Genomic DNA, 72,089 nt, shown 5'->3' with positions numbered 1-72,089 from the left:
GATCTAACATCAGATTCTTCACCTCTGTTTCTTAGGATGTTTGTCAGATCTGACCTAAGAGATAATCATTTTATATGAGGATATTTGCAGCTCAGGGAATAGGGATGGCTGGACTACGCACCACTAGTCATGAATAAAACTGGACAAAGTATCCATGGGGTACCCTGTTAAAGTGGTTGATGACCAAAACAATTGGGGAGTCCCATTTGACTCTTCTAAAATAAGTTTGAATCTAGCTTCTTCTCTGTCTCAATTGTACCCACTTTTCCTAATTCAGAAGACAGCTATTGTGGCCACAGATAACCAGAACCCATGTTTCATTTTACTTTGGGGTCTTTGTATTGCTCATTAAAGTCTCCTACAGTGAGAATGGGCACTATGACCAAAGGGGATGCTTGCTTTGATCTACTTTGTTAATTTGCAGAGCTAGTAAAAGGTATAACTAGAGACAACTTTGAAACAAATGGCTTAGGTAGGATTTTTTGGCTTTTGGGTTTTTTTGTTTTGGTTTTTTTGTTTTCTTTGAGACGGAGACTCACCCTGTCACCCAGGCTGGAGTGAAACAGCATTATCTCTACTCACTGCAACCTCCATCTCCCAGGTTCAAAAGATTCTCCTGCCTCAGCCTCCCAAGTAGCTGAGATTACAGGTGTCCACCATCACACCCAGCTAACTTTTGTATTTTTAATAGAGACAGGTTTCACCATGTTGGCCAGGCTGGTCTCAAACTCCTGACCTCGTGATCTGCCCGCCTTGGCTTCCCAAAGTGCTGGGATTACAGGCATGAGCCACCACATCCGACTGAGTTTTTCTTAAAAAGGGTAAATTCCTGTCACGAGCAATCAAAAATTCTGTAGTAAACACCATTGACCACTCCACCAGCATCCATGTCCCCTCCTTCCTGACCAAATCACACTCCTCTCTGCAGCACCTCCGAGCCCTCATTGCCCACCGTGTTCTGTCCTGTCCCAGCACGGTGTGGTTGCTGACAATTCCATACAGGGCCAGCCTGCTGTACCTCCACCTGAGACACCTGCCAAGGAGGGCCCTACTGGGCATCTTTTCACTCCTATCCTCCCTCCCTGCCCCACAACACAACTGAAGTGCAGGAGCTTCCATACTCATGATTCCTTTGGACCAATGAGAGATGGGAGCCATTGAATAAATGCTTCCACGTTCTACTCCACCTTCAACATAACTCTGAACTCAGACTCTCCAAGACTCAGGCAAATCCCTTTTCCCCTCCACCCCAAGAATTCAGTTTTTTGAATCTTTGAAACCCAACCCTCCCCCGCTCCCCTTCCCTTTTTTTTTTTTTTTTGAAATGGAGTTTCGCTCCTGTTGCCCAGGCTGGAGTGCAATGGCACAACTTTGGCTTAATGTAGCTTCTGCCTCCGAGATTCAAGCAATTCTCCTGCCTCAGCCTCCCAAGTAGCTGGGATTACAGGTGCCAGCCACCATGCCCAGCTAATTTTTTGTATTCTTAGTAGAAACGGGGTTTCCCCATGTTGGCCAGGCTGGTTTTGAACTTCTGACCTCAGGTGATCTGCCCGCCTCAACCTCCCAGAGTGCTGGGATTACAGGCATGAGCCACCACACCCAGTCAAAAACCCATTTTTTTCTAACTCTTGTTTCTTAGTGAGTTTTCTGAGTTAGGTTATTGTGGTTTTTCTAGGGAGGAGAAAAATGAAGGAAGAAAAAGTGAGGAATGCTTACAAAAGCATGATGCCTGTGGTTCATTCAGAAAGGTGTGACACTGATAATGAGTGACACAACCAAAAGCTATATCCATTCATTCATTTAAAGACCAGGTTTCACTCTGTCACCCAGGCTGGAGTGCAGTGGTGTGATCATATCTCACTGCAGCCTCAAATCCCCCGGCTCAAGCAGTCCTCTCACCTAGGCACCCAAGCAGCTGGGACTACAGGCAGGAACCACCACACCAGACTAATTATCTGATTTTTTTTTTTTTTTTTTTTTTTTAGAGACTGGGTCTCACTATGCTGCACAGGCAATCCTCCCACCTCAGTTTCCAAAAGTGCTGAGATTACAGGCATGAGGTACCACACTGGGCCCAAGCCATCTTTTAACTATATTTGTTTAACATGTTGAGGTAGACATAGAGACACTCCCAACAATATTTCTTTAAAATTTTCTTTAAATTCTCTTACATTCTTAACATACCCCCTAGTCTTCTTTCAATTTCTCTACCCAGCCTGTACTTTTAAAATTCAAAACTTTGTCTCTTCAGTCTTTATAACATTCTCATGTTAACTTTTTTCTTCAAGTCCGTTTCCGCCACTTCCTGCCCCAACAGCACTGACTCTATGCCCCTCCTCCAGATCTCAACCGTAAACAACAGTAACACTTCTGGAAGTTTTCTAGGAGTGAAAATGCCTTAGGCGGTGTCAAATGACTCACCATTCGTATCACAGCAGTGGCTCCTGAAGTGTGGAAGTGTGGTCGCAGGGCAGCATCCATAAACACTAGAACTCAGCAGTGGAAATTCCAGGGCCCTGCCTGACACCTCCTGAATCAGAACCTCTAGGAGAGGAGCCCAGCACTCCGGTTTCACAAGCCCTTCAGGTGATCCTGATGCAAGTATTATAGTAACTATTGCCACGAGGTTCTCATTCAGCACTCACTGTCTATCAGAATCACCGGAGGAGCATTTAGCCTTACAGATTCTTGAGCCCTAACTGAGGGACTCCATTTCAATTGGACTTTGGTGGGGCCCAAGTTTCCTAGGTGATTTTGCTATGTTGCCAGGGTGCTGAAACAGTGCACTATCCTTAAATAAGAACTAAATAAAACCAACATTTTTCCTATTGAGAAGGTTAGGGAGAGGGGTAGAAGAAGACGGTGCAGGTTTCCTGGTTTTCCTGATGTGTTTGGAATATTTAGGTATCTTTATAACCTTAATTCTAAAGTTGTCATTACCATGAGTATAAAGCAAGACTGCATGTCCAATTTCTTAAAATTTGGTTCATTAAAATATATAAATGGTCTTTAGAATTTTGGAGCCACATTCGTGGTAGAACTGCTTAAAATAAGCAGAACTATTCCAAGCGTCGTGGACTCAGAGATTGGCGACCGGGTACCTGTGGTTCGTTGATGGCTGGCTGGGTGCCTTCTCCCTTCACAAATTTAGCAGCCCTTCAGGTTGGTGCCCTGGGCAACTGGCCTTCTCACACCCTCCCCTCTGCCCCCAGTCCTTTGGAACACAACTACAATTCTGCTTATGTCTTCAGACAAAGGCGTCATTTTATTCAGCTTTTATTAATAGAAGCAAGTGTTAGAGACTCTGTCGACTGAATCCTGTGGGGAGAAAAGTTAGAGACCGGGTGCGGATTTAAGCATCACCACCACCTCATCAGGCCATGTTTCCATGTTCTTTCCGTAAGAACCAAAATAGACAATGGAAAATGCACCAATTACAATTTTCCAAACGGAAATGAGATATCGCTTTGGGGGTTCACTGGTGAAGTTTATGTTTAAATAACATGCACAATCACACAAACCTCTCTTTTATGGCTTCATCTGCCTCCATTTACCACCAGCTGATTTGACTTAGGGATTTTCTTTCCCTTTAACTCATCATATGGCATGTGGTTGTAAGTGGTACAACCTTCCTCTTTTAAGAAAATTAAGGGCTGACCAATATATTCAAGTTTCAATATTTCCATCTTGTTTGCATGAATTACCTTGATTTGCTCATAACAATAAAATTAGCCAAAAATCCAGTGTTATCTGGTTACCCCAGGAACAATCACCAAACTCCAATTCAGTGAAAATTACCAAAAGCTTGTGGTATTTATAAGAAACCTGAGTGCCAGCTTGTCTCTATGCCCAGCAATAATAAAATGTGAATATCCATTCTGTGCTTGCAGAGTGGTAAGCGTAAAGGAGAGACGTAAGACAGGCACTGTGGTTCTCCTCCAAGTAGGAGTACATCTGTTCTTTCGCTTATGATATTCTAAACTGTGCTGGGACTGGATATTTACTGTAAAAAACTACCTACCAAGAATTCCACAATATCTTAAATCTTGTCTGAAGTTATCCGCAAAATTCGGACAAAACAAAAGTTGAAGGAAATGCAAGAGACAATTTGAGGACTGGTCCAAGTCAGACACATACTGTTGTATTTCCTAACGTGTAAGTGTCATTAAGTTGTCAGTGTTATTAGATGTGGAGTGGTGGAGTGCGGCAGGAGGTGGAACCTGGGCTTTTCCCTCACAAACTACGAATGTGCAGAGTCTGAAAGCAGCTGGGGAGATAAATTTGCAGGAGGACATCCCAACCCCTTCTGAGCTTTCCAGTGATTGACACCTTTCAGAGGACCCAAGAGGACTGGACTGAAGGACCAGCAGCAGGAAAGGGCAAAGCTCCTGACATTAAAACACACACCATGGTGGTAGAAAAGCCAGGAGAGGAATGTGGCCTCTGCACCTCAGAGGCTCACTAAACACAAGAGGGCATCCGGGTCATAGTGGTGGGCAGACCCCAATCCCTGACCTGGCCCAAAGATGCAACCCTTGTGAGAAGGCTTCTTGGCCAGGAGGGACCAGGGTGGAGATTTTGAGCCCTCACACATACAAGAACCACCATAGTTAGGGCAGGGGCATTCATTAGGCTTGAAAAGAAGCATGCAGGATGTTTAGCAAGTAGAGCACCTTCTGAGGCACAACCAAAGGACCTGCAAACTCTAAGCGAGCACTTCAGCTTCCCCCGTATCTGCTGGGACACTCTAACTCTGATACGGGCACGCAGGGGCCCACTGAGGCAATTCTAGCTTGTTCAGGTGCCCCTTGGGCCCTACTCATGTGGTGAATCCAGAGCCACCTGGACTGACTCTTTGGACTGGAGCAAACAATCAGGCGATGGAAGCACATTCTTTGATAGACAAACTGAGAGCTTGAGCTATTTAATTGACTGCAAAAAGGAGTCTATTAAGCAATGTATTTTGTATGGTTTTCTCATATGGACCAAATGTCCACAGGAAAAAGGCTCCCCTTTTGAGCCAGTATCACTAATGAAATTACAACTAGGAGGAGCCACGAGGTAGTAAAATTTGAGGTTTAAAATATAATGGGCTTTTAAAGATTCTCTCTTGATGATAGATGATATCAACACTCCCAATGTGAAACAGGAACTTCAGCCTAAGCCCTTCACCATTTTCTGATTAGGCTGTGGATTAGTCAGATATATTAAGCCAAAGTTAAAACTAGATTTCTTATGCTTCAAAATTACATTAAAAAAAAAAACCCATAACATGAAGGTTCACAAGGAAATGATGGTGTCAATTTTAGTGGAATTTAAGTGCAAAAAGCAGAATCCAGAGGAGACCATGCTTGAGTCCATCTTAAAAGTTACATGTAAACCAGCCAGTTTAAGAAAGGGCCGCATTGCTAGATTCTGACAGGCAGCTAAAGAGAATGCCCTGTAATTTTATCATAGACAATCAGAAATATTGTGTGCCTACAGAAAAATCTTAGAAATATTGATTATCTATTCTATTATAAAAATAAAAGCTACGGATTGTAGTTGGTAACTTAAAAGATAAAAATATAGGCATAGTAAAACTCAAACAGGAACCTCTGAGGAAACTGTTACCAGTGGCCAGGCGGTGCATTCCATGCTCTCACTTGACTGTAGTGGTCCTGTTAGGCAGGTAATGTCATTACTCCCCCTTAAAGATGAGAAAGCTGAGACCTGACATGTTTGATGCTGGATTTATGACTAGCACCTGAAGTCGCTCTCCCCACCCCCATAAAGTGATTATATGTCCTCATCTTTATAACCTCTTCCAAAGATAACAAGCATATTTAGGTCCCCAAGAATGTTTATGGGACATTCACATATGTGGTATAGGAGTTAATTTATTGGCGGATGCTGGGCTCTCAGATCCCTCTATTTTTTGCTGTTTGTTTGTCGTTTGTTCGGTTGGGTTTTTGTTGTTGTTGTTCTTACAATTTTTGATTCTTTTTCATTTTTGAGGCAGGGTCTCACTCTGTCACCCAGGCTCGAGTGCACAGCTCACTGCAGCCTTGTCCTCCTGGGCTCAATCAATCCTCCCACCTCAGCCTCCCCAGCTAGCTGTGACTACAGGTGTGTGCCACCACACCTGACTAATTTTTTTGTGGAGATGGGATTTCACCATATTACCCAGGCCAATGATGAAGTTCTGGGCTCAAGCAATCTGCCCACCTTGGCCTCTCAAAGTGCTGGGAGTAGAGGTGAGCACCTGACACTTTTTATTCTCTTTTATTCTCTTAATACATTTTCTCCTTCTCAAATCCTTCCCAAATCATATGCAGACAACCAACAGTTGGTTGCAAAAAAGATATTTTGATCCTTTAGCATTTTTAACCTCAGATTTTTTAATGCAATTGTGGCTATTGTATATACAACTTTGAGTCCTCCTTTATTCATTTATATTGTATTGTAGGCTTTTTTTTACATCTTTAAACACTCTTTATAGAAATATTTATTAGTTGATACTACTCTATCAAGTGGCTAAATCACAGGTCTCTTTACCAATTCTCTGTCATGTGACATGACGCTAAATTTGAAGTATAAAAGTGAACCTTCCTTTAGTCCTTGAGGTCTAGAAACTAATCAGCAAATATCACTCTCAGAGTTAGTACCTAAAAGCCTATTGCAATCAGTAAATTACATAGCATGTCACACTTGATCAATTTTTTTTACCATATTAACAGTGATCATACGTTTCTCAAGTTTCACAAGGAAATCAAATAATTGACCACAGCTGGAGGTATTTTATTTTACATGGAACACCACATCTGGAAGAATTCCAGCCTAACCTTGAACAGGGCTTTAATTGACTGCAAGCATTTAAGGGTGATGTCTTGTGCTGATTGATTTTCTCTTCTTTGCTAACCTTTCATTTTGTGTCTGAATATTTTCAGGAGTACTCACAGGAGTTACATAGCTTTCATGGAGGCCCAGGGAAAACCCAGGAGCCCAGCAAGCTTTGTTCCAGGAATGAAAAAATAATAACCTCCTAAACATGTAGGATCTAACATAGACATTTCTACTCAGCAATGTTTTGAAACTCACTTGATCCCCTCAATTTCACAGCTGTTTCAAATTGATAAGCAGCGACAGTAACTTTAGAGAACATGTTCTGAATACCAGTCATTCTTGCCACAGGATTTTTATAAGCAAGGATGAAATAAAAATGAGAAGAACAAAAGAGAAATAAAAACTTTTCCTGCCACTTAGGTTTACAACCTCTTACTGACAATCACATTTTACCCAAACCGATTGATTAAACACCAAAGTACTCTATGGTTATGTGAGCATGTGATATGCACTTTCATCAGAATCTTGTTTATCCATTCTGCAGCCATGTCACTGCTTAGTTGCAATAGTTTTGATATTTGAAAGAGATGTAAAATCATTCACAAAATTTGAATCAATATGTGTGATTCAGACTTTAATTTTCCTAAAATGTTTAATTTTCACTTAATACTGTTAGAAAAAAGGAGAAAAAATGACCAGAGAAGCATTTTCTAGGATTGTCCTTGACTTACTAAAAATAGAAACACAGAAGCAAAGAATCCAATCTTATTACAGCTGCATTTTACTTGATAGAACAAAGAATGCTGCTGTCTACACGAAAAGCACTTTAAGGTCAACACTTGAAATAACAAAAAATAATCCTTAAAAAATTAAATAACTACAATCGTCATACTCCAATCTTAAAAATATAATTAAGGATCAATTGGAATCAGCTGGAAAAAAATGTTTTCACTTCTAATAAATAGCTGTGTGTATGTATATGTACACTTCCTATAAGCTCTGGCCTTCTACAGTATGTTAACCTTAAAACTTTGATCAACATTTTGAAGTTTGTATATATTTTAACTATGTACAACAACATAAAAATGACTATGTTATTTATTTTCAATTTTAAGATGTAGACTTTAAATGTCTTTCATGGGGAACAATTTTTTTAATTAAATTATTCTTTTTTTTAGCAGCCTTCAGGCTTTCACTTTCAGTATTTTCAAAATCTTACTTTAAAGAAAACACTGACCAGCAACTTTATGCCTCCAGTTTCTAGGGACGGTTTTCCATGGCCTTTCCTGGGTTAACACAGACATTAACTGGTATACACATTGTGCCGCCAGCGATCAGCTTTAGGGGTATCAGATGTCCCACAGGAATATTACCCCACAAATTATTTCCATGACACCTAGACCCACGATGTCATTTGGAGCTTAGAACAGTTTATAAATAATTTTTAAGTGGCAAAGTACATGTCAAAATTGTAAGCTATTAGCAACAAGAGAACTCTACACGATTTTAAAAACAAGTAACTTAAGTTTATATTACCACGACACATCTAATTGCCAACAAATGCAGTCTTTATTTTATTTTTTTTAACTCAGCCTAAATGCTTCCAGTCCTTTCCTTCCACGGTGTCAAATGGAGCTGTTGTGTAGGCAAAGTGTCCTTTGTGCCATCACGTGTGGGAATGTAGTAACCTTTTCACCATGACAATTAGACATAACAAAGAGGTATGTATTCATTCAGTATAAATTCTTAGCATTAATAGTTGGCCCAGGACTGGTAAAGTTATTGTACTGGTTCATATCTGGTTCATTTTGCTTCTGCCTTGGTAAAATAAGCATTAGCTAGGGTTCTCATGCTTAAGGCTAGACACCAGTTAATAGGGCAAAAGGTAACAGGGCAATTTAACTTTTAGTTAAGTGTTTTTCCATTAATTGGGCCACACATTCTTACAAGCACCAGTGCACACAGTTTGGGCCTGAGAAGATTTGCAAGCATTTTGTGTGTCTTTTGTTAGTTCCAATATACAGCTTATCCTTGATTTAGCAGACTACAGTTATACAAGACTTTTCTTAATTGCTTTTCATACATAGTTGGGAGAAACAGCAGGCAGCCTTTAAGCTAAGGTTTTGTGGCCCAAAATGGTAGCTTAAAGTGCCTCCTTTCCTTTGTTTATTGTTGACAATTCAATTAGCATGCCAAAGCAGCTGTGTGCTGTAGCAAGCAGAGTCAAACAGACGGCACAGAAACTAATTTTATTAACAGAGGGGCAAAATTAGCTGTGCTGCATTTATCTTATGCATTTGCTAAAGAACACAACAGACAGGAGAAAGCTAGCCAGTTCTTCCCAATTTAAATTAATCTTGTGGAAAGTCACACATGTAAGCCATTTTTGTTCCATTAGTAGCTGATGAAAAGCTATTCATTTTCTCACTCTTCAAGCCTTAATAAAAGCTACACTTGGTAACAATGAGATAAAGACCTCATATTCATGAGAGGTTTTCTTTTAGTGGAAAGTGACTTTTTTTGGGGGGGAGGGGATGGAGTCTTGCTCTGTCACGAAGGCTGGGTATAGTGGCTCAATCTCAGCTCACTGTAACCTCCACCTCCCAGGTCAAGTAATTCTCCTACCTTAGCTATACCAGTAGCTAGGACTACAGGCTCACACTAGCATGCCTGGCTAATTTTTGTATTTTTTGGTAGAGACAGGGTTTCATCATGCTGGCCAGGCTGGTCTCGAATTCCTGGCCTCAAGCCATCCACCCGCCTTGACCCCACAAAAGGCTGGGATTACAGGCGTGTACCACTGTGCCTGACTTAAAAGTGTATTTCTTAACCAAAGAAAGCCAAACAGAATAAGGCTCATATAAGGATATTTTATGGATAATGCAATCAACAATGATATTTTGGGTAACGACAAGCATACTGAATGATTTAGTTATTCCTGATAGTTCAAAGGTAACTGGTGAGAGACAGCCCATGGTGCACTGACATGTAGGTAACCTGAAGGGACTCAAGGGCCAGACGGGAGAAGTTCCTTCGGGAGGGATCTGGCTCTGTAGGTGATTTCGGGGCAGCTCTCAAGCAGGTGCTCCATGTTCTGCCGGTACAGCGGTGCTCTGGATCCACGTGTGTGTGTGTGTGTGTGTGTGGTGGGGTTGCGTGTTAGAGCTCAGAGGTGACTGCTGCTTCTCTAAGAGTTCAGCCAGGAGATTGGCCACAGCAGCATGTGTGATGACTGGACGCTATGTGTCCCAGCCAGAAGTAAGGATGTCCTGAGTCCCTGTTCAACACTATTGACTTCTCAGGCGTTAACATTTAATTTTTTGTGAGACAGGGTCTTACTCTGTCACCCAGGCTGGAGTGCAGTGATGTAATCATGGCTCACTGTAGTCCTGACCTCCAGGGTTCAAGCCATCCTCCCATCTCAGCTTCCTGAGTCGCTGGGACTACAGTTATGCACCATCATGCCTGTTTTTCTTGTTTTTTAATTTTTGTAGAAATGGCATCTCACTATGTTTGCCTAGGCTGGTCTCAAACCCCTGGCCTCAAGTGATCCTCCCACCTCTGTCTCCCAAAATGCTAAGATTACAGGCATGAGACTCCAAACCAGGCCTAACACTTCCTTTTTAATAACTTAGGTTCGACTTTGGACATCATCTTTGGCTGATGGCTATAGAAAGTCTGAGTTAGAGGTAGAGATGATAAAGGATGTAACCTCAGAAGGAAATAGCTTGAGGTAGCTATCTACCTGACCTGTTCAATTTTCATACCTAAAATACTACAAATAGGCAGAATTTGAAAGCTGGTTTATTTTTCTATTGCAGCACTATTCAAGGTTTCCTGCATCATTTTATTTTCATCCTTTCATGGTAACCACCTAACAGGTTCACCTTGCCTGCTGCCTAGACAGAGCCAGTTAATTAAAGGAGGGGAGCTGCAATAGAGAAAGAGTTTAATTCATGCAGGGCTGGCTGTATGGGAGATGGAGTTTTATTATTACCCAAATCAATCTCCCCCAAAAATTGGGGATCAAGGTTTTAAAAAATAATTTGGTGGGTAGGGGATTGGAAAGTGAGGAGTGCTGAGTGGTCATAGTCAGAGATGAAATCATAGGGAGTTGAAGCTGTGTTCCTGTGCTGAGTCAGTTCCTGGGTAGGGACCATAAGACCAGATGAGCCAGTTTATCCATCTAAATGGTGCCAGCTGATCTGTCCAGTACGGGGTCTCCACAATATCTCAAGCACTTATCTTAATACTTACAATGGCGATATTTATCCTCAAAGCAATCTGGGGAAGTTTAGTACCTTGCAGCCTCTAGCTGCATGACTCCTAAACTCTGATTTCTAATCTTGTGGCTAATTTGTTAGTCCTGCATAGGCAATTTAGTCTCCAAGCAGAAAGGGGGATTGTTTTGGGAAAGGGCTGTTATTATCTTTGTTTGAAAGTTAAACTATAAACTAAGTTCCTCCTAAAGATAATTCGGCCTAGACCCAGGAATGAACAAGGACAGCTTGGAGGTTAGAAGCAAACTGAATTGATTAGCTCAGAGCTCATTCACTGTCATAATTTTCTCAGTTCTAATTTTTGCAAAGGCAGTTTCATCACTATCCTTGCCCCTTTTCCAATCTTTCTCTAAAATGTTTTTACCTTACCGTTAACTGGTACTTCTTTAGGGTTTAATATTCTAGTGCTAAGCAACCCAGAAATTGTTATTTTCACCCCTAAATTTATTAAGTTGACTTGCCTGTTGGGCTTATATTTTTATTATTTTCTGCAAAACCTTTTATTTTGTTGTTTTTCTGGATTAGACTTCTGGTCAAATGCTACCAGGCTTGAAAATAAAAATTTTAGGAATTTTGTGTATGAGGGGGTAGACAACATAAGTCCCATACAAAGATGAGATTCCCCAAACTTTTAGATTACCAGCTCTCATTTTAAAAAATAGAGACTAATTGGAAGAAACAAGTTCTGAAATAAAATGGAAACTCATTTATACAAAATCCGCTCATGGAAAACTTCATATAGAGTTGAATGCTGAGATGACTGGCCTTCTTCACATTGCAAAGTGACAGATGGCATCTCCTAAGACGCTTTGCAGCCTCATGATCTCCTTCTTAATTTCAAATTATTTAAATACCATGTATTCTCTAAAAGCCTAGTGAAAACTTTGTTTTAGAATAATGCAACTTTTCCTGTGTTTTTATCTATTCACTACGTATACTGATCTGTATATTCCCTAAGGAAAAGGTAAGAATTTTTTTGAATACCACCAAAACAAATGACTTCTCTCTTATGGTATGTAATCTCTACTTTATAGCTTTTCAAAAATGCTCTCTAGTGCTTACACCATACACACATACAGATTTGTCAGGATCCCATACCCCCAGATCATGCTTAATTATAGCTGACACTTAGAAATTCGTTATGCTTGAAAGAAATTAAAACACCAGATTAGCCAAGACGTCTCTTACTTGTATATTTGCAAAAATATATTTTTAACTGTGGGAAAACATCTCCTAACTGAAACCTCCTAAAGTCAAGGTCTTAATCCACAGACAAACACAATGTTGGCCATATTTCATATATGCTTTCAAAGTCTGGCGTCTTAATCAATTAGAATGATTCAGTGACGGTCGTTTAATTATTTCTCTCAGGCCACTGACAAATGTAAACAAACTCAGATAACAAAGTTTAAGTCTGATTTATTAAGATGATAAACGAACTCAGATAACAAAGGTAAAGTCTGATTTATTAAGATGGTATACATATTTCACATACCTAGCTCATTCCTGCACACTTGAGTGGGATTAAACAATGCAAAATCATGGCTAAATTCGTAATCTTCCTTTTATGTCACCTTCACACAGAGGTCAACACTGACATATTTATATATATATAAAGCCATATCCATTATATTATTGAATACCCTTCTACATACGCCTAATAGAACTTTTTATGACGATTGCAAGCCCCTGGAGACACTTCTACCCAGCCCTCAACATATTTTTTACTAAGAATCCTGTAGTTCCACCTGAAAGTAAGTTTTCAATTTAGCATTTCTTTTTTTTTTTTTTTTGAGACGGAGTTTCGCTCTTGTTATCCAGGCTGGAGTGCAATGGCGCGATCTCGGCTCACTGCAACCTCCGCCTCCTGGGTTCAGGCAATTCTCCTGCCTCAGCCTCCTGAGTAGCTGGGATTACAGGCACACGCCACCATGCCCAGCTAATTTTTTGTATTTTTAGTAGAGAGGGGGTTTCACCATGTTGACCAGGTTGGTCTCGATCTCTTGGCCTCGTGATCCACCCGCCTCGGCCTCCCAAAGTGCTGGGATTACAGGCTTGAGCCACCACTCCCGGCCTCAATTTAGCATTTCTACTTAATCCAATTTAAAGGCTGTGTCCTGTCTCAATTAACTTATGGAATGAAACCAGTAGTAAGAACAAAAGTAGGAACTTTATATAGTTTAGAAATATGTTATATTTACCAAATACATGTTGGTGACCCTCAAGTTTTTACATATTGCTCTCCCCTAAGTTACAGACTCATGTATCTGACTGTCTACTCAACACTTTCCTGCTGAGTAACTAGTAAGTATCTCAAACTTCCCAAAACCAAATTAGAATTCCTTATCCACTCCCCAGCCAACTTTTCCCTTTTTCTAGGCTGTCCTCACCCTAGATGGTAGTGGCACTACCATCAACCCAGTGGCTCAAGCCTGAAAGTTGCTCAAGTCATCTTTGAATCTTTTCCCAGCTCCCTACATTCAACTCAGCAGCTAGTCCAATGATTTCAAAGTCTAATAGGTATCTTAAATCTGTCCGCTTTGCTCTGTAACACACTGCCACCAGCCTGGTCCAAAACACCATCTTCTCTCATCTGAAATGCTGCAAGAGCCTCTTTTCTCTCTCTCTCTTTTTTTTTTTTTTTGAGACGGAATTTCGCTCTTATTACCCAGGCTGGAGTGCAATGACATGATCTCGGCTCACCGCAACCTCCACCTCCTGGGTTCAGGCAATTCTCCTGCCTCAGCCTCCTGAGTAGCTGGGATTACAGGCACGCGCCACCATGCCCAGCTAATTTTTTGTATTTTTTAGTAGAGACGGGGTTTCACCATGTTGACCAGGATGGTGTCGATCTCTTGACCTCATGATCCACTCGCCTCGGCCTCCCAAAGTGCTGGGATTACAGGCTTGAGCCATCGCGCCCGGCCAAGAGCCTCCTTTCTCTAATCATGCCTTAACCTCTGATCAATTCTTCCTGTGGAGTCTGAGTAATCTTTTAATAGCATAAATCTGAGTATGTCATTCTCCTGCTTAGAACACTCCAATGGTTTTACATATCACTTTGCTACAAACCAACTCCCTGATATGGCTACATGCCCTCTATGTTTGTCCATGCTAATTTCTCCAACTTGACCTTCTACCTCTTTCTCCATTCCCCATCTACTCCATCCTCAACTCCTCTGATTGGCAAGGCAATTACCAGCTTCAGAATTTTTGAATGGTCCTTCAACCCACCTGAACTGCTGTCCCCACATCAAGGATGGCAGGCTCTTTCTTATCCTGTGAAAATCAACTGAAATCTCTCCTCCTCCAAAAAGTCTTCCCTAGCTACTAAGTGTGAATCCAGATTTTGCAAACCCTGAAGCTTATACAATTTGGTAGAAAGTTTTTTATAGAAAGATAATGTATTAAAGCCTTAAATGTGCAAATTTTGTGAAAACACATGACCATGAAAATACGGCGTTAGAAGAGGCCAGTACAAGTGAAGGACCCTTAAGCTTTGCTTCAGGAACTTCACAATGATTCTAATTCTACAACCACCCTTATTAAGCAGGTTTTCTCCTCCTCCCACCTCCATCGCTGATAGTCTCTATTATTGCATCTTGTTCAAAGTCATGGCAAAAACCACAATTGCTTTTGCATCAAGCCAATATATTTATCTTTCTTAGCACTTCTTTGTCCCTTGTGTGCCATCTGCCTCTTGCATTTGTCCTGTATGCTGTTCGCCTCTGCCTCTGTGTACATTGCAGCAGGGTATGTACTGCAAGTCCACCCACTGCCATACCTGGCATTTGACACAGTAGTACTCAGTTAAGACTTGTCATTGAATGAATGAATAACATGTCCTTTGAAATTAATTGTGCTAGATGAATGCAAAGAACCATTTAACATTTTAAAGTTTCCATGTCATTAAAGCAGCCGTTTCTCCTTCCCTTTCTGTGGTAAGAAGGGAGCAGCGTGACACAATTTCTGGTGCAGAGGAAACTATTGTTACGCCCGATCTATTCCGCGCCTCGGGAATTTTTAAAGCCACAACTTAATTTCAGAGACAAATAAGCAGCTGTTCATGAGGGTTCAGCCTAGTTACCTGGTCAAAATCACCATGCTCAGTGTTTAGAGGAAGAACTCTGCTTCAACATCGCTTCCGGCTGTGGTGACTCTAGACTTGGGTCAGGGTGCCGGCATCCACTCCGGAGCCCTAGATGCTTCCTGGGCTCTCAGGCCCACCCTCCCCAGATGCATTGGTTCACCTTTTTAGTCAGCCTGTTCTCATCACTGCAAGATGTTTCCCCGCTTTCTGGGCTGTGGATTTGAAAAGGGGGTCAGGCAAGGGACGTGTAGTTTGTCTGACCCCTCCCAAGGAGGGCTAACACTGGCACACGGACAGGTAGAGGTGTTATTTGAAGCTAATTCCTTTCTCCCTGAATCTGAAGGAGAAAACTGGAATGATACTAAGAATTGCTAGGATGATATCCAATTTAAATTAGAAGTACTTTCAAACTTGGCTTTTTAAGTTAAAGGGCTGAACAAATACTTGGGGAAAATTATAACATCCATAGTTGTAGCTAAATATTTTACATAAGTTGACATTGTGTGCTAAAATCTGTACTGTAAATTGCCAATAGCAGAAATCATTAAATTCTAGAATTATCAACAAATGGAGATTATTAAGTGTCTTCCAGTGCACTTTTAAAAAATAAGATGGTTGGGAGGCCAAGGTGGGCAGACTACTTGAGGCCGGGAATTCAAGATAAGTCTGGCCAACGTAGTAAAAACCCATCTCTACTAAAAATTCAAAAATTATCCAGGCATGGTGGTGCACACCTGGAATCTCAGCTACTCAAGAGGCTGAGGCTGAAGAATCGCTTGAACCTGGGAGGCAGGGCAGAATGAATAAGCCACTATCTTAGGTGGTTTGTATTTATTTTTACCTGGACTAGGTAAGACTTAGTTGTTATCAGGTCGAGAATGCTACAAAAATCCCATTTGCCTTCCACTGAAAATCCCTTAAAATCTAAAAAACAAACAAACAAAAACAAAAGCTACACAAATTTAGAAATGAACTCAAGTTTCTTTTGTGTTTATACGAAAACCTGCATTTCATTTGTTGAGTGGCTCTGTACCGTTCATTTATTTGGGACAGGTTAAACAGTCAGAATGTATATTTTATGGTTACATGAACCCGAGCTAGGTTAATTATGGTAGCAACTGACTCTCAATCCTTTCTTTGCAGATTGACCTTAATATGATGATATTCAACTCTAAGCTACAGTATATTAAACAAAAACTTCTGATTGGAAGCAGTTTCAGAACCAATTTGCATTCAAATAAAAAGGCACTTCAGTGAGAGGCACATTATATGTTTAAATTATGGGGCATGTGGGATTCATCAAGCAAAGAAAGCAATTGTAAATCAAGCTTATGGTGAATAGGTTAAACACACAAGAGGGTTTTAGTGCTACAGCCACACTTCCTAAGATCTTTTAGTTTTAGCAACTAAAATGAAAATGTTTGAGAAAACAGCGAGGACTAAGTAAGATTTTCAAAATTAACAACTACCAACCATATTTATTATTTTTCACTGTCTGGCATGCTAGCCTTAAAAATGTGATAATTAACACTAACACAACATTTCAATACATCATACTAAAATGAATGGGAGGGTGGGCAAGAGAGAAATGAGACCAGCAGTTTGAGGAACTTTTTCTAAAAAGAGTGGCCCTTTGTTCTTCTTTCTTTTGCAGACTCTACCATCTCGTATTACATGTAGATTTTTCCCTGCTGGATTATCTTATTTACCTTCTTACTTTCAATTCCTAGCAGTGAGTCTTGCAGCAAAATAGATGTTCGTTGAATGGGTGTGCGAGAACCAAGTGGGTACTCTCTGTCTGGACATGAACACTCATTTATGCAGGAGTTTATTCCTAAAGAAGGAGCCATTGCAGAAACAAAATAATATTACTGGGAGCCCATTGGGTCCTCTGAATACTTGTTTCAGTTGGGAGGCTCGGGGAAGGCTAAAATCTCTCTCACGTGTCTCTTTTTCCCTTTTCAGCCCCCATTTCCCTGCTCTAGGGACTCTGTTCTCTCAAGCAGCTCCTAGAGCCCTTTTCAGCCCCAGTTACTTAATAAGCTAATTGTTACTGAGGAATAGGGACTGATATAGTTCATATGCCCCTGCATTTTAAGTGAATTCATGAAGACAACAATGATTGACCCAGAAGACTGAATCTTCAGTAGTAAGATTTTAGGTAACCTTTGTTAGTAGTTAAGTTTCTACTACCACCAAACCACCAATTTCATTAAGTTCAAAGAACGATAAAATAATTCAAACTAGTTAGGAAGCATTTTATTGGGCACACACAAGAGTAGGCAAACCACAGCCCAACAGCCAAATTCAGCCCACTGCCTGCTTTTGTAAATAAAGTTTTATTGGAATACAGCCAGGCCAATTCATGTACTGGTCTATGTCTGTTTTTGAGCCTCAGTGACAGAGCTGGGTAGTTGCAACAGAAATAATATGGCCTGCAAAATCTTAAATATTTACTATAGGACCCTTTACAGAAAAGTTTGTCACCCCCTGGATTAGTTTCTTCCATTTTCAGCTAGCTTTTTGGTTATTATCTGTTTTCCCAATATGGACTAGTCCACGTCCTTTATGAGTTGTCCTTGCTTCCCAGTTTGAGTAAAAGCTGCCTCTGTTTTGAGAACCCTCAGTGTGTAGCCTGGAATGCAGAGCCTGCACTTTTGAAACATAAACACTTTGTCTCAATATAATTTTAGTACTTCTGGAACTCCCTAGGAAATGAAAAACACCAAGAAGATCCTCTGACAAAAATTCAGCTCTTATTGAGAACACATATCTTTTCAAGTGGTCTCTCCTTGCTGACCTAAACTATGAATAATAACCTTTTTGGGGAGCCAAACTTTTATAAATAACATTCAGTGAAAATTGTTTTCTTTACTTTGCTCTTTCATATAAAGTAACCTATTACTTACAATGGATAATAATAAAGTATAAATATGTGATTCCACTTGAAAGTTCAAAGAATAAATGAATCAATCTGGAAGTTAACATCCCCATAGAAACAACCGACATGAAGACATTAAACTTCTTATAGGTTTATTATTCTTTCTATTTAAAAATGGTTGGAGGCTGGTCCTACTGCCTTGGTGTTTACAACGCATTGATCACAACCAGTTACAGATTTTTTCTTCCTTCTTTATTCGCACTGCTTGACTAGCCTTAAAAAATCGTAATAAATAAAACATAGTTGCAGAAGTCTTTTGGTTCTTTGGTTGCCAAAATAAATCATAACATTTGGAATGAAATATACATTTGTATTAGTGATATATTTGTAGATTTTAGTACTTACATGGTTTTTCCAGAATCTTTTGTCCAGTCTCTTGATCAGGCTGCATTTTTTTTTTTTTTTTTTTTTTTTTTGAGACGGAGTTTCGCTCTTGTTACCCAGGCTGGAGTGCAATGGCGCGATCTCGGCTCACCGCAACCTCTGCCTCCTGGGTTCAAGCAATTCTCCTGCCTCAGCCTCCTGAGTAGCTGGGATTACAGGCACGTGCCACCATGCCCAGCTAATTTTTTGTATTTTTAGTAGAGACGGGGTTTCACCATGTTGACCAGGATGGTCTCGATCTCTCGACCTCGCGATCCACCCGCCTCAGCCTCCCAAAGTGCTGGGATGACAGGCTTGAGCCACCACGCCCGGCCGATCAGGCTGCATTTTAAGCACACCTGCCTCACTGGAGGGAAAGGAAAAGAACTTCAATCTTCCATTTCAGGAAGATTCAAGAATTTTTTGAGTCTGGCATCTTAAACATGGTGAAGAGAGAACAGGCAGGAAAGGTGACCTCTTGAAAGCCACTTTTCTTCCGGGCTTGGTGAGCACTCACTAGAGAATTGTGTACTTCATAGAGAGGATCTGGGAGTTAAAGGTGGGATGATTCTGATTCCTAGTAAGCACCCACCATGCTCCAGGCACTGCCCGCAGAGTCCGCCCAGCTCTTCTCTCCTAATCTTGAAACTTGGAAATAAGGCTAACCAGTCAATGAGTTGCAAAGTGAGAATTTGAATCCAACTGTCCTAACTCCAAAGCTCTTCTCAAGGTGTGGTGAGGGGGCCATTTTGAATGAGTGAGTGTCTCCAAATGTTGTCTCTAAGGAAGGAGTATGCGCAGCCGTAGTTCCAGGCATCACGTGGCAAGAAAAACTCAGGACAAGAGTGCCTGAGCTAATTATGTGAAACAAATCAAAATGAGCTTCATGGATATTGATCAGTGGATTTAAAGAATATCAAACAGTTCTATTTGCATCATGCCTGATCTTCTAGCAATTCTGAAAATATTCCTGCAGGTATGTGTTTGATTTAATTAGCCAAGCAATATGAGAGAAAGCAGAATAGGTGAGAATGACCAGAAGGGAAAGAGATGAATGTGGGCAGACAGGACAATTCAGTCTTTGTGGGCATACTTTCTGAGCATCATGCATTTTTTTTTTTTCTGTTTTTGTTTTGTTTTGTTTGCTTTCCTTCTCTTAGGCCACGTTTTATTAGAAAGAGCCGGCTGCTAGATCACTTACAAAACACCATATCCTGAATTTTCAAAGAAAGAGAATTCTTCACAGAGCAATGGACTCATGGCAATTCCAGTAAATAAAGAGAAGGAAAGAAAAGGGCAAATTTAAACACGTTTGTTGTTTTTGTGGCAGAAGACTTCACCTGGAGTATAAGGTCGAGGGCCTTGCGGGAAGACTGGACAAGCAACACCCACCCCTCTTCATGCCTGATAACAGCTTATCAGCCAGGACACATTACTCAGCAGCTGGCTTCTCCATGTGGGCTCCCCCTCACCCACTTCTGCATTCTGCCCCCAGGTCTATATTCAGCACTAAACTATGCACTCTCAGCACTAAACTATGCATTTAAACCTCAGCACTAAATTATGCACTCTCAGCACTAAACTATACATTTAAACCCGCAAAAATTTAAGCCATGCCTTACCCAATGGCAGCTTGCTCCATATGTCCTTAGCCAGCCCACCCTCAATAAGTCCCACCTCCCTGCCTATAGTAGCTCGCCCCATCCGCGCCCTGTCTCCCTACAACTAATAAAATTGCCTATGCTTTGTTTCCCCAATATCCAATCAATCGCCTCTAACCCCTATAAAACCCCCTGCCGTAAAAAGTTAAGTGCAACTTCTCTGGCCCCATCCTGGACCATAGAACCTCCCCTGGGAGCTGAACAAATTGGATTTTCATTTTCATATACTGGCCTCAGTTTCCTCACTTCAACTCGGCAATATACCTTATATGGAGCATCATGCATATTTTAAAGCTTTGATATATTACTTGAGTTTTAGGCCCTAGAGAAAGTTTTCCAATAGGAATTTTGTTCATACCGATCTCTTCTTCTGCCAGATTCTCCAACAGCTCAACTCAAATTCTGCTTTTCAGTGCTAGGACAGGGATAGGATCTCTAAGAAGCCATGATTCCCTCCTAATCACCAAAATAATGTAGAAATAAAGACATTAGAGTGAACTGGATCTGCTTTATTTATTAGATTTACCATCCAGTATAAACAAAAAATCCTTGGTTCTCTGTTTCATTGACTTTGTAACATTTCAGAGCTATCCTGTTTCAGACATCACCCCATCCACCCTTACTGCAGCCCCAGACTATCCTAACTCCAGCCCTGCAATCATAACATCAATCCCACATCATGATGCTAAGTGTGTGGGGAGGGAGGTGGTGGCTGTTTGCAAGAGTGGCCACAGTACCACTGTGTAATGAGTGGGGTCATTCCCCTCCACATCCCTGTGGTTAGTAGGAAATTTTTTTTCTCCAATTTCTTTCATTTCTGTGTCATTTTCCTCAACAGCCCACAAATCCTTTTTTCTTTTGGACACACTTCCCTGAGTACATCTTTTCCTTCTTCATAGGACAACTCCTTGAGTTATCAACAACCACCTAAGTAGAAACATGACATTTCATCCAAAGAAAAACATATTTAGTTGTCTTGTATTAACATGTTGAATCCCTATCATAGTGAAAATACTTAACAAATGAAAAGCAGGGAGAATTAGGTAAAGTAGAATAGTTTTTCTAGATTATTTGGAGGACTCTGGTGGTACAAAAAATAGAAGGCATAATCTAAAAAGGAGTAATGAGAGTTCCCAGTGGAAGTAGTCATTTTGGTTTTATTTGTAATAATTATCAACTTTTAATTTCAACTTTCTTCCAGGTGTTGTTGAATACAAGTAATGTATACTTTTCTCCAAATTCAAACGAAAAGAGAAACTTTAAAAAATATGTTTTTATTTTATTTTATTGTTTGAGACAGAGTCTCGCTCTGTTGCCCAGGTTGGAGTACAGTGGCGCAATCTTGGCTCACTGCAGTTTCCGCCTCCTGGGTTCAAGCAATTCTCTGCCTCAGCCTCCCAGGTAACTGGGATTACAGCTGCCCACCACCACGACCAGCCATTTTTTTTTTTTTGTATTTTTAGTAGAGACAGGGTTTCACCATCTTGGCCAGGCTGGTTTTGAACTCCTGACCTCGTGATCCACCCCACCTTGGCCTCCTAAAGTGCTGTGATTACAGAAGTGAGCCACCATGACCGGCCTGAAAAATGCTTTTTTAACTGGGAGTCACATATTTTTAAACAATTGATGCCCCAAAAATTACTTCATCACCTACCCATGCTGTATGGAAATAATTCTACTGAAGTTCTGATTTTGTAAGGGGGGACATCTGAAGAGGTGAAGTGACAGTATCTTGGGTTAGAGTTGGAACTGTATTATGTAAGCTTTCTGATATAGTTGACAGACCACAGTTTAGGAAATATTAGCACCACAATATGCATGACATTATGCTTTTTCTTTTTTTACAATGCTAGGATGCATTTACCTTTTTATCAGAAATTACAGTGGTGGAAAACATATAATTTGGCAAATAAGATTAAGAGAATCTAAGTCCCAGCTCTGCTACTAACCGAACTCTGAAGTTCTAAATCCTCATTAAAAAAAAAAAAAAAATCTGTTAAATGAAAATAAAACATCTACTTCACCAACTTTAAGGAATAAAGTAACATATGTGTGTTTCATATAGAGTTCTAGCCATTGTTAGATGTTACTACCCCAAACAGATAATCATGAAATATATAACTATACTGTTTTGTTAATATTAATACATCTGGGAACCATATTTTTAAATTTTATGGGCTGGATTTCAGTAACACCATATTAGAAGTCTCTACTTTATTTTTACCATCTTCTTGAATTCTTGTGTATTAAAAAATATGTTAAAACTCATAGTCCTAAATATCAATCTTGAAATACTTTTTAAAGTCATTTTACTTGTTGAAATGTATTAGCAAATAACTTCTTGCAGAAGGCGATAGGTAGTGCCCTTTGCTCACAGTGATTATAACTTTTGTATTTGCCTTCTTAATGTATAACAGATGTGGAAAGACAGTTTGTCTCACCCCATCCCTGAATGCTGGGTGCAACATATGGCACTGAATCAGATTACATTGTATGTGACACAGTAAAATACATACCCATGAAAAGAGAATTCACGTTTGCTGTTGTTTAAATACTTGCTACTTTATTCAGCATGCATTTGCTTTTTATTTGGCTAAGAAAATTAAAATCCTGAAGGTGAATAAAATTTTCTAAAGAAATATGAATTTTATCCATCTCAAGGTTACTGACAAGAATGTACGTATATTAAATTTTTAGTGGCTTTAAAAGTTCGTATCTGCAAGAAAACCCTATAAAGAGGCATGAATGAGATGTCTTTGTACTAAGGCAACTAGAATAGAAATGGTTTAGCAGTCTGATTAGAGATGTGACCATCATGGTAAATCATGCCATCCTCCCAAAAGAGGTCTGCACATAGTTTATTAATGAAAGTATTGTAGTTACCAAGCTGAAAAACCAAATGTGCTTTATTCAGTAACTTTATACCATTAGAAATATTTGAACGACTGACAGAAGCCTCATACAGATGAGCAAAACCAAATATTGCCACTCTAGATGGTAGCAGTAAAACAGTAGGTTGTAAAATGGTACCAAATGGAAGGGGGTTAAAAAAACAACTGCTGAATCTAAGAATCTAGCCGTCTTTTGTTTATATTAAGCATAAAGTGTGTCAAATTCCTACACAGAAAGTGATCACACCCCATCTACCCACCGCCTCCCCCCAAAAAACTGCAGAGGCTGGAAACATCTGTAGTTTTTATTATACATCAAAAGAGTTCCTCACTTAAAATTGCTTACAGTTCTTTGAGAGAGTTGACGTTTGTGGACTTGAGATAAGTTCTTTTAAACCTCTCCTGTAATCAATTCTTCTCCTCCTTTTCAGAGTTAACATGAGAAGGCCTGAGGAAACAGGCTGAGGCACCCATCCCGCTGTCCTCAGACTCAAAGTGAGGTTTCCATACCACCAGGAAGAGCGATTCTGAGGGACAGTCCCTCCATGGTGGCACTTCATTACTCCCCAGTGACACCGAACTCACGTCTTAAGGCTATGACAGCAGCACCTCAAAAGAGATGTCCTTGCCATCTGGGAATACAGCAACAGTGGGTGGATGGCAAGCCCCTGGGAGGTGGTCTTTGGAGCCCAAAAGACTATGCAGTCCTATAGGCAAAGGTGGGAATGTTTTCTTCTGGGGCTGGGGAAATTCTTGGCCTTGGAGAGTCAATCAGAAGGCAGGAATGTTCCCTTACTCTGTCACCTTTAAATTTAGGAAGAGAAATCACCAAGTAAAGGGATTATTTGGGAATGCAAGAATTAGAATTGTAATTCTGGGCACACAAACCAGTGCAGCCGCTAGGTGTGTTCAAAGAACAAAGAGAAAGGCTGAGTCTTTACTGGGGAAGAGAGGAAGGTGATCTAAATTGTTTTGAAAGGAAGTTTACTGGAGCCAGGATCGTCTTGTAGGATCTAGCAAGTTCTGATTAGTGAGTGACAGCAACTACTACTGTAACTTAGAGTTAGGTCTTTGTGTTTTTTCTGAACTGAAAAGAACAGTTCCTTGAACAGGGACCTGGGTGCCCCTCCACTTGGCTTCCTGATTGCATTTTGGTTGGATATGACATGCATGACTTCAGTCTGTAGAATCAACTTTCACACTTTTGTTGTTACAGAGACAGGGTCATGCTCTATCGCCTAAGCTGGAGTGCAGTGGACACAATCATAGCTCACTGCAGCTTCAACCTCATGGGCTCTAGCCATCTTCCTTCCTCAGCCTCCCAAGTTATGGGGATTATACGTGCACCCACCATACCCAGCTCACACTTTTAAGAAAGACCATGTGGATAGATGATTATTTACCATTTTAGGCAACTTTTGTTCAGGAATGAATTTCATCCTTGCATGATTATCTTGTAGAAGGAAACACAGCACCATTTTTGCCTCATAAGTGTTTTATTTTCAGCACACAACAGCTGAGAAATTTGGTTTTACTAATAGCACACATGTAAATGGCAGAGAATGAAACTTTCAAGTAATTGGCACAGGTCTAAGGAACTCTGCCGGAGGAAGGAAGTACAGATGCTCGTCCATTTACCATGGGGTTACAGCTGGATAAACCCATTCTAAATTGAAAATATCGTAAGTTGAAATGAATTGGGTTACATCCAGATAAACCCATTTTAAGTAAAAAAATTGTTAAATTGAACCATTGTAAATTGAATCATTGTGAGCTAGGGACCATCTATAAATGCATCATTTGTTCACCACAGCCCCTGGGATCTCACTGCTGCTTAGGTAATGAGAAACATGTATTTGGTTCAAAAGTCAAAATAACCTCTCTCCTGACAACCATAATTCATTTTATTAGACATTTTTTACTGAGCATTAAACAGCACAAATCCAAATGATAAAGTGCAGGCCGGTTTGCAGGCCTGTATTTTAATCCACCTTGCGTGTGAGTGCACAGATACACATATACACAAATACAGATACACACATACCAGAAAAAAAAAACTTGCACATTTCATTATTCTGTAATCTATGTCATTTTAGAGAGCTGTGTACTTTTAAAAACTAACACCCTGGTGCACATGCACACATAATCTTTCCTTGGTCAATACAGCAATTCGGATTTATTTTAAAAGAAGAGGAAAAGAAAAAGAGTTTCACAAATGGGTTTATTTAAAAGGAAGCAAATTAAACAAAACTATGGTGATAACAGCAGATGTCTAGTTATAATTCATTTCCCTAATGCTGATTAATATATTCATGAACAAATCGAATGTATTGCCAAAAGAAGAATGCTACCATTAACACCCAGTGGCTATTGGTTTCAGTTGTGCTTCTCAATCAGGCAAAATGTTCTTTCTTTAGCTCTAATACTATTTATTTTGCTTCCTGCCAATCTCAAAAATAACTCATCTTGCGTGTTTCCTCATAAACGCTCCCTGGTGCTTGACTGCTTTGCCTATGTGGCATTTGATTTCAAACTGCCATTTTACCTTTATTAACATTTGGAACTTCTAAGCATGAGGAGAATGCCCAAAAGGCACACAAAAATAAGGCTGTTATTAGATCGGCAGAGTATGTTTTACAGCATATCTAGCTTTCTGTGTATACCAGAAACCTCTCTTTGCATCCAACATTGCATTCCCAATTGGGGTACAGAAAGTAAATTATCATCTGGGGACTCCAGCAAAGAAACTCTGGTATCAACATGTTTAATTTATTATTATTGCAAAAGAACAGTTTTTCTTATGATTAGTGAAACAGAAAACTCCCAATATATTTAAGAGTCTGCCCCCAAACCATTACAGGGGTTGGGGGAAGAGAAAAGCAGAAAACAAAAGAGAAGCAGAAGTAATGATCAGTTATCACATGATTTTTGTAGTAAACAATAGAATATGATGTGCAATAGTGCAATTTTCCTTTGCTAGTCCAGCAATGCAGATAAGTCTTAACAGGAAGTCCACCGATGTTACTTTTTCTATTTCGGGATTTAGTTGCGTGCTTGCCGGGGGTTCGAGTTCCTGCCAGACTTCTGACTCTGAGTGGAATCACTATTGCTGGAATCACTTTTACTGAGTTCAAGATGACGAAGCTTCATATCCCAGCGCTGAGAAATTTAAAATAGAAAATAGTCACAAGCACGTATCACTAGGGTCATCATTTCCATGATTCTAACAAATGGGTCAGACCACAAGGTCAGATCTCCAAAGCATTTTACTACTTTTCCAAAAGTACAAATCCATTTCCCAGGGTAACAAGAAAACTGATGCAATATGAACATTTTTCTCTGATTTTAACAAGCACAAAGTTGCCCATCTATATTATATTTAGTAATGCTATCAAACCTTGAACTTAAAATTTCCATGTCTGTAAATGATGATGAAAGTATCTCCCTATACATCTGGATATTTCCTGAGGTAACACACAGGAAGCTAGTGCTTCAAGATATTCAACAAATGGAAGATTTACACACAGAATTTGAAGGAAAGGCTATTTTTCAACATCCTCTCTTAAGACATATAAGAACATAGCCTTTAAAAATCTATGTGATTTGAGCAAGGAAAAAAAAACAAAAAATTTTTTGAGGGATGGCGGGGGTCTCAAAAATATTTTTCTAAGTAATATCCACCAAGTACAACAAAAAAAACAGATAAGGTCCTGCCTTCATTCTAAGTTTTACAAAGCAGGCGTTGGCAATGTTTTTATTAGCCACAATCAAGTTTAGTAATAGTTCATATTGATAATGTCAATATTTACACGTAATTTAAGTTAAATGGAAGTTATATTACATGAGGAAAGGTAGGGAATATGAACTGCAGCTGTACTTCCCAAACTTCAAACATGGACATCACGTGGGGAATTTGTTAAAATTGCCAATTTTCATTCAGTAGGTCTGAGACAGGGCCCAAGATTTTCATTACTAACAAGCTCCCACACGATTCCTGTGTTGCTGGTCCAGGGACCACATTTTAAATAGCAAGGATCATCAGATCCTTGGGTCAGGTGGCCCAAGTTCAAATTCTAACTCCCCCACTTACCGTGCGAAGTTTCTTGAATTTACTAGACTTCATTTTCATCATTTATATGTTGGAACTGATAATAGAATCTACTTATAAGAATTAGATTCATCTGAAGATTGATAACAATATATACAAAGTGCTTAGCATATAGTAAATTAGTTATTGTTTTTCTATTACTGAAAGTCATTCTCCATTTTAGTATACTTTACTTCACAATCTTGTTTTCCTATTTTATAAACAGTCTGATTCTCAACTTCCCAAGAAAGTCCAAACAACTTGAATAGTTTGCTATAGGAGACTTAGGTAAAAAACCGTTTCCATGAAAAAAAAAAAAAACATAATAATAACGTTTCTTATACAATTCTTGATTAATCCACTGAGCAAAACTCAGCTAAGAGAAAATCTGATTTAAAACCAACATCCTTCATAAAACTTTTTTTTTACACGTCTTCAAATTGACTGGAAAACTAAAACAGGGATCTCAATAATTCTGGCCAAAGGAGATTTTCTACTCAAACTCTTTAGCCCTCAATATCTGCAAATGAATTTAAAATTGTTCAAATTATAGGGTTTTTTTTTTCCTTTAGAGTATTTAAATCCAGACTGAGAATATAAATGACCTAACAATAACTCTGCAAGTCTCCTGCAAAAGGAATGGGAAATTCTGAGAAAGCAATGGAAAACAGGACAAACAAGCCACATGTCCTGTCAACAACACAATGATATTATTTTGGTACCAAAAGAGGAGCAGTAAGCCTTGTTATATGCTTTGCAGCAGGGATATTGAAAGCTCTTCCAACTGGTACAGGAATTTAGGACAAATTCCTGTTCTGCATTAGCAAGCAGAAAACCAAATTAAAAAGACAGTAAGAGATTCCAACATACTGAACAAGAGCCACTTTTTTCTTTACTAAACAATAAACTAATTGAAGAGAGCTGCAGAGAGAATGCCCACATGTCTAAACTTGAAATGCATCTCACTTTTGACTTACCTACTGAAAGGGGGCAGAACTTACTGGAGGGTAGTTTCTCCTTACAAAATAATGCCCTCTACATTTTTGTAGGTCATTTAAACCCAAATGTGTCTGCTGTGTCAAGTGCCAGATGTATAAGATAAACTGCCCAAGGGTGTTTAACTTACCATGTCAATGTTTCCCAAGCCTTCAAACTTGCAGATGGAAGAGGATGTATTACGTTTGGTACAGTTCCCACTCCCCCCACCCACCCATACATCCTTTGAGATTTTTTTTGTCCCCCTATACATTTCCCAACTCCATTCTTTTCTTTGAAACAGATTTGCCTAGTGCAGTAAGAAGAAACAAAACCTTCTATAATACAGTCATGTACTACGTGATTTTTAAAAATGTATCAGTTCCACAATCTGAGAGCTATCGACTTAAAAATAAGGCTAAATTACTGCTCTAAGGACCTAATTTGTTCAGTTCTCTTACATATAGATGAACGTAGCTACGCTTTGTACGTAGGAATTGGTGTTTATTCATTGGACATCACTGTTTATTTTCTTACCCATAATTTATTCTCCCCTTCTCACAAACTGCAATTTGTTCAGGGAAGCAATATCCCTAGACTTTTTTAAAATAGACTACATTTCCTAGGCTGTTTTGCAGCTAAGTAAAAGTTGCTTGATGAGACTCTTGGAAATCCCTTTTACCCCCTCTTTTTCTGCCTGAAATGTAGACGTGATAGTAGAGGCAGAGCAGCCATATTGTAACCTCCAGGTGAGCATAAGTACGGAAGCAATGCCTTTAAAAATGGCACAGCAGCTGGTCGCGGTAGCTCACACCTGTAATCCCAGCACATTGGGAGGCTAAGGCAGGCAGATCACCTGAGGTCAGGAGTTTGAGCCCAGCCTGACCAACATGGAGAAACCCCATCTCTACTAAAAATACAAACTAAGCCAGGTGTAGTGGCACATGCCAGTAATCCCAGCTACTTAGGAGGCTGAGGCAGGAGAATCACTTGAACCCGGGGGGCGAAAGTTGCACTCCAGCCTGGACAACAAGAGTGAAACTCCTTCTCAAAAAGAAAAGAAAAAAAAAAGGTAGAGAAATAAGCTAGAAGCAGCCTGACAATGTGGAACCACCCTGCCGGGACTGGACTACAGCTAGACTCCTTGGGAAGTGAAATTAGGGCAACTGTAGTTAGATCTTTGATACACATACAGGGAATTCATTCCTTAAATGAAATAGACATCAAAGATAAATTCAGCTCTTGGAATATATAAATATATGCATACTAAATTTTAGTATTTCTCATATAGTTGAAGGAAGCTCTTTCATTTTAATGACAGATGGCTGGTTTTCTACTTTTGTTTTGTGTGTATTACTTCAAACATAAAATACAGGCTTACCTTAACTTTTTTACCAAGACGATCCTTCCATTTCTCAGCTATAGAGCCTTCCACCAAGAGTAATCTGCATTTTTAAAAGAAGCAACCATTTTTGAAAAATTAAAACCTGTTACTGAAAAGTACAAGTAATCAGTGCCAAGAAAGACTTATATGTTTATTTTTGAATAGGACAGCCAAGATTTAGAACCGTAATTATTAACCATTTGTGAGTCACAGGCCCAAATGAAGTTACGGTCCCTCTCCCTGGAAAAATGCAAACCATAAACTACACACATACACCCATTCCATATATGAAATCAAGGATCCCAGCTAAAACTTACCTGTAATCCCCAAGAAGGTGGACAGATCCCAAGGTAAGAATGTGAGGGTAAGATCTCTAGATAGAAGTGCAATGAGAGTAGGGTAAGCAAAGCAGTTATTCTGTATCCTTAATGAGTGAATTACCTGGAACGTTCCTCATCTTCATAGCCCATGATGACGTATTCCTCATTAACATTAAGCGGAGGACAGAGGCAGCCAGAGCTGGTGTGGAGGTTGACAGTATCCCGTGGAATGTTCACCAGAGAAGACTTTAGAATCTCCTTCACCTCCACTACTGCAGTCACATCATGGCACTTTGCCTTTATCTCTTTAACTTTAGCCCGAATGACTGCGATAAAAGACAAGAAAAGCTGATAATAATATGACTCATAATTTTTTTTTTTTTTTGAGACGGAGTTTCGCTCTTGTTACCCAGGCTGGAGTGCAATGGCGCGATCTCGGCTCACCGCAACCTCCGCCTCCTGGGTTCAGGCAATTCTCCTGCCTCAGCCTCCTGAGTAGCTGGGATTACAGGCACGTGCCACCATGCCCAGCTGATTTTTTGTATTTTTAGTAGAGACGGGTTTCACCATGTCGACCAGGATGGTCTCGAACTCTTTACCTCGTGATCCACCCGCCTCGGCCTCCCAAAGTGCTGGGATTACAGGCTTGAGCCACCGCGCCCGGCCTCTTCAGTTAATTCTTATCCACTTGATATTCAATGAATGGAACAGAAAAGTCAGCCAGATATTTTTGCTGTAGACTGCAGTGTGTGACATACAACAACACATGACCTCCTAATGCTCTGCCCTGCTCTCTTTACAATTTGTGGCTATGCATATATTTGTGTGTATATATGCATGTGTGTGCATGTGCTTTTGAGAAATCCATTTAGAGAATCAAAGATTGAGTCAATAATCGGATATGACTTTGTTCTAAAATTCCATTTTGGATGTGTATATATGCATGTGCAGTTCCAATTGCTGCCAACAGGAATTTAAACTATGTTAATTTCACAATATGAAAAGACCTAGTACTTACATATGCTTTCTTTTTTTTTTTTTTTTTTTTTTGAGACGGAGTTTCACTCTTGTTACCCAGGCTGGAGTGCAATGGCACGATCTCGGCTCACCGCAACCTCTGCCTCCTGGGTTCAGGCAATTCTCCTGCCTCAGCCTCCTGAGTAGCTGGGATTACAGGCACGCACCACCATGCCCAGCTAATTTTTTATATTTTTAGTAGAGACGGGGTTTCACCATGTTGACCAGGATGGTCTCGATCTCTCGACCTCGTGATCCACCCACCTCAGCCTCCCAAAGTGCTGGGATTACAAGCTTGTGCTTTCTTTCCTTGTTGGTATTCCTTTAACAGGTCTATTTTTATTTTTCTTGTTTTTTAAATCATTTTTTGAATCAGGTCTATTAATAGGTTTTCTCAAGTGGTGGGCCTCTTTAGTGTTATAAATTTGTCCTGCTCAATAGTGTTTCCGAACTGGCTCTGCAGTCTTTTCACCTGCCTCATCTTGGGTTGCTGTTCAGTTATTAGCTCCTTTCTTTCTCTGTGTTCAGTACAGATTGTCTTTTATATTCTCCTTTATATGAGCTACATTTTCTTCTTTGTTCAGATATCAGGTCCTTTCTTCCTTTGTGTTCAGTGCAGATTATCTTTCATACTCTCCTCTAGGTGGACTACATTTTCTTCTTGAATAAAAATTGTCACCACTAGACCTTATTTCCTCCCTCTGCCTTGAAGTCAGACACTCCAACACTCCTTCCCCTCACGTGCTACAGCATATATTCTCAAACGTCAGTTGCATCATTCTACCTCTCTCGACGGATATATTGGCACCCAATTTATGTCACAAGAGTCACTTTACTTCTCAATGTTAACAACAAATGGCCTTCAGTTGCAAAGTTAAAGTATTTGACTCAGAATCTAGAAAGTATAGTTCTGCTTCTTTTCTGTATGTCCCTGCTTTAAAAGAGTCAAATTGTTTAGATTCCTGCTTCTAGTAAATGAGTTTTTAAAAGAACAGTTTTAAAACATCAAGAAAGAAGTAAAATGTCAATTAGTAAAAAGCCAATGGCATTTCTCCCAGTACCCTCATTGCTCCAGTTCAATACCAATGGACATTACATAGAGAAAAACACAGTTTACCCAAATGAGTCAATGTTTCAAAAACTTTTTAGACATGTAATTGCAAACCACTTTAATCTGAGTACCTTCCCACATATTTTAGAGGTTTTGGACTATAAAGGATTAGAAGAAAGTAATCTGTGAAAAATATAAAACCAGCTAATCAACCATTCCACCCATTAATGCTCCAATTTCATCACACAAACTTAATATTCTACCATTACAACACACATGACAGAAATTAAGTTACTAATGAATTCTAAAAACTTCACATTTCAGTCTTCAGAGAATTAGTTGCCTCAAGTATGAGAACTTGTAGCAAACAAAAGGTGTACCCAACTGTCCTTGCTTGGTTCAACTGGCAAGTGGAGGCCCTGTCTGTTCATGTTCTCCCCATTCTGTATTTAACAAAAGATAAGATTGCCCTTTTTGAAATGTCATTTGGGAGAATCAGATGAGAAATTCTCAACCCCAACTAACAGGCATTTTTGTGTGACCTGGCTTAAGTGTACGTGCTTCATAGCATCCATCAACTATTAGAGATTAGTGAACTGTGCAAATGTTCTCAAACTAATGATTTATTTACCCAGTGTCTACTATTTTCATTTGAAATTTTTAGCACATGTACCCACTCCAAAATAAATATCTTTCTACAAGACCTACTTTTTCACTCAAGTAATTTTGTTAACACTTAAAGAGTTTTTCACAGAATTAATCTGAATGAAGTAGAAGTTTTATCTGTATTTCCGGTTGCTCCCACCTTGACTTTGTTTTCTCAGTAGACACATGCAGATATAAAATATAAAAAATAAAAATATTTTGCAAGTAAAATATATTTCCTTTTCAGAATTCTTTCTTCTATTTTATCATTTGAGTGCCTCCCTTTCCCAAAGAAACTGCAAGTAAATCCAGACAAATGACAATCTTGAAACTATGATCAACTTAGCTATTACTTGGTTACAAAAAAGAAATTATCTGCTCCTTTTCACTAATTATGATCCATATCCCATTTTATTTTATGATATTCATTCAGCTATCTTCTCTAAGACCTTCACTTTCCATGACTTGTCTTTCAACTTTTAACAGAAATAACAGCAACAACTATTGCAGCACTAAAGAAGCTCGGATAAAATAAAACTTGAACATAGGATAAGTAAAATAAATAATTACATTTCCCTGATATAAAATTTATATGTTTTTATTCTTAGCATTACAGTATTTAAAAGTTTATATAGCATTTTTCAGTCTTAAGAAGCTAATCCCCTAGAAATTAAGGCCTCTTTTTTCCCTAGGGTTCTTCACATCAATCTGTAAAGAAATGGGTTCCTAGATAAAGCAGCCAGGCATTTGACTTCTTAGATAAACATAACCTTACAAACTTCTGAGCATCCATCATTGACTAAGAAAAGCTACATTCCTCCTAAGATGAGCAGCAAGCAAAACATAAAATTCCATTGAAGAAAAACGGGAAACAAGGTGGATCTGTTTTAAAGAGATTTAACTAAACCAAAAATTTTCAACTTTGTATTTTTTAATAAACTGCGTTTTGAAAGATATTGAAGATAACTCTTAGTCTTATTCATTTCTCTCCTTCCAACTTCAAAAAATATAGAAGAAATAAATCTGCTCTATATATCATATATACTTTTAAATAGTGCACACAAATGCAACAATAAAACTCTTATTTTAATAAGGTTCACTTTAAAAGTCTGTTTAATCGCTGTGTTTACTCATTGACTCAACATCAATAGTCTTATGCAGAGACAGTAACATACCTTTTACTAATACCATAGATATTGGAAAAAATAAAAATGCCTATGGAATACAGTAAATATCAGTCAGTTCCTTATGTTTCAACTGGAAAACTCTGTTAATTGCCATTTCTAAATATAATGACTGTATAAATAAATTTATGACTCTAAAGTACATACCAGCATCTAAAAGTACATTGTGAACAATCAAAGAAGGGACAACTTAGATTCAATAATCATTGATAAAATCAGGATGGTAATATATCTCATGGGGCAGCTGAGAAAATTAAAGATAATGCATAGAAATCACTTAGCATATAGGGCAAAAATGGCAGGCTTTTTAATCCTTCAGTTAAGTTTGTCAGCTACATTTGGATTGGTGGCTCTTCAATTAATATTTAATTTATTAGAATGTCAGATTTTAAGTCAAGCTAGATACAACACATTTCTTTAGCTGAATACCAACTTCTACAAGTGTTGCTTTCCAAATCTATCTGTGTTTTTCATGGGATAGGCTGACTGACAAAACCAAGCTGAGTCTTCTAACAGTTCCTTACGCATCAAAGTGCTCTTCTATTCACCCAGTTAAGCACAACCGATGGCCTATGCAACCCAACTTGAGCTCAAATCCTCCTTCAATCTCCAGGTAGGGAAGAGTCCCGTGTATCTTGATACTTATCTCTGTGTACTTACATGCATGGCTCTAGGAGGACAACAATACTGCCTGGTGTGCTTCAACATCAACCATGTCTGCTTGGTATGCTTGAACATCAACCATGTGTTAAGTATTTTGCCCATGGGAGACATGTTAATTCGTTGGGGCAGAGGGACTATGCTCTTAAAAGTTGTCTTTTGGTTTTTAAGCCTTATTCTTAAATGGCTCTACTTATTTACATGTGCACATATTCATGGGTGCATCCACACACCTTAACACCGCAGTTTATAAATCAACCATGAAGCTTTCCTTACCATAGTTGTAATTGTTCCGGAAATAGGTCTTCTGTGTAGCTCTAATAGGCTTACATTTACAGCGTTCTGAAAAACACAGTTAAGTCATAAGCACATTTCCAATATTCACTTTCTTTTGTTTACTCACGTTTTTTGCTGAGACTAGATCTCAGTTTGGTGATGAGAAGGCTCTTGTCAATTCTGAGTGTCTGATCTTTTTCTCCTGGAAGTACATTCATGTTTATTCTATCCACATGGCCTCTTATTCAATGTCAGTATGTACATCATTTCAGTTCTCAACAAACCACCCAAATCTTGAGGAAATGCTGTTCACCCCCGTGCATGAGAAGAACATGACCCCTTAATCCTGAAAGAGGTGTGCTTCATGATTATGGAAATATTAACATCATGAATGCCAACCGGGAGGCACTTTTCTGCCTATGCTCAGGTCGCTGGTTTACCCTGTGGACTACCACCTCATGTTCACAGACTTTTAACAGACGTCACAGCACTCCTCCTAATATTAGTTCCGAGATCTCAAAGCAACTCGAGGAGATAAGCAAGTGTTATTACAACCCAGTGAACTTGGTGAGGTTCTTAAGGGGAGCAGTGAGCCCCTTCCATAGGGTATAATAACCACCATTCAACTTAATGGTATGCTGATGCTTGTTGGAGTAAATTATTATCTACATATTTTGAAAAGAGAAATTCATGTTTTAAAAATATTTGGTGAGTAGTGACCAGAATGCACATTTTATGTGTATATGAGGTTAGTGCAGAAGTAATTGTGGTTTTTGCCATCATAATAATAACAATTCTAATTATCTCAAAATGTTTTCTCCAAGGATAGATTCACTTGACATATTGGAGAGTAGATTATTACATGTTTCATGGAAGAGCTACACAGCTGAGATTACTTAGTTAAGAAATACACATCATAAGCATGGTTAATTGTCAGGAATTAATGTCAATGTAAAAGTAGAAAAAATACACAACTATCTTAAAAATATTTAATTATATGTAAAGATTTCTTTAAATAGTGCCCCTGAGAAAGCTTCATTAAAAATCAAATAATATGTGCTTCTCTTTTGACACAGAAAAAGGAAATAAGAACACATAAATTAGAGAAAGAACATCAACAAAAAAATTTTTGCTTCAAAGGTGTTTTATGGCTGGACACAAGGGCTCATGCCTGAATCCCAGCACTTAATTTGGGAGGCCAACAGGGTGAGGCAATAGGTGAGGAAAAAATAAATTGAGCCCAGGAGTTCAAGACCAGTCTGGGCAATGTGACAAAAACCCATCTTTACAAAAAAAAAAAAATACAAAAATCAGCTGGTGTGGTGGCATGTGCCTATAGTTTCAGCTATTTGGGAGGCTGATTTGGGAGGATCACTTGAGCCCTGGAGGTCAAGGCTGCAGTGAGCCAAGATTATGCCAGTGCACTTCAGCCTGGGTGACACAGTGAGACCCTGTCTCAAAAAAAAAGTTGTTTTATGTTAACATGGAGAATAAAAGGCAGAAGCTTTTCTTGACCACTTGTATTTTCTAATGAAAATAAATTTTACTTCCAGTTGAACTTGTCAATAACATACTTTAAAGTAGCAGTCCCAAAATCAGTATCGCCCTTCCTGCCAGAGAAATAAGTATCTCTACTGGGGATGGTAGCAGCAGCAACTGTTGATCTTGCCCATGACAGAAATGAGAATTCCTCAGTGATACGCACAGCTCCTTCCCTTGTTCTGCTGATCATTTTTAGCACACAATTTCTGTGAAGATCTCAGCCCAATAAACAATGAGTAACATTAGTGCTCGTTGCTATTTTGAAAAAAACTACTCCAAAAATAACTTTATTAGCTTACTGATTGTATTCTCATTTAAAACAGAATGAAAAGTTACCTAGTTTTTGGCTTTTTTACAGTATTTTATTTTGTATTAAAATGTTATATGTATTTTTAAAGAGATATTATTGAAATGAGAATATTTCTGAAGAAATAAATGCTATGGTATTAGATTTATAAATTATCTTCATCCATATATATATAGACCTGATTTTTGTACTTTAAAATAGATATCTACCAAAAATAATGCATGTAAATAAATTATTTACACATTTGTAATTCTTCAGAAATTTGCTTACAATCAAATAAAAAATTTAGGCAAAAACTACAGCAACTGTCACTGAATTGAGTCTAAATGGATGTTTTTACTTACATATCTGCTTGGAGCATAAACAAATGGATTCCATAAAAGTTTCTAGGCAGGGATTTTTAAAAATTATATTATAAAGTGATTTAGTAATATTTCAAGTAGGTATTTACAAAGCTATGCATACACCTACATATACATAGCTAGACTATTACCTAATAAATAGCTAATGAGCCAAGCAAATATTCTTGGAACTAAATTTTGCTCATCTGCAATATAATTCTTATTTCTGCTGGTCTCCAAGGTGACAATGCCATAGTAATTATATGTGACAATGTCTCAATCCCTAACTTTTGCCATAAGCAAATTATCTGTTTGAAGATCAGTTCAAGTAGCTTGATAAAATAACAGAATTAATGAGAATTTGAGTTTTATACTCACAAAGCTCAAAAATGAAAGAACCTTGTCTCACTTATTTATGTTTACTCAACCCAAACATTCATATCTAAGGTGATTCATGAAAAGTGTATCTTAGATCAGTAGATCTGAAACATTACTCCTCATGTAAATTATGTTTACACACATCGACATATACATCCCCAAAAGCCCAAAAACTGAGAAATTGTGAAGAATCACAGAGAGATTCATCGCGTGCATTAGCTGTCACCTTTTTTTATGCCTGCTACCCTAAATCAGAAGTAACAGTTTATTTTTATTACCAAGAGTTGATTTCTTGATACTCAGACTTTTGGGGAGGGGGCCTGTAGCATTACTATCATTTCTAGTTTAATTGCTAACAGTCTTCCTCTCCCAACTTCCTAGAGGCGCAAGCTTTTTAAGTTTTGGCTTTTAGAGTAGAAAAATGAAATCTATTATTTACTGAGCTTTACACAAAAACCATCAGATATTGATTTTTCTTTATTCCACTGTTGAGGAGAAAAGCTTACAAATGAATTAGTCTGCCTTGGTGCTTTATCTGAGGGAAAAAAAATATTTTAAAAGTTAAAGGAGTTGGTTTTGACAAAGTAGGCTAAGAAATGACGAGATCTTCAAACATGGGCAGTTTTAACATTAACAATTCATTTACCTCAAAGCCTGGAATTAATACGTCACCTTCAAATGCGGGACACAGTGCAGTGCTGCATCTTACGAGCAGCCATGGAAAGGACAGGAAACGGTTTTCAGTTCAGTTCTTTCTCATATTCCCTCCACTCCTCTTGCTTGCTGCTTCTAGCTACTCTCTTAATATCAGTGATCTCCTACATATCTGCTAATGCACCTGGAGACTGTTTATTATCCTACTACAAATGTGAGTTTATCACCGTAGTAGAAAGCTGAATTTGCAAAGTTAACATGCCCAGTACTTTGCAGAACTTGGTCTGTAACTCAGGGGAAACGCCCCATGATACACATCGTGCCCTAGCAGTGAACAGCCTTGCTGCCTCACAGTGGCTTCTTATAAAAATAAAAATAGTTCAGAGGAGACAAGAATCTTAGCCTTCTTTATTCAAAGCTTTGCTCATACAAATATGCTCACTTATTTTTTAAAAACATAAGGATACTACTATTTTTGATATGATTTCAGAAGATCTAAAGATATCTAAGTACATGATCCAGTTATGAAATATGATACTCATTGGACTGTCCCTATTTAATGTAACCTTGTTTGAGTTCAAGCTTAAGTGTGATAAAACTTTCTAACTATCCCTGACCTTTGTTTGAAATTGAATGCTTTTGGGTCTTATCCAGAGCTGCAAGACTATAATTAACTTCATCAGATCCTCAAACTCCCATAACCTTTCATGTAGCATGATTTTGGAGGACTACTATGTTTGAGTGGATAATTTTCTATTTTTTTCTTGGAAAAAAATATCCTTAGATCTGTGCTCAGGATTTATTGTCAAAAAGTAGGGAGAAGGAGAGAAGAACATATAATTGTATTTGTGTTACGATTTCCTTTATAGCTTTTTCAAGACTGACCCTTTCTAATCAGATCAGAATTTAAATCGTTTTCATTTTCACCAGATGCACTGTACGTCTCATACCCTGGCATTTGACCCCTGAAACCCACTCGTCCTCTTTTCCGCCATTTTAAAACACATAGGAGCAAATCACAACACATTTTAAAAGATAGAAAAAATAAAATTTTATAATTTGAAGATCCATGTCCTTCACCATGACTTCTTTACTGAGATCTAGATCGATATTTCCAACTGCCTGTAAGAGGGGTTTGTGAGGAGTTCCATAATTTTTAACATCTGGTAACATCCATCACACCATGAATTTGTCTTTCTTCTATAGAAATGAGAGTAGTGCCCTCTGAACTCCACAACTCTGGTATATCTATGCTTCCGTAAACATGAGATGGGAAAGGAAAACAGAACTAGCATTTGTTGAACCCTTTCAGTTACTTATATATGAATTCATTCATTCTGTAAATATCGGGCATCTGCTACATTCCGCACAGTGTAATAAACATGTAGGACACATGATGGGCTCTACAGACGATCCAGAAGAGGATAAAGACATTGAACAAAAAAAATTACACACAAAATAATTTGTCATATGTGATACATGTTAGGAAATTAAAACAGGATGTGTATGTATAATAAGAACATATCACTTAATGACCTAAACTAGTCTGGCCTCCAATATACTGTGAGAAAATGATATTTAAAGCTTGAAACCTGAAAGGCGAGTTGTGGTCCTCTAGGCAGGAACTACATCTTTATATATAAGATAAAGAATACGAAGTCCATAAAGGAGACTGAGAAGAAGCAGCCAGTGTTGTGGAAGGAAATACAGGAGAGTGTGGAGTTAAAAAAGTGTATTTGCAAAATAAAAGCAGGGTAGTCCTCTGTGTCAAATGACCCTCAGAGCCAAAATGAGTTTAGAGAGAAAAGGGTCCGCTAAATTCAACTTGCAAGGTGATGACTGGACCCTGAGCAAAAGAGAGAATAGGACTTTGAAAGTCAGAGGACTTCATCCACTACACAAGAAAAAAAAGGAGAAGAGTGCTGATACTGACAAGTTTATAAATTGGTTGGTGGAGTAATGAGGGAGTTCTTTCCAATGGCTTTTACTTTCTCATTGAAGAATGAAGTGAAGTCATCAGCTATGGGGAATGAGGGGCTATGAAAAGCAGGATGCGGGCACGTAAGTAAAGAAAGTATAAAGCGGTTATTTCATCAAGTAGAAAGGCAAACTTTATAGAGAGTAGGAATGATGGGCAATCTTGATTTTCTGTCTGATATTTGTCTTGAATTTAAAGTGAAACTAGTCACCTCAGTTGAGTAATTTTCTCAAATAACTGGAGTTGGAATTTGCCAGATGAATATGGCAGAAGAAGAGAAAGCAAAGAAATTGAGGGAATGAGAATTGCAATAGACCATGATATCTCACACAGACAAGGGAATGAGAATTTTTTTTCAAGGGAATGAGAATTGCAATAGACCATGATATCTCACACAGACAAGGAGACCAGAGGCTTAGCAGATAGGAAGTGGCAGCTGATGAACAGGCAATCTCAACACGGTTTAAAAAAAAAAAGGAAGCAGTGATGACAATACTGCAACAAGTCATCTTGAATGAAAAGAAGTGGTAAGCAAACAGTGGGATTGTTAGAATTCACATGACAACGCTAGCACCACTGCTAGATGGCAAGGCCCAGAAGTGCTCGTGGAAGTGAGTGGCTGAGGTAGAATAGACTAGCATGTAAGTAAAGTGAGAAAATCAACGCAGTAGGTGGACCATCTGCCTTACCATCACAGCCATCAACAGCAACAGGAATGGTTGCCCCTGTGGAACTTGTTCAGATAGCCCCTAAACATAAGTTGGGCAATATACCACTTGGCCATTCAGGAGGTCAATTCCACTGTCCTAGAAACAAGGCGATGGTAAAACATCGCTAGGTTCCACCCGGTGGAACACATTCCCTCTTCCCAAAATTGCAAGTCATCAAACGGGAACTTAATGGAAAAATTGACAGGGTCTTATTGTTCCTAGGGCATTAACGAACAAACAGAAACACCAGAACCCTAGAGTCCTGACATCAGTGATAAAAGGGCAAAACAACAACAACAACAACTCCCGCAGATTCAGAAACTGACTATGTTAAACTAGGAACCGTATTAATAGGAGGTTTGAATGTAGAAGTCAAATTGATATTACGTTCATGAAAGGGTGTACTTTTACACACTAAAAAATAAAATAAAATGATGCACAGAACTCAGTCTCAAAAACGCCATGGTATGCCAAAGCAGCCAGTCCCGAGTGTATACATTATGCTTCCCTTTACGTGAAGCTCAATATCAACACCAATCTATGGCAATAAAAATCAGAACTGTGCTTGCCTTGTTCTGAGGGTAAGATGCGTGATTGGACACCTGATAATTTAGAGAAATGTTCTTTGTCTTGATCTGGATGGTGGTTACATAAGTATATACATTTGTCAAAATTTAAATGCAGCATACACTTAAGATTTGTAGTATTTTACTACAAATATAGCTTAATAAAGTTATATTAACATAAAAATATTTCTTTCATTTTTGTCATAAAATGAAGTGTTTTCTTGACTAAGCAGTCATTCATTATGTATTTAAAACAATATTTATTTCCTAAACCTATATATAGGGCAAAGAATATCATATTAAATTTTATTTTGGATTAGACCAGTATATGGAAAATGTGATGAAGTTGACTGGCGAACCTAGGTGATATAATAAGGCTTTAAAAAGTAAAAGTAACATTTGCTCAACTTAGCTGTAAAAACAAACCTCAAATATTGTAATAAAGGACTCAATTCATAGTAATTTGCACTTAGTAAAAGGAATTGCTTAAGACTGAGAGAACTAACACTATATTAATAAGAAAAGGAAATGCAGTTTATTCCTTTATGTCTTTGGAAATTTTCAAATGAACTGCCTTTCACAAGTTGTCTAGATTCAAGAGTTACTCAGAATATCCAAAATATAGAAAGAGTCAACACAATTATGCTTGTTTCCCTTATGACTTCTGAAGTGCTGTTTTGTGATGGACTCTAAAGAAATCAATTAACAAATAAAAAAGCGGGCTTCACAGCCTTTAGAAGGTCATGTGTCCACTCAATGCCAAGTACATTGAAAAGAGGTGAAAAAAGGGGAGTGCCAGTCACCTGTTTGCTTTCATTCCATGTCCTTGGCACATAGTGTGCCTGATACCAGTGTCTGTTACTTTTTTTATTAATACATAATAGATGTACATATTTTCAGGCACATTGATATTTTCATACATTCACATAATGTGTGAAGATCAAGTTACGGTAATATCTATTGCCTTAAACATTCCTCTTGATGCTATGAACATGTGAATTAGCCTCTAACAATAAATCATTGTTAATTGTAGTTGCCATATTGATCTATCAAACACTAGGTCTTCCTTCTAACTGTATATTTGTACTTATCAATCATCCTCTCTTCATTTCCTCCTCCCTGTTACCCTTCCCAGCCTCTTTAACTCAATTAGATTCACATATATATATATTTTTAGCTTCCACATATGAATGAGAACGTGTGATATTTGTCTTTCTGTGCTTGGCTTATTTCATTTAATATCATAACCTCCAGTTCCATGTTGCTTCAAATGACAGAATTTCACTCTTTTTATAGCGGAACAATATGTCATTGTGTATATATATCACACTTTCTTTCTTCATTCATCCACTAATAAGCACTTCAGGTGATTCCCCATTTTGGCAATTGTGAATACTGCTGCACTAAACATTGGAGTCCAGGTGGTCTTCAGTGTATTAATTCCCTTTCTTTTGAATATATACCCAGTAGTGAAACTGCTGGATCATATGGTAGTTCTATTTGTAGTTTTTTGAAGAACTTTCTATTGGTTTCCATAGTGGCTGTACTAATTTACAGTCCCACCAACAGTGTACTAGTGTTCCCCTTTTCCCACATCCTCACTAGCATCCATTATTCTATCTTTTTGATAAAAGCCATTCAAACTGGGATGAGACATCTCATTGTGGTTTTGATTTGCATTTATCTAATTAGTGATGTTGAAAATATTTTCATTTACCTGTTGGGCATTTGTATGTCTTTTGAGAAATGTCTATTCATATATTTTGCCCATTTTTAGTTAGATTATTTGTTGTTTCTTGTTTTGTTTTTGCTATTGAGTTGTCTGAGTTGCTTATATATTCAGGTTATTAAGCTCTTGCCAGACAGCTTGTAAATATTTTCCTTCATTCTATGGATTGTCTCTTCACTTTGTTGATTGTTCCTTTTGATGTGCAGAAGCTTTTTAGCTTGACTATTTTTTTTTTTTTTTTTTTTTTTTTTTTTTTTTTTTTGAGACGGAGTTTCGCTCTTGTTACCCAGGCTGGAGTGCAATGGCGCGATCTCGGCTCACCGCAACCTCCGCCTCCCGGGTTCAGGCAATTCTCCTGCCTCAGCCTCCTGAGTAGCTGGGATTACAGGCACGTGCCACCATGCCCAGCTAATTTTTTGTATTTTTAGTAGAGACGGGCTTTCACCATGTTGACCAGGATGGTCTCGATCTCTCGACCTCGTGATCCACCCGCCTCGGCCTCCCAAAGTGCTGGGATTACAGGCTTGAGCCACCGCGCCCGGCCTCTTTTTTTTTTTTTAAGATGGGTTTCACCATGTTGGTCAGGCTGGTGTTGAACTCCTGACCTCAGGTGATCTGCCCGCCTTGGCCTCCAAAGTGCTTGGATTACAGGCATGAGCCACGCTCTGCCTATTCATTGCATTTCTAATGAATGGTGGGATAGATGGACTAAACCCAAATAAAGTTTCAGTATTAGGGACATAGAAAAACAACGGTGCCACATACCTAAATGAGAAAGTTACAAAAGAGAAAGTTTTAATTAAAAGATTACTTCAAGGCTGGGTGTGGTGGCTCATGCCTGTAATCTGAGCACTTTAGGAGGCTGAGGCAGGTGGATCACCTGAGGTCAGGAGTTCAAGACCAGCCTGGTCAACATGGCAAAAACCCTTCTCTACTAAAATTACAAATATTAGCCAGGTGTGGTGGTGGGTGCCTGTAATCCCAGCTACTTGAGAGGCTGAGACAGGAGAATTGCTTGAACCCAGGAAGCAGAAGTTGCAGTGAGCTGAGATTGTGCCACTGCACTGCAGCCTGGGCAACAGAGCAAGACTATCTTTAAAAAATTACTTCAGTAATTAAATACATTGTTTTTGAAGTACCCAAAGAGTACCCAGGTAGAAGTGTTACTGGAAGGAAACATGGTACTCCGTCTCAGAGAGTGATCAAAACTAGAGTCATAAAATTGGTAATTAAGCCTATACAGCTTGATGGACTCCAATAGGATGAATCCCTATGAGGAGAGAGAAACAGAGGCTAAGCACAGAGCCTCAGTGACTCTCTACAGCTGAGGGACAGGCAGAGAAGAACTAGGACAATTTGGGTAACAGCTCAAGGAGAAGAAAGCTTAGAAAGAGAACTGGTCAAAACTATCCATTGTAAAGTAATGGAAAGAATTCTATAGTTTTAAGCTACTGTATAATGACAAAAATATTATTCATCTAGTCTATTATTTTCCAATAAGGTGTAGAAGTTGCCTCGATAGTCAGTAAACATTTGCACCAAAGAAAAAAAACTGAATTCATTCTCAAAATTGGTAGTAAGCCAAAAGGGAGGAAATAATTTTAAGAGAAGGAAAGAGAGGGAATGAATGGGTCTATACTACTCAAGCTAAGCTTAAATTATGTCAGCAAAAGAGGGAGCAGCCCTGCAGGCCTGGCAGCGGCAGACACCAGGAATCTCCAGTTGCTCAGCAGCCACCAGGCAGCTACCTAGAGGAGCTTCTCTGGAGCACCTTTGGAATGGGCCAAGAAGTTAGTGAAATCTCTGGAGGAACATCTGACCTACACTAATGTTTCCCTAATTTAAAGATAAATCAGAAGGGAACTCAGAGATCAATACAATCTGATTTTATATTAGGAAATGGGCCCCAAGAAATAATTTGGTCACACTTATATATTTAGTGTCAGAATTTACCAACTCTATCTCTGCTCTGGAGACATTGGTGTTTTTCAAGCATAAAAGTCCATAAATTGGTCACCATCACAAAGCAGAAAATGGGGAGAATTTTTTATTGGAATTATTTTAATTAAAAAAAAAAAACAACCTTGGACCACTTGAATATCTCCCTGAATTTTCTGTGTGCTGATTTAATAGATCAAGTGACTAGGTCACTTAAACAATAGAACAAAATTGTTTTTCTCCATATTCCATGTTATGGAAATAAAGAGCATCTATTCCTTATTACAATAGTGGATTTGCAACAGCAAAACATACAATTGGATGCTGTTCAGAGTCATTATCTCAAAAAAAAAAAAAGAAAAGAAAGAAAAAATTGTTAAGCTTTGAGGCAAAGAATAAATTAACTAGAGTGAAAGAATTTCTTTTCCAAATTCCAGACAGAAACAGCTTGACACTTTGGAAAGAGGTTCTTATGTGGGTTACAGTGTTTTCGTGCCTTCCTCATTTCCTGTTTTATCATGATCAACCTCAGCTGTTACAGTTCTCTAAAGAATAATTTTTTGAGTGTGAACAAATTATATTTTCTCTTCAGAATACGTGAATATGTTAGTGTTTTTTCACAAATAGAATGAGCTTTGGTTTTGCCTATTTGTTTTCATCACTCTCATTATACCAGAGAATTGGAAAACATTTGTTTTTTTGTTTTTTGGGTTTTTTTTTTTTTGCTAAATGTACCTGATAGCAGTAACTTAATGAAAAACATTTTTAAAAGAGAAGCAGTAAACACTGACTCTGAGAACACGACACTTGTTCTAGGTAATTTTATATGTTGAACTGTTTTTGTATATGGTTGACAGTGTTGTTGACATGTCTGCTCTCTTTCACACATTGAAGTGCTATATTGCTCTAACCATAACTTTATAACAAACTGGTAACATACACATGTCCTTGGCCAGAAATTTTGACTTAACAATTGCAGTTTTATACAAATGAGCTTTTCAGTTCGGGTTGAGAAAACATAAATAGAAGGAGTGATCCTTAAAACAGCAACATTACTAGACACCAATGATTTCCAACTGATTTTATGATACAGAAAGACATTCACAATTATGTAACAAAATCATTGTAAAATAATTTTAATTTACTTATGTTTTTAATAAGATAAATATTTGTTGGGGACACCTTTAGTAGACATTTTCTCAGATCAAACACATGTCACCCTGATTGATCCAGTGGAAGTCAATAGAGAAAACTGTCCCAATGTAATAAAAATTCATATTTCAAACTTATTTACAACTTAATAAATGTTTCATTTCCACAGGTAAGACACCTTATAAGGCAGGATATACTGACCAAAGTCACTGCAAAATACTAGAGGAAAGTGAAATGGAATACATGGTGCTCACTGCAGCTATCATATTGCAAAAACAAATGCAGCATTAGTCATAGTAACAAAAACTGAAAACAACCCAAGTATCCGGGAACATTAGAATAAACAAAGTATACTACATTCAATAATAGAATACTATATAGCAATTAAGTAAAAAACTACTGCTATACGCAGCGTAATAAAAAGCAAAGGAAGTCACATGCACACACAAAAATACATACTGTAGAATTCCATTTATATAAAGTTGAAGATCGGGCAAAATTAATCTATAGTACTAGAATTTCTGGTAGAAGTTACCTTTGAAAAGAAGGGTGGGGGTAGTGACTTGGAGGCTCCTCGAGTGCTGGCAATGTTACATATCTTGGTTACAGAGAGTGGTGACTTTGTGAAAATGCACATTTATGGTTTGTGTACTTTTCTGCATGCATGTTATAATTTGTTTATTTTATGAGCTCCATCTTGTTTCTCCCACTGAAAGCAGATCTGAAACCTCAACAGAGTGCCTGAAGCAGCTACGTAAGAACTCTAAAAGTTAATACAAGTAGAATAGGAACACTGGGGGGGAAAAAAACAATACCATAAAACTGATTGTGGGCTCATCATTTTTCCCCTCTGTTATCCACCAGTCTGGTGTCAAAACAGCCTGTACCCTAGAGGTGAGCATTGTGCAGACAGAGTACACTCCAGGAGAAGCCCTCTAGTTCTAGCTCAGGAAATGGAAAGGATCTCTAACATATCAGCCTCTTGCACTCCCTTCCTCAATGCATCCTGGGACTGTGGTAACAGCAACAGCTGCAACAAGAGAGACCCTCAGGAACCCAAAACTCTGATGAAGGAGAGAACCTTACTCTCTGATTAGAGGACTTATAGTTCCAAAAGACAGGGGCAAAGCATCATTACTTTGTCTCTCTCTCTGTGCGTCCTCCCACCACGTGGCCCCATCTGAAGGAGAAGTCACAAGAAGTGAATCACAGAGTGGGATAAAGCTCCAGCTTTCTGGCCAAAGTACCAAAACAGGGAGTTCCAAGGAACTGAAAAGTGCTAGGGAGATCACAGAGAGGAAGGAGCCTGGGAAAGGATTTTGTAAAGTTGTTTATGAACTACTGAACTCACCCCTGGGCATGTGTGACTCTGACATAAAAGAGTATATCATAAATTTCAAAAACTGTACTATGGGATAAATTATTACCCTGACCTCATGCTGGCCACTGAGTGATATACACATAGGATAGATATGGAAGGTACGTCAAAGGCTTTGGAAATGGAACTGACATTGAAATCATAACCCACAGAAGACTAGGCAGAATTTGCAGCCTAATCCTGACTAGTTGACTGCAGCTAAAATTTTTTAAAAAAGAAACATTTTCCATATAACTTTAAATAAACAAGAACCAAAGCTTTATTGCATGTATTCAAAATGTCCAGGATTCAACCCAAAATTAATCTACACTTGAAGAATTAGGGGAAAAAATTCAACTTGAGTGGAACAAGGCAATTAGATGACATAGATGATGAAATTATCCAACAATAACTTTTTGGTCGTTATCATTAAAATGCCTCACAAATTAAAGGTGAAGACCATTGAAATAAATGGAAAGATAGAAAGTCTTATCAAAGAAATACAAAATGTGATGAAGAATCAAATGGAACTTTTACTTTGAAAAATATACTAACAAATAAAAAACTGTATGTATGTACTTCAGAGAGCAGGAGATTGAACACGACCAATGAAAGAGTCAATGAACTTGTAGCTAGGTCAATAGAAAATTACCTAATCTAAATAAGAGAGAAAAAAGATTAGGAGAAAAAATTAAGAGAGCCTCTGGGACCTGTGGGACCATATCAGAAAATCTAACATTCAGATCATCATAGAAGAGACTATTGCGTAAAAAGCAAGTATTTGAAGAAATAATTCCTAAGCACCCCTCAAATTTGGCTAAAGTTATAAATTTATAGATTTAAGAAGCTTCAACAACCTGGTAAACTCAAAGGAATCAATATCCAGACATGTCATAATCAAACTGCTAAAAAGCAAAGACAAAGAAAAAAACATCAAATGCAACCAAAGAAAAATGATGTATTACTTACAGGAAAACAATTTATTTGCAAGACTGCCAATTTCCCATAAGAAACATTGAAGCCAGAAGGAAGTGGAATATTTTTTGTGTGAAATCTACTACAAACCTAGAATTTGGTATGCAGAGAAAATATCCTTTAGGAATGAAGGTGAAATGAGGATATTTTCAGGTAAAAGAAAAAAAGACATTTTTGCCAGCAGAACTGCTGTAAAACAAGTGCAAAAAATACTTATGAATTTTTTAAGTAAAACATACTTCAGACAGAAGTTCTGTCTGAAGAACAGAAGAGAAAGAATACCAGAAGGAAGCGTGGAATGTTGGAAAAGAAGAAAGAACAATAGAAATTAAACATTTGTATAAATACAGTAGGCAACTGTTTTCATATTTAAAATATATTCAATGGTTGAAAGAAAAAATATAAAATTATCTTGAGGATATATATCTCACATACATGCATGTGTATATGAGAGAAAGAGAGAGAGAGGGAGGGAGGGAGGGAGGGAGGCAGGGAATGAGGGAGGGAGAGAGACAGAGAGAGAGAGACTCAATCCAAAAGAAAGAAGACAATGTGAATAAAAAGGGGAGGGCACAAACAGAAAGTGAAATAGTAGCTCTAAATACAAATATCATTACATTAGCTACAAATGGTCAAAACATACCAATCAAAAGACAAAGATCAACAGTATCTATTTTTTAAAAAAGACCTAACTATATGTCTACAAAAAATGTATATAAAACACAATGACTTAAGTGTGTGAAAAGTAGGATAGAAAAAGATACACCCTGCTAACACTAATCAAATGACAGCTGGAATAGCTACAGCAATATCAGAAAAAATACTTTAGAGCAGAGAAAATTACCACAGATGAAAGGACACTACATAATGAAAACATCAATTCACCAATAGGACATAAAAAATATTAAACAAGTATGTACCAAACAGAGCTTCAAAATACATGAAGCAAAACTGACAGGCTGAAAAAAGAAATAGAAAAATCCATAATATTTGGAGACCTAATCACCCCTCTCTTAGTAATCAACAGATCTAGTAGACAGAAAATCAGCAAGAATATGAAAGAACTAAGTAACGGTATTGTTCAACTAAATTGAATTGACATTTAAAGGACATTCCATCCAACAGTGAAATACACTTTTTTCTAAGTGCACATGGAACATTCACCAAAATGGATTATATCCTGATTAGAGAATAAACTTTAATAAATTTAAAAGAACTGAAATCATACAATGTATATTATTCAACAGTAGAATTAGAAAAATAGCAAAGATAATGGGAAAATCCTCAAAAAGCAGCAAATTAAACAGCACAATCCCAAATGATGCACAAGTCAAAGGAAATATCAAGAGAAAATATAAAATATTTTGAACTGAAGAAAAATGAAACTATCAAAGTTTGCAAGATGCAACTAAAGTCATTCTTTGATGAGTATTTATAGTATTACATTATATTAGAAGAAAGATCTTGGCCAGGCACAGTGGCTCACACCTGTAATTCCAGCACTCTGGGGGGCCAAGGTGGGTAGATCACCTGAGATCAGGAGTTTAAGACCAGCCTGGCCAACATGGTGAAACCTTGTCTCTACTAAAAATACAAAAATTAGCTGGGAGTGGTGGTGGGCACCTGTAATCCTAGCTACCAGGAGAATTGCTTGAACCTGGTAGGTGCAGTGAGCTGAGATTGCATCACTGCACTTCAGCCTGGGCAACAGAGCAAGCCTCCATCTCAAAAAAAAAAAAAAAAAAAAAAAAGATCTCAAAACACAGTATAAGCTTATACTCTAAGAAACAAAACAAAGAGCAAAATCTCTAAAGCAAGCAAGCAGAAGGAAAGAATCAATAATACTGAAAACAGTAAAACCGTAAAGAAAATGAATAAAACCAAATGATGTTCTTTGCATCTAGAATATGTAAAGAACTCTCAGAACTCATTAAGAAGACAACCTAACTTAAAATGGGCAAAAGAATTAAACACTTTACCAGAAGGGATATATGTGGATAGCAAATAAACACATACATTCAGCGTCATTAGCCATTAGGGAGATGCAGATTAAAACCATGCTGAGTTATTACTACATATCTATTAAAATGGCTAACGAAAAATATTGATAATACCAAGGGCTAGCAAGGATATGGAACATCACTAGCATAAAACTGAACAGCCATCTTTGAGACAGTTTGGTACTTTTTTACAAAGTTAAACATATACTTACCATATAACCCAGCAATCCTATTGCTACATATTGAGCCTAGAGAAACAAAAACTTACATTCCTACATAAACCTGCACATGAATGGTTATAGTAGCTCTATTTACGACTGCTCAAAACTGGAAACAACCCAAATTTCCTTGAAGGAGTGAAGCGGTAAACAAATGGTCATACATCCAAGTACTAAAATATTCAGTAATAAAAATGAATGCACCATTGATATATGCAACAATTGGATGAGTCTCAAAGGCATACTCTCAGTCTATTTATATGGCCAACCCAATCTCAAATAGACAAAATTACAGTGATAAAGAAAATGTGAGTGCTTGCCAGTGGATGAAGGTGGCGGAAACTTGTAATTATAAAGGGATACAGCATGAAGGAGTTTTGGGAGATGATGGAATTGTTCTGTATCCTGATACGGTGGTGGTTACATGAATCTATACATAATATTAAAATTTATGTGTACTAAACTGTATATCAAAAGAAAAGATCAATTTTACTACATGCTAATTTTAAAAATAAAATTAATATGAATCAGGAATTTTTTTAAGTTTTCTTATAAAATATAGGATACAAACTTTCCCAAGAATGACTTGAGTGTCCAGGTTACAACAATGGCTAATCCGATCACACACGAAAACCAGGAAGATAATGATATACTCACCACTGCTTGCCCCTCTACAGTTTCCATTACTAGAATCCATAGGAAAATCTGAAAGGAGGTGATAGAACAAAGAACCCATAACATATTTGTTTTATTTCAAGAATTCCTAAAGATAAAAATCTAACTCAATTACAAGTTTGGTTTGTGTAAGAATCCAATTATTTCAAGGAAGTAGATTCTTATTAGCATCATGAGGTTGGCATTCTTATCATTTGTGGGTTGACTATGGAGGAGATCTATGTTTTCATGACTCCAATTCAGTACTTTTATGTAAGAGTTTTACATTCGTAGTAAAACTTTATGCTAAATTAGTTTAATAACTCTTCTTATTCTAAGAGAAAATACTATTCTTCCTTTGTCCTTTTTGTTTATAAGTCATATCAGGAATAAATTAAATGAGGGGTTAATACTGTTTTAGGACAATAACACCCACAGTTACAATTAATGTATTACTTTTCCAGGTTTAGTAATCATCAGCAAATATTTAAAAAGCCATATCCAAGACAAGATAGCAGTTAGCAAACAAACAGATAAGCAGTAACAAACACTAATCATAAAAAATTTGGCTCAACTTGTGCATAAACTATTAATTCCTAATACTTTCATTATATTCAAACATTTATTCATGATAAATGTACCCAAGTATTAGAGTAACATGCGAGTGGCTTTTCTATTTCTGAATAATCAAGTGATAAAAATGCATACAAAAATATCTTTATAAAGGAAGAAATTGTGTTGGTCCACATTTGAAATGCTTATTGTTTACAGTTTGAAATAAGAGTGAAAAATAAAACTTTGCTTGGTAAAAGAGAATCACTTCAAAATAGCTAAGCCAAGGAGAGTGTTTTACTTCTTTCATTTTTATTTACAGGAAAATGTTTCTACACTTTCACAAATGCTTAGTAATCAATTGTTAGAACTGTAAGAAAACAGAAGTTTTCTAATAATCAAAAATTATTATCATCAGAAAGTTAAACTTAGGAATTCTACCAACAAATTATCATAAACTAAAATAGAAGGTATTATTAGTAAGTGTCAGGCCCCAGGATTTTTGGTGGAGATCACAGAGGTTTCCAGATGAGTCCTAAAGGGTTAGGAAATGTAGGGAGAGTTTTCCAGATAGAGAATAGCATTGAAAACATACTGAGGTGAGATGCCTGCAAGTGTGGCTGAAACAGACAGACAGCAGTGTAAACAGAGAGAAACAAGCTAGAGAAGTCAGAAGGGTGAGATCACTCAGGCCAGAGGCAGATACCAAAGGATTTTAAGCAAGAGATTTGCATTTCAGAAAAAAATATACATTGGAATATAGACACACTGGAGATAAGAGAGACCATTACCATCCTATGGCCATAATCCGGGTAAGGAATGGTGAGATCCAAACGTAGAAAGTAGGATTAGAGAGGGAGGGAAGGGAATTTAAGTCAGGGTAGACCCAACAGCATGTGATACCTATTGAGTGAGGGGAATGAGGAACAGGATAGAATCAAGACTGCCTCCCACAGCCAGGTGCGGTGGCTCACGCCTGTAATATCAGCACTGGGAGGGCAAGGTTGGGCAGATCACCTGAGGTCAGCAGTTTGAGACCAGCATGGCCAACATGGCAAAAACCTCTCTCTAACAAAAATACAAAAATTAGCCTGGCATGGTGGTACATCTGTAATCCCAGCTACTTGGGAACCTGAGGCAGGGAGGCTGAGGCAAGGAGAACTGCTTGAACCCAGGAGGCGGAGGTTGCAGTGAGCCAAGATCCTGCCACTGCACTCCAGCCTGGGCAATAGAGCGAGACTCCACCTCAAAAAAAAAAAAAAAAAAAAAATGCCTCCCTCTCAACAATAATATAGAAAATACTAGAAACAAGTGTATGCTGGTGGGGAAATGATGAGTTCACTCTGGGGCATGCTGAGACTGACGGACTAGGGACTAGACATGAGCATCTGGGATGTATAATCTACTATCTCAAAATTGCCGTGAAGTCAGAATCTCTTCTCTCTTTGAATCCATTGTCTAGATGCCACATTTTATTCTCTTAAGCCGTATATAAATGGGCTTCAAAATAAATGAAAAAAAAAATCATTGTTCCTTTAATTGCAATCTGCTAGGCAAAGAATAACAGACTCTCTAGAAAGTTAGGAATTAGATTTCTCAAGGGAGGAAGTGTAGTGTAGAACAGGTTCTGCTTTGAACTCTCTTTTTCTTACTAGCTCTTCTGACTTAGACAGTCACCTAGCTTCTCTATATGCCTTGGCTTCCTTTTCTCCAAAATGGGAGTAACAGCACCTACCATGCACTCAGGAGGATTAAGTGAACGTGCATAATGCACTCAGGACAGCACTGAGAACGGAAGTGTTGGTAGCTTTTATTCTGTTGCCAATGGTTCCTGTCCTGAGGATGACACATCCTCTCCTCAATGACATTGTTGTTAAACATTTATATTGTGCTTTCCCATTTATCAGTAACTTCATATTAGGATTTCTTTTGTTCTTCACACTCCCCAGTCGACTACTTCAATGTACAAAATTCATGGCAAATCTAGAATTCCAACTAAAGACCTGTAACTCTAAAACTGTGGTTTTCTCTGAATTGAGGAGATGTAGCCAATTCTTAATTATTCAAAACTACGTCCATCTGTTGGCTCTTGGTCTGCTCATTCTAGACACCAAGTAGAACTACAAGAGCCAAATATAACCTAGGCAGTTGTGCAACTTGTAGCAACAGCTATATGAAGGTTTAGTGGGAATGAAATAAAAAGTAAATTATTAAAATAAGATTTGGAGACTACATAAGATTACATTACCCCCTGATAATGGGGGCTGCTCTAAATAAAGTTAAACACTATTAATATAACACTGAGATACTCTTCCCTAACCCATCCAGAGTGCCTTTCAATGTTTTACACCATGAAGGATCCTCAGAAGCATGTTTTCTCTTTTATCCTAATCTAAAATTTCCATTTCTCCTTTCAATTTTCCTCCTCATATCACACTAAATAATTCTTCCTTCTTGGTATTTGGCCCCTCAAATATTTGTACACCAGGGCCAAAGAAAAGACTGCCTGTTTTTCTGAGAGTGGAGAAACGATTAAATGGCAGCTCCTGCATGTGAAAGTTGGCACGGCTCTGCCAGGAGAGAGAAGGCCTGCAGAAACGTGTCGAGCAAGAGCTGGGGAGAAAAGTTAGCTCTGCCGCAGAAGCCAGCACGGACTGAGGTGTGATTATAAAGCCCTTGGCATGGCAAACTGTAGGTGTTGTAGAAATAGCTGTGAAATATCATACCATAAATTTTCCTAACTGCTTGATTCCTGGGTTTCTGAGATAAATTATTTGTAATTAACTTATCCACCAGACTTATTCTTTTTTCTGTTACTCCCAAAGGGATCTGCTCTTGAGCCTGAGGTCTAGGTCAATTTGTGTAAAATGAAATATTAACTTTATATATTTAGAAGAAATAAGATCTGTTTTTCCAGTTAAGTTCCAATGAAAAGCTTTTTTTTTTTTTGTAATTTTTTTTTCCCCCAGGAGATGAACTAATAAAAGTTCTAGGCTGCATCTGTATTTACCAACCTAATCATTTCAAAAAACAAAATAGAAAATGTTAGTCAATTTGTTGTAACAGTGATAACAGTAAAATAGCAGCAGCAATTTTTTCAGTGGTTGCTAGGTACTAAACGCAATGCTTTATATGCGGTTTAATTTTTTTTTTTTTTTTCCGAGACAGAGTCTGGCTCTGTAGCCCAGGCAGGAGTGCAGTGGCACCATCTCAGGTCACAGCAACCTCCGCCTCCCGAATTCAAGCGATTCTCCTGCCTCAGCCTCCTGAGTAGCTGGGATTACAATCCTGTGCCACCATGCCTGGCTCATTTTTTGTATTTTTAGTAGAGACGGGGTTTCACCATGTTGGCCAGGCTGGTCTCCAAATCCTGACCTCAAGTAATCCACCCACCTCAGCCTCCCAAAGTGCTAAGATTACAGGAGTGAACCACTGCACCCACCTTAATTTCATCTTTACCATGCCCTTGGGATGTAGATAGTTTTGTCCTGATTTTATAGATAAGAAAACTTTGAATTACAGAGGTCATATAATTTTCCTGTAACAGTTGATGTTGTGGGCAGTCATTTAACACCTGGTCTGCCCACTCCAAGCCTATCCTCTTTACTTACCACACAATATTAAAGATTTGACTGAATATCATCACTAACTTGCTGAATGACTAAATTAAGCTGAGTTATCAAATAATCTGTAGTCATACTCTAGCAAAAATAAAATGTGTAATAATAATAATAATGGCTGGGATGGAACCCATTCTTTATAAAAATATGTTCACCCTTAGTATTTTGAAAGCAAAATGTCATTTCAAGCATTACTCCATTTCAATAAGACTGCTTTGTAAAAGGTCCTAAGCTTGTTTGTGGAGTCATGATGCACTATAAGAGAACAGATCCCCACGAATGGTAGGATTTGAAAATCTTCTTGGCATTGAAAGAATGTGAAAGATTGTCCCATTTTCAGGGAGAGCTCAATTTTATACCTAGATACTAATAAAAAGATACAGGGATTCTCCTTATACCCAAATAAGGAAGGAAAAAAAACCCTGCTTTGTGAACTTTGTGATAGCATCCCACTGAACCAAAGAGTATATTGGAAATTGCATCGTAAATTATACTGGTCACATGTGGTAGTTCCTAAGTAATTCCAGGTTTTTGACAGTTTGACCAGGCACAGGGAATGTAATTTTCAACAAGTTGGCCCTGGAAGCCGGGAGACCCTTCGGGCTAAAATCTACCCGTTTCATTCCCAATTTCCACCTCCCCCGGCCCTTCAGCTCCCCCAGCCACCACAGTCTCTGGTTCACACTGAAGCTTATGGAAGGGGACAGGGACACCATCACTAAATATGATTCCAACTACCACCTATTTTTCTAGCAAGGATGCTGTCAGTAAAGCAGATATTCTGGCACTTTAAAGAAGCTCAGAAATCAGGTCTCATGAACTGACACATTGCTTCCATGAATGTCCTATTTGAGTGCTTCAATGTGGCAACTGTTCCATGTTTGTTTCAGTGATTGGTAACTCAGGGACATTTAATGAAACTGCTTCCCATCTTTACTGACTATGGCTTTTTGAGAGCCATTAACCTTGCCAAACCTCACTCACTCTAGGTCCACCTCCAAGGGAGGTTTAAGAGCAAGTTTTGTCCTTTAAGTGGGGGGGATGCATTTCAGCCTGAACCACTGCTACCTGATTCCTAGCACTTGGCCTGGGAGAAGCACCTGCATTTAACTGATTCAAAGTGCCTGGCAAACCAGAGGGGCAACTGTGCTGGACTATTCCAGACTCTGCAGTCTGTGACTAGTGAGTACTCGGGCTCAAGCATGCTCTTCCAGCAAACAGTAATAAGGAATACATTTCTGTAATGATTCTACACAACCAGCTTTTGGTTCTTGATTAAAATCAAGAAGACAATAGGTACATTCAAAAAGTGATAAATTAAGTGAGGTCACCATCAAAAAGTTCTTGAAATCTTTGTGTTTTTTTCCTTTAACCATTTTTTACAATTACTTCTACTTCTCTCACTTTGTTAAATGAGCCAATGTGCACAGGAAGTAATTTTTTCAAACCAATTCCTTAATAACTAAGAATTATGACCTAGAAATGGACTGGGGACATGAGCCTAGACTGTGCAAGTTGAATGAGGAAGGAAAGTTGATGCCCAAGAAATAAACAGATGAAGGCAACCAAATCAACACATCTAAGAACAGAGTTGATCTGGAGGGCAGGGTATGAAAGAGGACTACTAGTGAAAAAAATTGCCTTATTTGTAAAATATATAAAGGGTAAAACTTGAGGTTTGGTTAGTTGGTAGAAGCAATACTGAGTTAGAATTAAATGGACCATAATGAAGTAGGTTTATTTGGGGTCTTAGAGTTATGAATGTCATAATTAGACTAAACACTAGTGAGAAAACAACTTGTGATTGATTCCATTAAATTTAGAACTGCAATAAAGTTTTATGATAGGGAAAGACTGAAATAGCTGTGTGGTTGGTGCACACACGGAAAAGGAGCATGAAATAAGGTGTTAAAGACAATTTTTTGTGTGCAAAATATGGGAGTGGAATAAAGGGTGAGATTTAAAATAACATTATGTGAGTGAATGATGATAACACACCTTAAATATACCTCCTTTCATCTGTATGCCACTTATAAAATGACTTGAAGACATGTGAAAAGAGCTCAGTAATTTCAGTCTGCCAGCTCTATGGCTGGAGCAAGCCACAGGAGCTAATTAACAGTGCATAGCAATGTTTCACAGCTGTTTCATTCCGGAATGGAAGAACAACTTATCTCATTGAAAGGAAGGGGAAATTTAAGGTGAAGGTAATTGTTCAAATTGGATCTTGAGCAAACACATACTTCTAACATCTGTCGGTTGGAGTAAGGTTATTAAAATTATCTCAGCATTTTTAATTAGAAGAAAATGGGGCTTCAGTTTTCTGTTTCCTCCATATAATCTTAACAAGCAGCTAAAACACTAAAGATATAGAAGCCTGATGACTGAGATTGCCTGAGAATCAGGAAAGAAACCAATGACTATAAACCAATTGTAAAAGAAAAGAGCATCACTTTGCAAAATGTGGCTAGTTTCACGTGTATAGAGTTGAAGTGAAGGATTCCTGTGGAGTCTAAGTGGGATTGGTGTGGAATGCATGGAGTGCTTTAGAAAGATCATCTATTGGAACAGAGTGCAAGAGTACATCCGTTTGGAAGGTGAGGAGGTGAAGTGTTTTGTTGTTTTGTTTTGTTTTTGAAGAAAGAAGACAGAAGAAGAAGACTGATAGAGGAGCAGTAAAGGGAGAGTTTAAGATAAGTCATCCGAAGAGAGAAGAATGAACGAGTAAAGGCTAGTAACAAGGACTCCAAGAAGTGAGGGGGCTGGAAGGTAAGGGGAGAGTGGGCCGTGGCAAAACTCACCAGCTCCGTCCGCAGTGACGATGGCCTCGGGAGAGATGCACACGCCCCGGTCGTACACCGGCAGCTCCTCGCAGGCCAGGTTCTCCGGCCACGAGTGGCGGTACTTGATGAGGATGGGCTCGCAGCCCTGCCGGGCCCGCTCGCACACAGACTTACAGGGCTTGATGGGCTCGTGCTGGAAGTCAATGGTGCAGATGGGCGCGTACATGGCACAGAGGAAGAAGAGCAGGTCGGGGCTGCAGTGGGTGCCCAGCAGACCTTCGAACTGCTCGATGGCCAGGATGGCGTTGGCCTGAGTGCTATGGTGCAGGTGGTTGGGCATCTTGGTCATGTTCCAGGGCAGGGACTTGCACAGGGGGATGCGGACGGGCTCACAGGCTGCAGCCCGAGCCCCGGGCACCCGAAGCAGGCAGAGCGCAGCCAGGGAGAGCAGCCCGGCCCGCAGCAGCAGCAGCATCCTTCCCGGGCTGCCGCAGACCATGATCCCGGCAGGATGGGGCAGGGTGCAGCCGCTCAGTGGACGCCGAGAGGCCCGCTCCGCCGTCTCCGCCTCCCCGCTGCAAGTGGACACAAGGATCTGGGAGCTTCTCCTCCCCCAGGCAATCACCGCTTCCTTGGATCAAATTCCCCCAATGGGGTCCCACGAGCTTTACCGAGCTCCAGCCGCCGCCCCTGCCGCCCAAGCTGCTCTTTCCCAAAGACTAAGCCTTCGGAGGCGGCAACGTCTATTTATTCCTCTCCTTCTGGCAGAAGCATCAGACTTCGCAGATCAATCAGATAAGAGGGACACGAGAGGAGGCGAGGAAGACAGAAACAAAAGTAGAATTCCGCTGAGAAACAGTCGGGGCACTGGGGTGTCAGGTCCCCTAGATCACGCACACAAAAAGATCCTAAAGAAAGCACTAAATTCTCCAAAGTCAGGGGGACAGAGGGGTTGAGGGGAAGTAGGGAGGAGAAGCTCCTAAAGGGAGAGAAGTGTGTAGCAAGAGTTTGCAAGTCCTGTGGGCTAAGAAGATCTAATTCTCTGTGTGAGCTGCAGCGGCCACTGAGGTTGCCACCAGGGCTGGCAGGAGGGACGCGCGTGAGGAGCCTCTCCGGGAGGTCTGTGCCTCGGCCCCCGCGGCTCCGAACTTTCCCACCTCTGGCCCGAGAGGGAGCTCCGCCCCCGGGGCAGTCTCTGCCCTCCCACGCCTGCTGCTCTTCCCGAGTGCGCGAGCGGGGGAGAGAAGGCCTGGGGGGTCGCAGGCGGTGGGGGCGCGAAGCCGTGCGAAGCGGTGGGAATGCGAGACCCCAAGACCGCGCCGCGTCGAGCTCAGCCCTCACACTGGGGAACCCGACTTTAATCCCAGAGAGGAGCCCCTAGCCCCTCACTAAAAAGTCCATTCCAATTCCCTACGGAAACGTCCCCCTACTTCCCTACTCGGGAACCCACCCGAGACCCTCCTTCCTGGAGGTATTTGGTTTAAGCAAACTCCAGGTTTACCTCTGCGATCACTGGCTCTGCAGGAAGTCAGATCTGGTCGGAGGAAAGGCTTAAGCAGTGCCACTTTGTCCAAGTGGCGAAAAACACAGACCCCTCCGAGCAGCGGCTGAGCCGTATCAACCCAGAGCTAGTGACTACAGAGGTCTGCTTTTTCAGTAATTGCGGGGGAGAAGGTGGGGGAAGGATTGCCTTTCATTAAAAAAAAAAAAAGGAAAGGAAGATGCCGCGCAAGATTACAAATAGAACACCAGAAGAAGCAAGGAACAGGTTTTTTTTCCTTCTGTTTTTCTCCCTTTTGAATTTTGCTCCTCAAGCTTTAAGTGGAAACTAACAGTTCTAATGCGCTTGGACTTTTTTTTTTTTTTTTCTCTCACGAATAAAACAGCACATATTATCTGCTAATAACTCTTCTCAGCAACAATTTTGCCCAACATCTGAGGGGGAAAAAAAGTGTAGGAAAACGAAATCACGCAGGTAATAGTGATTATAACAACAATCAAACCCTTTCCATCCAGATGAGTTCAATCTGGGAGAGAAAATGGAAAACAGATCCCCTCCTGGTCTGCTCCTTTCACTAATGAGCCCTCTCTTCCCCACCCCCACCCACCCTTCCCTTTCAGCTTATATGGTAAATAGCATGACCTGCAGAGACCCTTGCACTATGCCCTCTCAATGGGAAATCACAGCAAAAGGACTGCCTAATGTCAGAAGACACAGACTTCATTGAGAGGAGAAGAAACAAAACCTGAAACCAAACAGGAAGTCACTTTTGCTCTGCATCACTGAAGTATTTCTCTGCTTTAATTCAGCCATCTCTCACCGTCCATAATAAGCAGAGAAAATATGTCCCCACTCAGAGCACTCAGTGAGATGCTGGTTTCCATTCCCTAGAGTGGCTTGACAGCACTGATAAAATGTCAATGCTAACTTGAGTTATGGAATTTTATCTCTCAAATGACCATAAAGAGCAGTTTGTGACTGCAGTAAATTTCTTTGGAAGGAAGTTTGTTCCACTTATGAGGGAGGGAAAACCACCAGATGGTAGACGGGGAGTCAGTTAGTATACAAGCTTTGCCTGGTCTACAATTACCCAGTGTCATGTAAGAGAACAAAGTCAAAAATTGTACAAATGAAGTTAAAAAATGATTTATCAAGTAAAATTTAGAGGAAAAACAACTTTAAACACAGTCAATATTAGAACATTTTGGGGCTATTCTGCATAAGGAAAATATAGCTGAGATTTTCAATAAATTAGAAAAAAAATCAGGAGTAGATGCGATAGATTGTTTGCTAAATACATTTTTCTGTTCATCTTAAGTCTTACAGTGTGAGACGAAATGTGCCGATAGCTGAAACAAAACTCTCTTTTCCTTCTCCTGCACAAAAGTCAGCTATCCTCTTTGTCTGATAGGTCCCCTCACAACTTTAATCCAAATTTGTTTTTATAAAAACCCAAAATAAATGTCACTGTCTTGAGGAAACCCTTTTGAATACCTTGTCTAGTGTGCTCATTTTTCTGGTTATTTACCCTTGAACAGTGTTTGTTTTTACAAACTATTCTTTTTTTTTCTTTGAGATGGAGTTTTGCTCTTGTCGCCCAGGCTGGAGTGCAGTGGTGTGATCTCTGTTCACTGCAACCTCCGCCTCCCAAGTTCAAGCGATTCTCCTGCCTCAGCCTCCCTAGTAGCTGGGATTACAGGTACCTACCACCACACCCGGCTAAATTTTTTTTTTTTTTTTTTTTTTTTTTTTTTTTGTATTTTTAGTAGAGACAAGGTTTCACCATATTGTCCAGGCTGTTCTGGAATTCCTGACCTTAGGTAATCCACCCGGCTTGGGCTCCCAAAGTGCTGGGATTACAGGCGTGAGCCACCATGCCTGGCCTACAAACTATTCTTTGGCCCTGCCAATTACTTCAAAAAATTTTATTTTTTTGTCTGAGTGTGCTCTGCTTTCCTAAATATCATGTATGATTTTTGAAAGAAGAGAATTCATCTTTCGTTTCTCTTGAAATAAGATTTGAGAAATGTTAGCTGATGGAATTTGGAATGCAATATATATATATTCCTTTTAATATCAATAGTTTTGGGGGTACAAGTGGCTTCTGGTTACATGAACAAATTGTATAGTGTTGAAGCCTGAGATTTTGATACACCTGTCACCAAGTAGTGTACATTGTACCCAATATGTAGCTTGTTATCCTTCATCCTTTTCCCAAGGTCCCCACTTGTGAGTCTCCAAAGTCCATTATACCACTCAAAGGTATGCTTTTGTATACCCATAGCTATGCTCTAATTTATAAGTGAGAACATATGGTATTTTGTTTTTCATTCCTGAGTTACATCATCTAATATAATGGCCTCCAGCTCCATCCAAACAGCTGCAAAAGACATTATTTCATTCTTGTTTATGGCTAAGTAGTATTCCATGGTGTGTGTGTATGGGTGTGTGCGTGTGTGTCACATTTTCTTTATGTACTTACCAGTTGATGGACATGGATACTTAGTTTAGTTTCACATCTTTGGTTGATGGGCACTTAGTTTGGTTCCATATCTTTGCAATTGTGAATTGTATTGCAATAAACATATGCAGCCCCAAATAGATTTAAGCTGATAAACAACTTCAGCAAAGTCTGAGGATACAAAATCAAAGTCCAACGATCACAAGCACTCCTATACACCAATAACAGACAGAGAGCCAAATCAAGAGTGACCTCCCATTCACAATCGCTGCAAAGAGGATTAAATACCTAGGAATAGAACTTACAAGGGTTGTAAAGCACCTCTTCAAGGAGAACTCCAAACCACTGCTCAAGGAAATAAGAGAGGACACAAACAAATGGAAAAAAATGCCATGCTCATGGATAGGAAGAATCAATATGAAAATGGCCATACTGCTCAAAGTATAGATTCATTGCTATTCTCATCAAGCTACCATTTACTTTCCTTACAGAATGAGAAAAAACTACTTTAAATTTCATATGGAACAAAAGAGCCCATACTGCCAGGACAATACTAAGCAAAAAGAACAAAGCTGGAGGCATTATGCTACCTGACTTTGAACTATACAAGAACACAGTAACCAAAACAGCATGGTACTGGTACCAAAACAGATATGTAGACCAATCGAACATAACAGAGGCCTCAGAAATAATGCCACATATCTATAACCATCTGATCTTTGACAAACCTGACAAAAGCAATGGGAAAAAGATTCCCTATTTTATAAATGGTGTTGGGAAAATTGGCTGGCCGTATGCAGAAAACTGAAACTGTACTCCTTCCTTACACCTTATACAAAAACTAACTCCAGATGGATTAAAGATTTAAACGTAAGACCAAAAACCCTAGAAGAAAACCTAGGCAATACCATTCAGGACACAGGCATGGGCAAAGACTTCATGACTAAGACACCAAAAGCAATAGCAACAAAAGTCAAAATAGACAAATGGGATCTAATTAAACAAAAGAGCTTCTGCACAGCAAAAGAAACGATCATTGGAATGAACAGGCAACCTATAGAATGGGAGAAAAGTTTTGCAATCCATTTATCTGACAAAGAGCTAACATCCAGAATCTAAAAGGAACTTAAACAAATTTACAAGAAAAAAACCCCATCAAAAAATGAGTGAAGGATATGAACAGACACTTCTCAAAAGAAGACATTTATTGGCCAACAAACATGAAAAAAAGCTCATCATCACTGGTCATTAGAGAAATGCAAATCAAAACCAAAATGAGGTATCATCTCACCTCAGAATGGTAATTATTAAAATGTAAGAAAACAACAGATGTTGGAGGAGATGTAGAGAAATAGGAACAATTTTACACTGTCAGTGGGAGTGTAAATTAGTTCAATCATTGCGAAGACAGCGTGGCAATTCCTCAAGGATCTAGAACCAGAAATACCATTTGACCCAACAATCCCATTACAAATCATTCTATTATAAAGACACATGCACATGTATGTTTATTGCAGCACTATTCACAGTAGCAAAGACTTGGGACCAACCCAAATGCCCATCAAGAAAAGATAAAGATAAAGAAAATGTGGCACATAAACACCATGGATTACTATGCAATCATAAAAAAGAATGAGTTTATGCCCTTTACAGGGACATGGATGAAGCTGGAAACCATCATTCTCAGCAAATTAACACAGGAACAGAAAACCCATGTTCTCACTCATAAGTAGCAGTTGTAAATACCATCTATATTCCTTTTCACATATCATTAGCTCAATAGTGAAAAAGCAGAACAAAATATATTTTTCACATGTCTGTGTATGCTTTTCTTACATACCTGGAAACAGAAAATGCCTTTATAAATATATATGATAATTAACATAATGGTATTCAGTTTATGTAATACCTTACAATCATCTAGACTCTTCAGGCAGTCCAAAAGGTTTTCAGGGTCTGGAAGGGGAAGTGGGGGCACATCCAAAAGAACCCCACACTGTAGGCTCTCCCCGTATCAGTTGAAACCCAGATGATTCTGAATTTGTTTCTAATCTCCCTTTGACAAGACCTAATTACAGATAATTTCTAAAACACCCTTTCTACCATCTTAATCTAGAATAGACCTATATGTTTTGCTACATCTTTTGTATTGTCATAATTTTTAAAGCCTTACGTTGTTGCTCATTTCTTCTTATGGTAACAGAGGAGTGACCAAGTAGCTTTCAGTTCATTCCAAATGAGTTTTATGCCTCAGTTATAATGTAGACACATAAACAACTAATTGTGACCAAGGCCAAATTAGAAACTGGTCTTAAAATGATCCCTCAGAAGACTATAAATTCAACAAAACAGAAAGCTGGGCACGGTGGCTCACACCAGTAATCCCAGCACTTTGGGAGACCAAGGCAGGCGGATTACTTGAGGTCAAGAGTTGGAGACCAGCCAGGCCAACATGGTGAAGTCCATCTCTATAAAAATACAAAAGTTAGCCAGTCATGGTGGTGTGCACATGTAATCCCAGCTGCTTGGGAAATTGAGGCAGCAGAATCACTGGAACCCAGGAGGCAGATATTGCAGTAAGCCAAGACTACACCACTGCACTCCAGCCTGGGTGACAGAGCAAGCCTCCATCTCAAAAAAAAAAAAAACCCTAAAACAAAACAAAAAGAAGCAATAACCAGGTTAATCCTCATACATCTATGCTTTGTTAAATGTGAGTCATACACCTTATGTTTAACCTGGAAGGTGAATCAGTCTTTTTCATTGATATAAAAATAATGAGAAAACTAAGCTGCCAACTTGACAACCACATAAAGTACTAAATGCAATGCATTTTTTTTAAGTCTAAAATTTTATCCTTGGTTTTGAAGAATAAATGCTAATCAGAATGTCAGAAATGCCTGTTGAAAGATTTTTAGGGGCAAAGTGAGACATTTCAAAATAAGTCAGCTAAAGTAAAAGACCTACATCTTAAGATGGATCCTCCCAGTGCTCACAGAACCTTCCCTGGGAATAAGTTTAGTACCACTAAATCACCAATCAGTAATTGGCCTCACCTGGGAATCCCCACCTGCTGCTCCTAACCTAAGAACATTAACTATCCTGTGCAATTTTTCCTCCAAGATATTTTCCAAACTGAGATCCTGACCCTCAAGGTGGCTCTCAGCTATCTCACTCTTCCCATAACTGGCTAGTAACTCCACCTCTGGCAAATACTCTTTCAATCTTTCTGTCCATTCTTCCATCACAGAGAACTGACTTATTGTAACGAGAGTCAGGCCAGAAGGGTGGGATCCACTCAATGCTAACAACCTGAGTAAGTCAGTAGTTAACTTAGTAGCTAGAGAGTTTCCTAATTATAAGTCTCAAAAGATGAGTGCTGACATCTTGCCTTTTTCTCGGCGTATATTGAATCACATTTCACAGATACAAGATACTAATTCTTAAAATGTAGCTGCATGAGAAGGCAAATACAAATATTTTATTCCTCTGTATTTTATTGTAATCTACTCCTTAGATATCCATTTTTTTCTTACTAAAATTTTGGCTCCTTTTTTCATGTAATTACTCATTTGGAAACAGAAAGAGTTGAAATTCAGTCAGCTCCAGAGGGTTATGCTTTGAATTTGGTAGCCTATATAATAATAGCAAATACTTATATCTTTAGGTTGGTGCAAAAGTAATTGCAGTAAAAGTAATGGAAAAAAATCCGCAATTATTTTTACACCAATCTAATAGCATTTACTATAATTTATTATGTACCAGGCCCTGTTAAAGCTTATATTTAATCATCACAACTCTAAAACATAGTACCATTATCATTATTCCCATTTGGTGAATGAGGACAGTAGGCCACCGAATAATTTTCTCACAATCCCTGACTTAATAAGAGGTCATGTCAGGATTAAAATCCATACAATCCCTCTGCAAATTCTGTGCTCTCCGTCACAGCACTGCGTTGCCTCTGCATGGAAATTTACTCCGCCAATCTTGACCCAGGGCCCACTAGAAAAAGTCTGGCATGTTTTGGCGGGGCGCAGTGGCTCATGCCTGTAATCCCAGCACTTTGGGAGGCCAAGGCAGGTGGATCATGAGGTCAGGAGATCAAGACCATTCTGGCTAACACGGTGAAACCCCATCTCTACTTAAAAAAAAAAAAGAAAAGAAAAAGACTGGCATGTTTGTGTGTGTATGTGAGCCAAATTATTTCTTCATTTCTTGCATTTGAAGTACTCTTCGATGACATCCTTGGCCTGAGACTCCTTGCCATAGTCCTTCACTACTACACAACTGCAACCAACCACTTTACCAGGCTTCCCCTCTCTGTCAATTTTACAGAGGCCTACCCACTCCCCTAGTTTCTTGTTGTCATCAACCTTAATTAGGTTGATCTGGTGTTCAGCACAAAGGGCCTCTACCAATGTGACATACATAGGCTCATCACAGTTGGATGCAAGCACACACAGATGGGCTTGGCGCTTGATAAAGCTTTGGCAGCTTCGCGAATTCCACGTGCTAGGCCATAGTGGATGAGGGCGGTCTTCAGCACCGCTTGTTAAGCAGTATTAACGTCCATTACACCTGCAGCGGCAATGCCTTCCTCGGCCATAGCGGTGGGTTACGGGTGAAGCGGGATCTTGAACGCACCCAAGCCTCCGCCTGCGCACGACTCGGCGGCGGCAGGGAAAGAGCGTCTGGCATGTTTTAATATAAATACCTCACCTACTAAATTGCTTCCAATCCCTCAGATATCTTTTTTTAATAACAGCTGTATTGAGACACAATTTGATTTCCATAAAGTTTAATCTTTTAAAGTATATGATTCAGTGGTTCTTAGTTTATTCACGTAGTTGTGCACACATCACCACAATTTTAGAACATTTTTATCATCCCCAAAATGAAATGAAACCTTATACTCATTAGCAGTCACTCCGATTTCTCCCCAGTACCTCCAGCCCTAGATAGCCATTAATCTATCTCTATGGATTTGCCTATTCTGGACATACATATGCCTACTTATATAAATAGACTCATGTAATTTGTGGTCTTTGTAACCAGCTTCTTTCACTTTGCGTAGTACTTTTAGGTTCATCTGTGTTGTAGCATGTGTCATTCTTAATTTCTTTTTATTGCTAAATAAATTCTACTGAATGGATATGTCTCATTTTGTTTATCCATGTATTAACTGATAGACATTTGGATTGTTTCTACTTTTATTGCTATTATGAATAATGCTGGCATGAACATTTGTGTACAAGTTTTTGCATTAATACATACTTTCATTTCTTTTGGGCATAAACCTAGGAGTAAAATTTCTGGATCATGTGGTGACTCTGTCTTAACATTTTTAGTAACTCTCAAACTTTCAGAGTGACTCTACCATTTTGTAGTCCTACCAGCAACATATAAAAGTTCCAACTTCTCTACATCCTTGTCAACACTTACAAATAAAACATTTATATAGTCTTTTTTATTATAGCCATCCTAGTGGGTGTAAAGTGGCATTTCACTGTGCTTTTGATTTGCACTTTTTTTTGCACTTTGAATGCCATACACAATTTCTTTTCTTTTTTCTTTTTCTTTTGTTTTTTTGATTCGGAGTCTCACTTTGTTGCCTAGGCTAGAGTGCAGTGGCATAATCATAGCTCACTGCAACTTCTGCCTCCCGAGTTCAGGTGATTCTCCTGCCTCAGTCTCCTGAGTAACTGGGATTACAGGCACGGGCCACCACGGGCTCAGCTAATTTTGTATGTTTAGGAGAGATGGGGTCTCACCATGTCGTCTGGGCTGGTCTCAACCTCCTGACCTCAAGAATTCCACCCCTTCTGCCTCCCAAAGTGCTGGGATTATAGGCATGAGACACCGTGCCTGGCCTGCAGTACACAATATCTATAAATTCTTCATCTCCTCTCTTTATAGAACTTCCATTGTTGACATATCACTAGTAATTGCCAGACAAAAACAATTTGAATTTTTAAAATATTTTGCAAGAGTAAGAAATAGCATCTCTTTTCTTAGATTTCCTTTTTCCCAGTTTTGAAACTAGAACAAATTTAATTTATAAGTAAAATATAATCTGCTTTGAATGAAAACATTCAAAGTTCTCCCAAGAGGGCACTGGAGTGGAATGTCCACTGGAGTCCATTTATATTGTTTTATTTTAATGCTTATGATGATGATAATCATAGTGATTAACACAATGAAAATACAACTATTAAGGTCTAGAATACTGTGTCTAATAGGACCAAACTGGACAAGATACAGAGGAAACTATGAAGCCTCTCTGTGGAAGGAAGTGGAATATAATCTCTGAGCAAGGTTTAAAATAATATTGTTATTCTGAAAAAGACAATTCACCCAATTCATTCATTGAACATTTATTGCTCACCTTCTAATTAGCAGACAATTTTAGGTTGCTGAGATAACACAATAAACAAAGCAGAGTCTGGGCCATCATAAAACTTAAACTCTAATAAGTTTTCTTTACAAGATGGAAAGAACTATAAACAGGTCAGTCTTATAAGTTAACTGAGGAAAAACTAAATTACGACATTGTTTACGTTACAGCAAAGAAGATTTACACCAGATGTGAAGAATGTTCTAGTGTAGAGGTTGGTAAATTCCTGAACTTGACTTTTAAAAAATTAAGTTATGTAGAACGAAAGAATACTTTTCCTTTTTTTTTTTTTTTTTTTGAGACGGAGTTTCGCTCTTGTTACCCAGGCTGGAGTGCAATGGCGAGATCTCGGCTCACCGCAACCTCCGCCTCCTGGGTTCAGGCAATTCTCCTGCCTCAGCCTCCTGAGTAGCTGGGATTACAGGCACGTGCCACCATGCCCAGCTAATTTTTTGTGTTTTTAGTAGAGACGGGGTTTCACTATGTTGACCGGGATGGTCTCGATCTCTTGACCTCGTGATCCACCCGCCTCGGCCTCCCAAAGTGCTGGGATTACAGGCTTGAGCCACCGCGCCCGGCCTGAAAGAATACTTTTCAAAGGGTTTAGACGACATCACCCTGCAAGTCTGACCATATACATCACTTTTCTTCAGAAGGGCCATAAACCTAATGTGGAAGGAAGGAGGTTGGGAGATAGGGTTTTAAAAGAACTGGCAGATGGAATACGATTAATTTGGCTTGATAGTGCCTATAAACTGCTTTTGAAAAACTGCTTACATTTCACCAGCGTATGTCAGTGTTGGCATATATTTATCTCGTCACTTTTCATTTAGTAACAGTCTAAATGTATATATTTGAAATAATTATTTGTCCTGCAGGTGACACATTTTCTGTTTCATTTTACCAGGTTATAGGTTTGTATTTTCATTTTATTTTTGTTTCTCCTCTCACATTATCCATGGACATGCATTTTGCAGAAAATTGCATTTTCCTTTTCCAGGTATAAACAATTTTTAACTACAAGTATCTGTAAGATCACTATTGCCAGGTTTTTTATAGGCTTCAAGGAACTCTCTGTCACTTATTGCCACATTAACCATTGGGCTGCCTAGTGTTAAAAATATCATTTCTGGTGGACAATTCAGTGGGGAACTCTACAGTGTTTTACATCTGCTGTGCATTTTGTTTTCGAGCCTGTTTTTCTCTGACAATCGTGGTAGAGCCAACAGGCTAAAATTTCCGGTAAATATTTAAGAAGAACCAAACAGAAGACTGTAAATTATTACACTTAGTTCATAGTAAGACTATGACAAAGGAACTAAACGCAGTCAAGAAACAACTTTACATAGAAAATAGTTTGATCACATGTAGGAAAGAAAAAATTATGCAAATAGACTGCCAATCAGTTGCTTCTAGCTAGCTATGACTAGCTCTAGGATCTGTTTATAAATGAACTTACTCTTTTTAATAAATGTAATGTTCCTTAGGTATTCACACATTCCATGTTTCAACCTAAATTCAATTTATTTTTTCTTTCCTGAATATGGAGAATGAAGATTTGTTTCATTTCACATATAGATCTAAAAATATATAAATTACATATTTCCTTTACTGGGATTACAGGCGCGTGCCACCACGGCCACCTAATTTTGTATTTTTAAGAGAGATGGGGTTTCACCATATTGGCCAGGCTGGTCTCAAACTCCTGACCTCAAGTGATCCACCCGCTCTGTCTCCCAAAGTGCTGGGATTACAGGTATGAGCTACCGCGCCCAGCCGGCAGTACACAATTTCCATATATATAAAGATATATTACTATTATATCACTATGGTTACTATATATGATTGAAATAAATTATTAAGAAAAAGGGCAGAGAAAAATGTTTGATGGCTTCCCATGATCAATACAGTATGAACCCCAAGACAGGGAAAGACAGATGTGGAAAGAACAAAGGAAATGAAAAGAAGTGTAGCAAACGAGATTGAAGGATGCTAGGGAGGAGCTTAAAGTTAATGGGGAAACAAGAATGTATTTCCAGAGAGGAGGAAATGTCCACTCTTCTCCCCAGGACTAAAAACAACACGGGAAGAACGTGAATGGAGGAGCAACTTTTCAGACCTGCAAATCTGAGTGAAGAAAGGCATCTGGGCTTTTCTCTCTCCTTTGGAACTCTGCGACACTTTTCAGGTGCCCCATGTGGCCACTTCTAGGGGTGGCTCAGGCGGCAGAGGAGCCCCACAGTGGTCCAGCACACCCATGACTGGGTACTTAATTCTTATGAATCCAGGGGCCCAGTGGGTGGCTTACGCCTGTAATCCCAGCACTTTGGGAGGTGGAGGCGGGCCGATCAGGAGGTCTGGAGTTTAAGACCAGCCTGGCCAACATAGTGAAATACTGTCTCTACTAAAAGAATACAAAACAATTAGCCGGGCATGGTGATGGGCGCCTGTAATCCCAGCTGCTCGGTAGGCTGACACAGGAGAATCACTTGAACCAGAGAGGCAGAGGTTACAGTGAGCTGAGATCACGCCATTGCACTCCAGACTGGGTAACAGCGAGACTCCGTCTCAAAAAAAAAAAAAAAAAAAAATTATTATGAATTCTGAGGTCAAAAATTAGCAAAACCTGTTAGTTGAATATCTAAAGCCACATTCTCCAACCAACTTTACATTAGTAATAATATCCATCAGTTAATCTGCTGAGACTTTTGTTTCAATGAATTTTTAGTTTGGATTGGTAAAAGAGGTGTTCTTTATTGGACCCCTTCAAGATTTACCAGGAATCTAATTTCATCCTGTTCGCCTCAGGGACTCTGTGTTCTCCTACAGTTGAGTTATTCTATAGTGGGGATGGTAAGGAGACTTCCGTGCAAGACCTCTTAGGGAGACAGCACCATAAAGGACACAATTCCAAAGAGATGCTTTGATAAGTACTATTCTTTACAATAATATTGGTTGCTTTTTCTGAGTTTTATTTTTAATTGACAAATAATAATTGTATATGTTTAGGGTTCAATGTGATGTTTTGATATAGGTATACATCGAGGAGTGATCAAATCAGGCTAAGTAATATAGCTATCACCTCAAATCCGTATCATTTATTTGTGGTGAGAACATTTCAAATGCATTCTTTTAGCAATTTTAAAATATACAATGCATTATTAAGAATAGTCACCATGCAGTGTTATAGATCATGAAAACCTATATCTCCTGTCTCACCAAACTTTGTACCAAATGATCCCCTTTCCCATCTGCACCCGCCTTCCCAGTCTCTGGTAACCACCATTGTACTCTCTATGATGAGTTCCATTTTTTCTTGCAAGGGAGATCATGCGGCATTTGTCTCTCTGTACCTGTCTTATTTCACTTAATATAACGTCCTGTAGGTCCATCCATGTTGTTGCAAATGACAGAATTTCCCGTTTTTAAAAGGCTGAATGGTATTTCATTGTATATATATATATATATATATATATTACATTTTCAATCCATTCATCTGTTGATGAGCACTTCGGTTGTTTCCATATCTCGGCTGTTCTGAATAACGCTGCAATGGACATGGTAGTTCAGACATTTCTATGACATACTGATTTTGGTTCCTTTATGGCCAGAAGTGGAATTGCTGG

At 38.8% G+C, this 72,089-nt stretch overlaps 1 protein-coding gene and 1 pseudogene across 2 annotated transcripts; both read right to left on the bottom strand.

The window, feature by feature from the left end:
* Positions 1-25,253: 25,253 nt before the first annotated feature.
* On the bottom strand, positions 25,254-59,720 carry FRZB (frizzled related protein). Of its 2 annotated transcripts, none has more exons than XM_074399381.1 (7): positions 59,606-59,720; positions 58,123-58,882; positions 51,153-51,200; positions 34,651-34,716; positions 29,939-30,143; positions 29,495-29,558; positions 25,254-26,210 (listed from the first exon to the last, which is right to left on the bottom strand). In XM_074399381.1, the coding sequence occupies exons 2-7, from the start codon at positions 58,601-58,603 to the stop codon at positions 26,094-26,096; spliced, it is 981 nt and encodes a 326-aa protein (XP_074255482.1). In that variant the 5' UTR covers positions 58,604-58,882; positions 59,606-59,720; the 3' UTR covers positions 25,254-26,093. The 2 variants fall into 2 exon arrangements, with proteins under 2 accessions (XP_074255482.1, XP_003921843.2); XM_003921794.4 differs by having other exon boundaries at positions 58,123-58,679.
* Positions 59,721-64,993: 5,273 nt separating this feature from the next.
* On the bottom strand, positions 64,994-70,163 carry LOC141584574 (small ribosomal subunit protein eS12-like; annotated as a pseudogene).
* Between the last annotated feature and the right edge of the window lie 1,926 nt (positions 70,164-72,089).

This window comes from Saimiri boliviensis, chromosome 5 (genome assembly GCF_048565385.1).
Source record: "Saimiri boliviensis isolate mSaiBol1 chromosome 5, mSaiBol1.pri, whole genome shotgun sequence".
Taxonomy (NCBI): Eukaryota; Metazoa; Chordata; class Mammalia; order Primates; family Cebidae; genus Saimiri; species Saimiri boliviensis.
This window is presented reverse-complemented; position numbering and strand designations above follow the sequence as displayed.

Excerpts from the sequence above, each read along its gene's own strand:
- FRZB (XM_074399381.1), bottom strand. The coding sequence starts at position 58,603 with ATGGTCTGCGGCAGCCCGGGAAGGATGCTGCTGCTGCTGCGGGCCGGG. Across the intron at positions 51,201-58,122 it reads CGTCACTGCGGACGGAGCTG|ATTTTCCTATGGATTCTAGT; the intron begins GTGAGTTTTGCC and ends ACCTCCTTTCAG. Across the intron at positions 26,211-29,494 it reads GTCTTGGTAAAAAAGTTAAG|CGCTGGGATATGAAGCTTCG; the intron begins GTAAGCCTGTAT and ends TAAATTTCTCAG.